Source organism: Triticum aestivum, chromosome 3B (assembly GCF_018294505.1).
Source record: "Triticum aestivum cultivar Chinese Spring chromosome 3B, IWGSC CS RefSeq v2.1, whole genome shotgun sequence".
Lineage (NCBI taxonomy): Eukaryota > Viridiplantae > Streptophyta > Magnoliopsida > Poales > Poaceae > Triticum > Triticum aestivum.
In genome coordinates, this window is record NC_057801.1 from 382,734,641 (window position 1) to 382,806,729 (window position 72,089).

General features: G+C 43.9%; 2 protein-coding genes across 5 annotated transcripts; both read left to right on the forward strand.

The window, feature by feature from the left end:
- The first annotated feature begins 10,932 nt into the window (after nucleotides 1–10,932).
- Nucleotides 10,933–13,310, forward strand: LOC123069961 (uncharacterized). Of its 2 annotated transcripts, XM_044492959.1 has the most exons (4): nucleotides 10,933–11,278; nucleotides 12,713–12,812; nucleotides 13,006–13,073; nucleotides 13,178–13,310. In XM_044492959.1, the coding sequence occupies exons 1-4, from the start codon at nucleotides 11,026–11,028 to the stop codon at nucleotides 13,246–13,248; spliced, it is 492 nt and encodes a 163-aa protein (XP_044348894.1). In that variant the 5' UTR covers nucleotides 10,933–11,025; the 3' UTR covers nucleotides 13,249–13,310. The 2 variants fall into 2 exon arrangements, with proteins under 2 accessions (XP_044348894.1, XP_044348893.1); XM_044492958.1 differs by having other exon boundaries at nucleotides 10,942–11,278; nucleotides 13,006–13,310.
- Nucleotides 13,311–16,972: 3,662 nt separating this feature from the next.
- On the forward strand, nucleotides 16,973–27,034 carry LOC123069962 (zinc finger CCCH domain-containing protein 7). Of its 3 annotated transcripts, XR_006433262.1 has the most exons (11): nucleotides 16,973–18,261; nucleotides 18,583–18,642; nucleotides 18,760–18,888; nucleotides 19,282–19,332; nucleotides 19,705–19,845; nucleotides 19,951–20,526; nucleotides 20,765–20,832; nucleotides 22,289–22,380; nucleotides 22,461–25,490; nucleotides 25,707–25,806; nucleotides 25,893–27,034. XR_006433262.1 is itself a non-coding variant. In XM_044492961.1 (7 exons), the coding sequence occupies exons 1-6, from the start codon at nucleotides 17,176–17,178 to the stop codon at nucleotides 20,518–20,520; spliced, it is 2,037 nt and encodes a 678-aa protein (XP_044348896.1). In that variant the 5' UTR covers nucleotides 16,973–17,175; the 3' UTR covers nucleotides 20,521–20,526; nucleotides 20,765–20,994. The 3 variants fall into 3 exon arrangements, 2 of the variants coding, with proteins under 2 accessions (XP_044348896.1, XP_044348895.1); XM_044492961.1 differs by lacking the exons at nucleotides 22,289–22,380; nucleotides 22,461–25,490; nucleotides 25,707–25,806; nucleotides 25,893–27,034 and having other exon boundaries at nucleotides 20,765–20,994; XM_044492960.1 differs by lacking the exons at nucleotides 22,289–22,380; nucleotides 22,461–25,490; nucleotides 25,707–25,806; nucleotides 25,893–27,034 and having other exon boundaries at nucleotides 16,974–18,261; nucleotides 19,951–20,994.
- Nucleotides 27,035–72,089: the final 45,055 nt, after the last annotated feature.

The following is a 72,089-nucleotide window of genomic DNA, read 5'->3' on the forward strand; positions in this document are numbered from 1 at the left end:
TCGATCTTACAGTGCTTGATCCCAGTGGCAGAAGGGGAACCGACACGTATGTATCATTGCTACTAAGGATAAAATGATGGGGTCTATTTCTACATAAATAGATCTTGTCTACATCATGTCATCGTTCTTATTGCATTACTTCGTTTCTCCATAAACTTAATACACTAGATGCATGTTGGATAGCGTTCGATGTGTGGAGTAATAGTAGTAGATGCAGGCAGGAGTCGGTCTACTAATCTTGGACATGATGCCTATATAATGATCATTGCCTGGATATCGTCATGATTATTTGAAGCCACTAGTGAAACCTACGGCCCCCGGGTCTCTTTCTCATATTATTTGCCTTTGCGATCTATTTTATTTGCCTTTTATTTTCAGATCTATTAAACCAAAAATACAAAAATACATTGCTGCAATTTATTTTTGTTTATTTTATTTGGCGTTTGATCTATCAATCTACTACAATTTATTCGCGTCTGTTTGCCAATTTCTGGCGCCGTTACCCAAAAGGGATTGACAACCCCTTTAATACGTGGGGTTGCGAGTATTTGTTATTTGTGTGCAGGTACCATTTATGTATTGTTGATTGGTTCTCCTAATGGTTCGGTAACCTTGGTTTCATCACTGAGGAAAATACCTACCGTCGTTGTGCTACATCATCCCTTCCTCTTTGGGGAAATACCGACGTAGCTTCAAGCCGCATCACGATTGTCTACTTTAAAATACAGTTCGTGTTGTTTTCTCGAGGCCACCGCCAGTGCCTTCTAGTGATTTGTCCTCTGTAATGTTAATATGTAATCTGATGTTCAGTTAACAGTTTGGTCCTCTGAAATGTAATGTCCAGTTAACAGTTTGGTTCTTTGAAATGTAATATTCAGTTAACAGTTTGGTCGAACAATTGCTACATTTCGTAATACTGTTCTCAAGCATTCTTTGTTTTGTTATCTGTCTTATCTTCTAGTACATGTTTCTATTCTGCAATGTCGTGCTCAGTTAACTGTTTTGGTTCATTTGGTCTACTGTCCATTTAACTATTTGGTTCAATTCTGCATGTGAGAAGTAAATCAAATTTGACTATACTCAATACATATTCTACTGATAGTATGTCAACTCTCAGTTAACCTGATCAAGATCTTCCTTATGTGTGTTGCAGGGAAACAATGGGAGACATTGCGGTTTATCATCGAGGTTTGCTCATGCATGGTCCTTTCGCTAATAGCACATTATTGTGTAGTTGCAGAAATCATTCTAATATTTAGGTTTCTTACAATTTGGTCTTGCACATGTATGTCCTACTGTCAGAGGCTTAGACCCACTGTTCGACCCATTTTGCATATGGAGAAATGAGATGTCCATGAATATCAATCAAGTCAAGAAACTCAGAAAGATAGTTAGGATGAAGAAACTTGCGACGAATAACAGCAAGATCTTTGTTTGCACAATGAAGAAGACATCAGTCGACTATAGGATGGTACTAACTCTTTTACCTTGTTTTTACCCCTTGCGCCATTTCAAAATTTGTAACAGTGATTTATGCATATCTTCGTTTTCAGTACTTTTCAAAGCAGTTCACCGATGATTACCTCTCAAACCACCTGCATGGTCAAGAGGCGAGGAAGGTATTCATTCAACACCCATGGTACAATATTGAAGTCTTCCTGAAGAGGACAAAGGTTGGGCGGGCAATTATCCATAGCCACTGGCCTAAAGTTGCAAGGACGTTCAACATCACTGAAGGCTCAATATTTGCCTTCCGCTTCTGCAGTTTCCCAGATGAGATTCATCTTTCTATTTACCGTGTATGATGCTACTTTCCAAAGGTTTTCGATGTTGCATGTGAAACTTGGTGTTGTTGTGTAATGGTGTAACTAAGTGCTGAAGCTATGTGATGTAATTCAATTATGAAATCCTGGTTGATGTTATATGGATATGAAATATTTGGTGTGTTTTATAACAAATATCAATTTGATTACTACATGGATTATCAATAATAGGCTAATTACCCTGCTTATTGGGGTTTTCTATTGCATACGGTTACTCAGACAACACCGTGGGTGATGAACTCAAACAACCCACACGGTTTCTAGAAAGTAGGCGTGCTTGATCAACTAACAATCACACACGGCTTCCGGTAGAGAACTATTTGCGTTAGGACACCTTGCACAAACGTTTCCACACAAAAAACTATGTGTGGTATATATACAAACGGAAATGTTTTTCTGGGATTCACCATGTGGGATGTACATATGAACGGAAAAAATTGGGTTTCGATGCCTCGCCAGATCGCACACGAGCTCATTTTCCCCCAGCCTGTGTGCCGGGAGGGCCTATCCCCGACGGTTTCTGGGTCGTGTGAAAAGGACCCCCCCCTATCGCCCACACTCACTTGGCGATGGTTCCAAACGCCGTCGCAGAAAGGGGGTTAAAAATAGTTTGTATAGCACGTCACTGCACCAGTGCATGATCAATATATAGGCATTACGTCCTAGACAAGTAGACTGACATCCATCTTCATCTACTGCTATTACTCCACCCCTCGACCGCTATCTAGCATGCATATTAAGGTATTAATTTCATAACAAACAGAGTAACGCTTGGAGCATGATGACATAATATAGACAAAGAATGATCGATCAATATGATTAAAACCCATCGTTTTACCCTTAGTAGCAATAATACAAATATGTGCCTCACTACTCCTGTTGTCAATTGAGGACACCTCAATATTGAACCTACCACCAAGCACCTCTCCTACTGAAGATAAATCAATCTACTTGGCCAAAGAAGACAGATAGATCGAAGAGAAATACAAGGCTATAAAATCACACATAATACATCTCAGAATGGACTCAATTACTTTCAATGAATAATCTGATCATAAACCCACAATTCATTGGATCCCAACAAACACACGTGAATGGATTTACATAGAATCGATCTCTGAAGAGAACATTGTATTGAAAATCAGAGAGAGAGAGAGAGAGAGAGAGAGAGAGAGAGCTTGCTACCGCTATGGACCCTTGTCACGCCCAATATGCGACCCTATCCAAAAGGAACTCGAAGTTCCCACCAAGGATAGACCCGCATATTGAAACGCTTTTGCAAGGTGGATATCATTACATCAACATTACATAATAGATGGGGATACATACAAGAGGCATACAATGCCACACGAATACAACATCATAATACATAAGTGCATCATCCGATTACGGATGAAACACAAACAGAAACTCAACGACATCCACCCTACTGGCCCAGGCTGCCGACCTGGAACCTATCCCTGATCGAAGAAGAAACAGAAGAAGAACTCCAAGACAAGCAAACATCGCTCTCGCGTCATGATCATCGCACAACCTGTACCTGCAACTGTTGTTGTAGTAATCTGTGAGCCACGAGGACTCAGCAATCCCATTACCATGGGTATCAAGACTAGCAAAGCTTAAAAGGAAAGGAAGGGGTAAAGTGGTGAGGTTGCAGCAGCGACTAAGCATATATGGTGGCTAACATACGCAAATAAGAGCGAGAAGAGAGCAAGCAGAACGGTCATCAACTAGCAATGATCAAGAAGTGATCCTGAACCCCTACTTACGTCAATCATAACCCAAAAACCGTGTTCACTTCCCGGAATCCGCCGAAAAGAGACCATCACGGCTACACACACGGTTGATGCGTTTTAATTTGGATCTGGTGTCAAGTTATCTACAACCGGACATTAACAAATTCCCATCTTCTTATAACCGCAGGCACGGCTTTCGAAAGATTATACCCTGCAGGGGTGTCCCAACTTAGCCCATGACAAGCTCTCGTGATCAATGAAGGATATACCTTCTCCCAGGAAGACCGGATCAGACTCGGAATCCCGGTTTACAAGACATTTCGACAATGGTAAAACAAGACCAGCAAGACCGCCCGATGCGCCGACAATCCCGATAGGAGCTGCACATATCTCGTTCTCAGGGCAACACCGGATGAGCAGTCCGTACAACTAAAATCAGACCTCAAGTTTCCCTGAGGGGGCGCTGCAAAGGGCTCTAGTTCGGACCAACACTTAGACAAGCACTGGCCCGGGGGGGCTGAATAAAGATGACCCTCGAGAGAGCGACTCCCAAGGGAAAAGGTAGGTGGTGGTGAGGAAAATGGTAAAACCAAGGTTGGGCCTTGCTGGAGGAGTTTTAATCAAAGCGAACTGTCGAGGGGGTCCCATAAATCACCCAACCGCGTAAGGAACGCAAAATCCGGGAACATAACACCGGTATGACGGAAACTAGGGCGGCAAGAGTGGAACAAAACACCAGGCAAAAGGCCGAGTCTTCCACCCTTTACCAAGTATATAGATGCATTAATAATATAAGAGATATTGTGATATCCCAACCATAAACCTGTCCACCATGGAGCGATCTTCAACTTCACCTGCAACTAGCAACGCTATAAGAGGGCTGAGCAAAGCGGTAACATAGCCAAACAACGGTTTGCATAGGAAAGGTGTCAAAGGTTAGAGGTTCATGGCAATATAGGATGGCTTGATAAACAGGTGATAGGTAGCGCGGCAAAGCGATAGAACGAAGCAACTAGCATAGGTCCCACCAATATGCGACCCTATCCAAAAGGAACTCGAAGGTCCCACCAAGGATAGACCCGCATATTGAAACGCTTTTGCAAGGTGGATATCATTACATCAACATTACATAATAGATGGGGATACATACATAAGGCATACAATGCCACAAGAATACATCAATACATCATACATAAGAGCATCATCCGGCTACAGATGAAACACAAACATAAACTCAAACGACATCCACCCTGCTAGCCCAGGCTGCCGACCTGGAACCTATCCCCTGATCGAAGAAGAAGCAGAAGAAGAACTCAACGCAAGCAAGCATCGCTCTCGCGTCATGTTTGTCGCATAACATGTACCTGCAACTGTTGTTGTAGTAATCTGTGAGCCACGAGGACTCAGCAATCCCATTACCATGGGTATCAAGACTAGCAAATCTTAATAGGAAAGGAAGGGGCAAAGTGGTGAGGCTGTAGCAGCGACTAAGCATGATATGGTGGCTAACATACGCAAATAAGAGCGAGACGAGAGCAAGCGGAACGGTCGTGAAATTAGCAATGATCAAGAAGTGATCCTGAACTCCTACTTACGTCAAACATAACCCAAAACCGTGTTCACTTCCCGGACTCCGCCGAGAAGAGACCATCACGGCTACACACGCGGTTGATGTGTTTTAATTCGGATCTGGTGTCAAGTTATCTACAACCGGACATTAACAAATTCCCATCTACCTATAACCGCAGGCACGGCTTTTGAAAGATTATACCCTGCAGGGGTGTCCCAACTTAGCCCATGACAAGCTCTCGCGATCAACGAAGGATATACCTTCTCCCAGGAAGACCCGATCAGACTCGGAATTCCGGTTTACAAGACATTTCGACAATGGTAAAACAAGACCAGCAAGACCGCCCGATGCGCCGACAATCTCGATAGGAGCTGCACATATCTCGTTCTCAGGGCAACACCGGATGAGCAACCCGGACAACTAAAACCAGACCTCAAGTTTCCCTGAGGGGGCGCTGCAAAGGGCTCTAGTTCGGACCAACACTTAGACAAGCACTGGCCCGGGGGGGCTATAATAAAGATGACCCTCGAGAGAGCGACTCCCAAGGGAAAAGTAGGTGGTGGTGAGGCAAATGGTAAAACCAATGTTGGGCCTTGCTGGAGGAGTTTTATTCAAAGCGAACTGTCAAGGGGGTCCCATAAATCACCCGACCGCGTAAGGAACGCAAAATCCGGGAACATAACACCGGTATGACGGAAACTAGGGCGGCAAGAGTGAAACAAAACACCAGGCAAAAGGCCGAGCCTTCCACCCTTTACCAAATATATAGATGCATTAATAATATAAGAGATATTGTGATATCTCAACCAAAATCCTGTCCACCATGGAGCAATCTTCAACTTCACCTGCAACTAGCAACGCTATAAGAGGGGCTGAGCAAAGCGGTAACATAGACAAACAACGGTTTGCATAGGAAAGGTGTCACAGGTTAGAGGTTCATGGCAATATGGGAGGCTTGATGAGTAGAAGATAGGTAACGCAGCATAGCGATAGAACGAAGCAACTAGCATAGCAATGATAGTAGTGAGATCCAGGGTAGCGGTCATCTTGCCTGAAATCCCGCAAGGAAGAAGAACGAGTCCATGAAGAAGACGAACGGATGAAGCCGAACCCAGCGTAGACGAACGAATCCTCACGATCGCAACGAAACGGGAACTATCGAGAAGAAGCACACAACATAGTAAACACACCACACATGAACATGACATGATGCACAACAAGCTTGATGCATGACAAAGCTACATGAAGTTACTCATGGCAAGGGATGATGCAAACAAGAGCAACACATCAAAGCAAGTTTAAATGAGGCCGGGATCAACATATAACAATTCCGGTAAGTCCTCATATGCATATTTTGAAATTGGTCCAGATCTGAATAAACCTTATGTTCAAGTTATTAAACAGCAAGTTAAAATGCACCAAGATGATCTACACGAGATTCTAGTCAAGTTACATATAAAGTTCATTTAGTTTGGAGCTACGGCCTAGGAGATATGAGCAAAACAAGTTAAACATGGCATTGATGCAAAATGCACCCAAACATCAAGCAAACACCTCAAAACATGGATGCAACATAATAAATATGATACTACATGCAAAATCAAGCAAGTTTCATATAGAGCACACTCAAAACCGAGCAACAGTTCAACACATGCACTCTATACAAGTTTAAAGGACTAGCTGTCCAAAACAGCAACTAGGCATATTGCAAGCATCAAAACAATAAGCTACAGCATATCAACATGAAAACAAAAGACATGGGCATGATGTACAGGTAAAGCATTACAAAACATGAACACTGAGCTATCTCCAGAAATCACTAGAACATGCTCAAACACACATGGCAAGATTGCAAGTAATAACAATTTCAGACTTTGCAAAAAATAACATCAGGTTGCAATGTTTAGAGCTATCAAACAACATGTTACAGGAACTTATCATGGCAAATAAATGCATGGCATGAACCTACTAAATGCATAGATCAAATTTCCTTTACTGACCATAAGCCAAAAAGGATCAGAAAATATGATGGCACACACGTAAACATAGCAAGTTATATTACAGATTCAAACATGGTAGAAACAGAATTATGAAGGCATGTTGGTGAGCTTGTACCACTCACTACAGAGCAATATATAGCATGGCAAGGCACCCAACAGTAAGAAGACATGTTTGTGAAGCTAAGCATGGTAATAGCAAGGTCATAGGGTGCATGGATCACTAGCAAAACACATGACAACAACTGAACTTAATGTTAACAGGCTGACAGCAACATTATCAAGCAACTTTGGAGCAAGATATGAACAAGCTACAGCAAGCTATAAATGCAACCAGGGGCATGGATGGATAGAGCATAACATGTAGAACAAAACACATGTAAACATCAACCTCATAGGATGCACACATCAATCATGGCAAAAATGACAAAAGAGCTCGTTCTGTTAACAAACAGCAGAAAACATCATGAAGCACTCTTACAACAATGATTCAGGCATCAGGATGAGCTCAAATGAATATGATGCAATGGGATGAAATGATGTACTCGTTGAGACGAACAATTTGACATATTACACGCACAAAATGGAGCTACGGATGCAGAGATATGATGCGATGAACATGGCATGAAAATTACACAGATTCGGGGACTTAGCAGATTTCTCACCCCGGGGAAAAAGTCAACCGCGGCGAGGACTTCGCCGGAATCTCGCCGGAGAGGAGGGGGATGGCCGGAGACGGGCGGGGACGACGACAGGACGACGCGGGCGGCGCGGATCGGGGCCGGGGAGGCCGGATTCGGCGGAGGAGCGGCCGGACCGGGCGCTCCAGCAGAGGAGGAGGCCGGCGGCGCCGACGCGAGCTCCGGGCGGCGGGGGCCGCGGCGCCGGGCAGGGCGGCCGGGGCAGCTCCTTCGGGCGCCGGCAGGAGCTCCGCGGAGACGGCAGGGAGGCGCGGGGGCGGCGAGCGCGGGAGCGGGCTCGCGTGGTCGGCGAAGGCCGCGCCGGCAGGAGGCGCGCGGGGCGATGCGGCGGCGGGGTCCGGCGACGGGCTCCGGGCAGTGGCACGGGAGGCGGCCGGGCCTGCGCGGGCGCGGATCCTGCCCGGCGGCGGCGCATCCGGGCCCGGGCGGGCCGGCCTCGGGCCCCGTGGGCCACGGCGGCGCATGGGACGGACGGCGGTGATGTGGCGCGCGCTGAGTGGAGGGGAGCAGCGGCGGGGTGACGTGTCGCGCTCTGATTCGTCGGGGCGACGTGTCCGGCGGACATGTCCGGCGCGGATGGACATGTCCGGCGGCGCGAGGAGGAAGACTGCTAGGGTTAGGGCTGCGCGAAAATTCGGGGAGGGGCACAAATATATAGGTAGAGGGAGTTAGGAGTGTCCAAATGAGGAGCGGTTTTCGCCCACACGATCGTGATCGAACGACCGGGAGCTTGGAGGGGAGTTAGATGTGTTTTGGGCCACTTTGGAGGGGTGTTGGGCTGCAAAGAGAAAGGGGGGTTTCGGGCTACGCGGTTAACCGTTGGAGTATCAGACGACCTCCAAATGGCACGAAACTTGACAGGCGGTCTACCGGTGCTATACCAAGGCCGCTTGGCAAGACTCAGGCCATTCCGAGAAAGTTTAACACCTACTCACAACAGGAGATAAAAAGGGGAACGCCGGAGGGCATAGGAGCGCCAGATTGCAAAACGGACAACGGGGAAAAGGCTCAGATGCATGAGACGAACACGTATGCAAAATAAAATGCACATGATGACATGATAAAATGCAACACGCAAGCAAATGACATGGCAACAACGACGAATAACTGGCGGACACCTGGCGCATCGAAACCGGGGCGTTACAACCCGTAGGTCCTGTGGGAACTACTCACGTAACCTCATGGAGGCATCAAGGTTGATGAAGATGGCTTCCGCAATCGATCCCCCCTCCGGCAGATTACCGACAGAGGCCTCCAGATGGGACCGCGAAAGAACAAAGGCTTGCAGCGGTGATAAAATTGTTTCGGGTCTCGCTCTGGGGGTTTCTGGATTTTAGGGAATTTATAGCACTGGAATTAGGTCTGGCGGTCTCGGGGGGGGGGGGATGTGAGCTTGTGTCTCTCTCGTGGATTTTCTGTCCTCCCCCCCAAAGCTTCTAGGGTCTCTCCCGGTCCAGAAAAAATCACTGTAAAGTTTCATCGTGTTTGGATTTCGTTTGGTATGGTTTTTCCGCGAAACAAAGAAATAGGCAAAAAAAACAAGAACTGATACTAGGCTCCGAGTTAATGGGTTAGTTCCCAAAAATAATATAAAATTGCATATAAAGCATACGAGATTGATATTATAATAGTATGAAACAATCAAAAATTATAAATACGTTTGGAAAGGAGAAAAAAGTGCTCCTGGTTCGGTTTTTTCGTCTGTTTTTTTTCTTAAAAAAAGTTCGTCAAAACCTATCAACATGTGATCTAGTTTTGAAGATCTCAACATGAGGAATCTAATGGTGAAAACAACTCGAGATTTGAACGGACGGTTTAAGAGATAAAACGTTTTGAATAAACGGATCTACGAAAAAAAAACTTTCATGTTACAACAAATAATGCACATGCAATGTGCCACTTGTCGCAACCTGAGAAGGTGGGAGTGACCTTTGAAAAGAATGCTCGTTAATTAGTGATTTCGCTGAAGGCTACGCTGCTCGGCAAGTCACTTCTAACACCGGTTAGCACAGGGAGGGAGGTAGGGAGATTCTCAAAGATTACCCTACTTAGTACTCACAGTGAAAGATATTCCGTTAGATGTAAAACCTGGACCGGGCCTTGCCCAAGTTGGTAGCTTGGGGGTACACATCGCATATTTGGTTCTACCAATTTTCATTTTCATTTTTTTGTTCTTTTTGTTTTTATGTTTCTTTGATCTTCCAATAGTTTCTTCTCTTTTTAGTATTCTTATTTTTGAAAATTCTACTTTTACATTCTAATAAAATAGTATTTTTAATTCGCTGACACTTTTAAAGCCCATGCATTTTAATATCCATGAGCAATAGCTGAATTAAAAAGAACAAAATTAAATCCGTTGATATTTTTAAAATTCATATATATTTTTAAAATATAAAGTTTTTTATATTCACAAAGATATTTTAATTCATGATTATATTTTTAAACTTGTGTACATTTCTTAAATCCTGGATTTTTTTTAATTTTTATGGGAAAAGGGTGAATATTTAAAGAAAATCCATGATTTGTTTGTATTATGCACATTTTTTGGATTGACGGATTTATTCAAACCATGTCCTAGATTTTTCGAACATATATGCAAGCGAGCCTGTGATAATTCATGAATTGATTCAAATTTGAAAGAAAAACGCTATTGGAGCCAGAATCTGCTGGGTTTTTTTGAACGTCACGGTGAGTGAGGCGTCGCTACAGAGACACGGCCCACCTAGCACTATGTGATAATATGTCGCTTAAGGATTACTACCTTGTTCCGATTTATTAGATCCATGTGTATTCCTAGATTGATAATTTGAATACAGTCATATATTATAAAAAATATACCATTAGAATCTTCAAAAATAATATTTTCTAATAATGATATACCTTTTCTAATACCTAATTCACATTAGATTTGTATAAAATTGATGATCTAAAGGTATGCGCATGGCCTAAATCGAAGAGGGAGCTCGATATGCACACAAGAAAGGAGAGCCACAATTTGTTTGTTTTTTAGGCAAAGAGAGCCACAGTTGTGGTTAGCCTTCTTTTCTGGGTTAGCTTGGGCCCATCTACTAGGGGCTCTAATCCTGACCACCAGGCCCATTTGTCGTGAGACCATCTCTCACCATAGGTCAACTGCTTTGGAAAGGCGGAAGTGGAAGCTAGGGTTTAAGAAGGTCCAGGACGAAGTGGATCACGGCGATGGCGTCGGCGAAAATCCTAGCGCGGGCTGGCTCCTCCTTCCTCGGCCGCCTCCTCGCCTCCCCGCCTCCGTCTCTTCTGCGGACCGGACCTCCTCTTCCGTCGCTGCTCCATAGGATCCAGCCGCACGTCCCGCCGCCGCCGGCGTCGGTGGACGCACACGACGCGGAGGTGGTCGCGAGACTAACTTCGCTCCCCGGGGAGATCTCCTTCCCCTGCGGCCTCCCCTCTCTCCGGTTCCTCATTGACGATGGTATGACCTCTCGCCTGCTCTACCCCACTTTCCCCTTAAGCTTTCTAGAATATTTCGCTGCATCAGACATTTGGATCATTGGCCTTTAGCTGTATCGTTGTTGGATAAATGGTGAATGAGAGATGTATAAAGTGGGGAAATGTTGCATACAACTCGCTGTCTACAGATTGCGGAACTCCTCATAAGTCTCTTGCGAGCTAGAAAGTTAATTTTGACACTACTAGCACTTGTCTGGGGCTGTGGGGGTGGTTGAAAGAACTGATAGGATTGCTTCGGAAATCCTACTTCACATTGATTGTCTGATTTACTTGGTTGATTTGGTGCACGAGCAGCTTAGTGTTCTGCAGTCCCATTATGTCATTATTGCCTCTATTCATTTTTTTTAATACCAAGTGCCTCGACTCGTGGTATGAGGTGTTGGTGGTTATTTGATATGTTTATTATACACTTAGCAGACATCTCCGGCGCATGATAATTTGAGTAAATTGCTAATAAGTTGAGGAATTGTGTCCTGTTTGATCTGGCTCACTAAGCTTAGCAGACATCTCCGGTGCATGATAATTGGAGTAAATTGCTGATTAGTTTAGGAATTGTGTCCTCTTTGATCTGGCTCACTGATACAAATAAAGGTTTGGTGCCTAAAATAACCAGTACTTGGCCGTCAACCACCTAGTAGCTATTATACGACCTACCCAGCTTAACAAGCGAGTAGAGTGACTCATAGCTTTATTTATTCCTTTTATATGGTTAAATATACGGTTTACTGGAACCATTTTCAGTACACTGCCAATGTTTTGTAGGTTTGGTTCACATTTTCTCAAGCTACAAATGACAGAGTTTAATCAATTCATTTCTTGCAAAGTTGCTTGCTTTCGATGTAGTGATGTTTCTTATATTTGTTCAGTTATGTACCTCACTCACAAAAAGTTTGCTATCACTGTTTTGTAGAGAATCATGCGAGCATAGGAATGCATTATACATTGTTTTAAATTTCAACTTGTCTTTTTATGCTTGGATATCAACCAGGGTAACAGAACATAAATTTTATGGATCACTGTTTTGTAGAGTACATCTGTTTATGGAGCACGTGGAACCATGAACACTGTTCAGCAAACCATATTATAATAAAGACTTCATGAATTTTGAAAATTCCTCAACACGTGGACATGTGATTTAGGAAGGCTTGGATTCCCTGGAATCTAAAATGCTCAGAGATACTTGAGAAATACTCCTGTTTTTTGCTATTACGAATAGTTTGACTGAATGGAGCACATAGTGTGCTGATCTTTTGTTATTTTTGCCGATCATATCGTTTCATTGTTTTTTGGTAAGTGCTGCAGAATTGATTATTAATTACCTTCTAAATGTATGACTGAAATGGTTATTTTTTGCAAATTGGATTATCTTCCTTAGTTGGTACTTGGCTATCTGTAGGAATTGATCCTGTTGCTAATGAACCCCTTGAGTTACTTCCCAAAAGGACTTACCAACCCAGCACCATCAAGCGGAAACGAACCCATGGATTTCGTGCACGGTCTGTCTCCTTTCCCTCCCTCGCTCCCTCCTTCATGTGACTAACTAAAATATGCCAATTTTTTATGGCGAGCAATTAGTTTAGCTGGTGTTTTTTATGGACCAGACTTTGTTCATAAGTTTCTGTGTTCTCAGCAAATTTGGTTCTCAGTGTGCTGATATCCGGTTTTCCCATTCCTTTTCTCATTTTGCAGTAAATCAACCACGGGTGGGCGTAAGGTGATTGCTCGGAGAATTGCTAAAGGAAGGCACAAAATTTCATGGTAATGAAAACCCATGGCACCGATGGGAGTTTCACCTCAGCTTTGAATGATGCTAATGTGAACATCTAGGAGCTTACAATAGATGTATTCTCCTTCCGAGGCGGGGTTAGAGCAAAGCCAAGAGACACCTGCCTGAATTTCTTCACCAAACAAAACGTTTGTTCCACTGAATAAACATGACAAGGAGATGGTTATCGATGATTTTACTGCTATTTGAGATATGTACTTGTATGCTAGTTCGACTGCATTATGCATTTGCTTGTGTTGTCAAACTGTCAGAGTAGCATCCTTGGGGTCATTTCCGTCCATCAAACTATGATGTTCGCCTTTTCCCCCCTTTAAGAAAAAAGTTTTGCGTGCATACTACAGCTGCTAAACTCGAGGTAATTTTCTGCTTCTGCCCCGTTGGTTTTAGTCTAGTCATAGTGCGGGTAACTTGGTACCTCCGTTGCAAATCCATTTTGGTATTTTGTTTCGTTAAGACACACATTTGACCAATGGTTACTCCATAAATTATATGACATGAAATTTGTGTCACTAGATTTGTATTTAAAAGTACTTCGTTATGATAATCATTTTGTATCACATAATTCAAATATGAAAAGAGTAATTGTTGGTCAAGTCTTGTCTCAATGAAAGGAAATAATCAAATATTAAAAGAGTAATTGTTGTTCAAAGCCTTGTCTTGATGAAACGGTAGTAACTTAGGGTTCGGATAAGCAAATTTACTTATGTGTCAATGAGTTAAGGGGCGTGCTAGGTGTTGGCCGGTGGATCTTTTTGAAAGATCCATCGCCTCGACAACCGTTAGATTTGGTGACATCTAGCGGCCATCGTCTTGTCCTCACATTTGCAACAAAGTAGTGTTGTAGAACCCTTTGCAATAGAGCTCATGTTACAGAAATATTTGCAATAAAGGTTGTGCTAGAGTTCTTTTGTTCATCTTCATCTTTTTGCAACAAAGATGATGTTGCAGAAGGACTTTTGCAACATGGGTGATGCCGCGGGATTTTTTTTTTGCAATGAAATATATCACGGAAGTTGCACTGCCACCATTGTTGCCATAGATAACCTTCTTCACAATCGAAGCTTTGTTACAAAAACCATTATGTGTGGATAAGTATAGACTAGGACTTGCATGGGTCACAACCACGTGTCTTTCCTGGGAAGTGCGGACAAAATCTTTACGATTGGCCGGGTGAAGGGAATCATTTCCCATGAGTTAATGAGGAGAAACGATTAAAAGCTTTGTTACAAAAACCATTATTTGTGGATAAGTATAGACTGTGGCTTGCATGGGTCACAGCCACATGTTTTCTGTGGGAAGCACGGAGAAAATCTTCCAAACCAATCCAAACCAAAAACTTATAGCTAGAATCTACACCAAACCAAACTGTACGTATTTTCCACCCAATCCAGCTCTAACTGTTTCCAAGTTTTGGATTAAACCCACAAACTCAAACCATGGACAAAGCACAACAGCCGTGTAATTGACTAGTGAGTATCTGCTGCTCGGGTGTTGGAACTTGGATACAAACAAACTTGAAGAAGGCAGTTGCCGTTTAGGTCATGATCGTTTACTCAGGGCGTGTTGGTCGCTGCGTCTCCTATGTTAGCTAAAACGCACTCACAGCGTAAAAAGGGACTCATAGCGCACCGGCGATCACCGGAGACAACAAGACACGGCGGGGGAATGGACACAAAGAATTTGGTCACGGACAAACACCTTGCCACACCGATTGTTTTTCTGTTTTTCTCCTCGTGCACGAACTCGATCCACTTGGTACAATACACGGGAGGGAGGGGGACTTATACGTGCGTGCACTCATGCGCCACGCCGCGCTCTCGACGCACCCCACTCGCACACTCGGCACGTCCCACGCTCCACGGCTCGCGTGCCCGAAGCGCATGCACGCACTCGACGCGGCCGGCTCGCGCGCCTGATGCCCACACCACGCTCTCGACGCACGCACACACGCACACACGCGCCCGTGCCCTGCACGGATCGCTCCTGGCGCACGCACGCACGGACAAACGCACACACGCGCCAGTGGCCTGCACGGACCGCTCCTAGCGCACACGCACGCCGGTCGCCACCGTGTCGGTCATGGCGTCACCGTGCCGGTCGCCACCGCTCCCAACACCCTAGGTTCTACGCCGGCGTCGGCGTGATCATGGATGTTACCCTTGTCATCGGCGTGGTCATGGAGGTGCAGCAGGTCCAAGTCAAGATAATTTTCTCCCAAGTCAGAGGCGTCCATGGCACGAGTACGCACGTGGATGAAGCTTGGGCTGGACGATGGATAGATTGACAAGAAGCGACTGAACATGCTGGGAAGGCAGTGGCATTTGGACCTTCGCTTGAGACTAATCCATCAATCCGGTCTGAAATCATAGTTTGCAGCAGTTTTCAACCCATAAGTCTGCACCCAACCCAAACCTATCCAGTCCGTTATTAGCCACAACCCAAACCGAGCCGAATCGTTTGTCTATCTAAATCCAGTATAGACCAAATTAGTGAGACCAAATCAAAAACCAAACCAAAAACTAAGTTTTGATCCAAACCATTCCCAGGTTTATCCGGGTGAATGAATCATTTCCCATGAGTTAATGAGGAGAAACGATTTTTAATGCCAAATTGATCCAGTGTGGCTACATTGTCAAAATATACCTCATCCTATTCGACCTTCCCTTCTTCCCGGCCTCGGTTACCATTCACCATCACTGACCACCTGTTTAGCATCTAACGCTATAACGAAACTTTGTAGACCTGGGTCTTCGGCCAACGCCAATGCTTCACGACAAGCAATTAGGGCTGCAAACGAGTCTAGTTTGAATGAGTTGGAGTTGGCCCAACTGAACTCATATTAAAATTTGAGCGAGCTAAAACTGAGTGAAGCTCAAGATCGAGCTTTAGAACATGACTCATACTCAGCTTGTAACGTTTTCGAGTCGATCTAGAGGAGTTTCGAGCTAAATGAGATGGTAAAAATTATAAATTTATGATGATTATTCCAAATAGATAAGGACACAACATGACACAACTTTGTACGCCATCTCATCATGCTTTTTTTTGTGTGTGTGTGTTTTAACATCAGCACAGACACAAACGCTCATATACACGCGCATACACTTACCCCTATGAACGCACACACGCACACCCTACCCCTATGAGCACCTCCGAAAGACTGAGCCGACATATCATCTTGAGATTTACGACATCACCGTCGTGCTTAGGAGAGCTCATCTTGCTCTCTTGGGAAAACTAGCAATAGATGGTGATTTTCGTGGACGAAAAACAAAAAAAGGAAGGTGCATATGCTAAGAACTTTTGAAAAGAAAAATGATATTTAACACATTGTCGACCACGTATCATAATTAGGCCTAAATCTTCAAGCTTCCATGTTTGTTGGTAAATATAATGAAGAAAATCATGGACAACATATATGGTAACAAATTATCTTATTCTTATTTAATATATGGCATGATCATTTAACATAATGATATTATGTTGAGTTATCGAGGTAAAATCGAACGAGCCAGTATTGGCTCAAAATCAACTCGTTTCTTAGTTGACCTATGCGAAGTGTTTAAACTCAGCTCGTTTCTTTTCGAGTCGATCTCTAATAAAACCAAAAAATGAGTCTGCCTTGAGCGGCTCACAAGCCTCGAACTTTTCTTACAGCCCTACAAGCAATTGACTAAGACGGTGGCGTCGTGCAATCCGAATATGACCAGAGAAGAGCTTCCCAGATTATTCCCGTGATGGTCGCGGCAAAGAGCAGCTGCGGTTTCTCTGGATCTTGATACACCATGTCACCAGCATCAAACTATATTTTAGCCTGTTCACCCTAATTTATGGGCCAATTTGGCATCGTTAAAGGCCGAAGTACCTATAGCTAACGGTATTACACTCTGGCCCAAACTCTCTTATTTGCCGCCTCTGCTTTGGACGACAATGGGGTTTCCTCTCCTCATCGGACAGTTCCGTCGGCGCCGCCGAGCTCGCACGGCGAGGCAGACCACTGCTCGATATCCTAACTCCAACCCAGCCAACTCCCACCCGTAGACCCTAATTCTAAGGCAGCCTAATCCCTCGCCATGGAGGATTCCCTTGTGCCGCCTGTGCCTCCTGCCCCAACCACCCTTTTCCTCACTCGCCGGCGATCACATCTCGACAGCGCCTCCTACCGCACGCTCTCCCGGCTCTTCTCCCACTGCCTCCACCACCGCCCCTCGCAGCTCGCTGCCCCGGCGCCCCTTGAAGTCGAGCCCGCCGCTGCGAACCCTATATGCGACGAGTCGCCACAGGGGTGCTCGGTACCGCCTGGACGGGGAAAGGACTTAGGAGAAGAGGAGACTGCGGTAAGGACTTCTGTCATCGAGAACCCCTCACCCGCGGCAGTCGATGCAGCCACCGGTAACCCTATTGCAGACCCGGCTGTGGCACCACAGAGATACATGGAGAATCAAGTGGCCGGGGTTCAGCGGGTGGAGGGCGTAACAGATATGGTTGTTGGGGGAAACGTCTGCCGTGAGACTGTTGCGTTCGTGGAGGAGTTGGGGGCAGAGGATGTTTTGAGGTCGATGAAGGATTGTTTGGAGGGGGAGGTTGACGAATTGGCAGAGCCAGATGTAGTGGTGGTCAATGATGATGAACATCTGCTGCTTGATACGATGATGACCAACTTCTCAGGGTTGATTGCTGATGCCAGTGGCGGTACAACGTCAATGCTGAACTATGGGGTTTCTGGAGGTGAACCACACAATGATGGCAACATAGCTGAGGGGGTGAAAGAATTGGGAGCTGGAACTGAAGAAGACAGACCTGTGGGTGGTTTAGATCAGCACTCAGTTGATGGTGGCGTGGTTGAGGAAGGAGAGATTGAGGGTGACATGCAGGCTCTGGATGTAGATGAATCTGATGATTCGGAGCTCGAAGATGCAGATGATGAGGAATTGGAAGAGGATTTTACTAACAGAGTGTTGGGGGAGAATGAATCATCTGGCCAGGACATACCGTGTCTGAATTTGCTTTCAACGCCTAAAACTAAAGGAACCAGTGATCTTGTACTGAACAAGGAAGGTTATATCAAGGATGATGCACTAAAGCATGTCACCAGGGCGCAGGCAGTCAGTTATGATGAAATTGTGGAATGGAATGAGACACCGCTGCCTGATGCTGAGGTACTGAATATACCATTTTTTATTAACCGGTATTGGTTATTAGATGTTTTTTCACATGTTGCTTCTTCTTGTTTAATTTTGTGTTTGGATGAAAATATAGCTTGTGAGATGCAAGTTATCATGTGATACCGCATAACTGATTCAGAACCTTTTTTTAACACGTTATTGATTTCTTGCTTAAATTCCATCACATGCACTTTTAGAAGAGTACAAAACTCACCAATATCCAATAAGTTATTCTCTTCTTGACAACAGAAGTACTGACATTGCGGTAAAAAAAGAAGCACTGACATTAAATATGCCCCATGACAAACTTTGCAGGCTCCCAAACTAGGGAAGAGAAAACGGCATTTGACAGAGGAAAGAAAGGCTAAGAAGACGGTGTGTTCTGGTTTCACTACCATTTGAGTTCAACACATACTTTATTCAACTGTGCATTCTAATTGTATTTTTCCTTCTGGAGTATTAATCTTCCTTCGCGATGTTTTTGACATATAGAAAAACAAACGGGTTAAGAGAGCACAGCAGCGGATAGCGGATGGTGTGAAAAGACTGAAACTTGCACCAGTTATAAAGCCGAAACCAGTGAAGTTATGCCACTTCTACATGCATGGGAAGTGCCAGCAGGTAAGCTTTTCTCTGGCCACCAACTTATTGTTCACTTGGAACAGATAGTCATGTATTGCTGATTCTCAATTACATTTCTATCTTTTTAGGCCAATAATTTATGTGTTTTTTCTGTGAACCACATAGAGGTTTTTGCCTCGAAAGGTGATGGAGTAATGATCACAAAAGTCCTGGTTTCTAGGAACATTTCTTGTTTTGTTTGTATAGCATTGCGAGGAGCCGTATCATATTGAATGATGTAATGTACGTTGAATTGCTTCTTGCAAAGCCATCCGTTTTATCAGTAGACATTTTATTTTGATAAATCAACAAAGTTTCTGTACAAACACTGGATAATGAATTTGTTGTCAATAGTTATTTTACAAACCTAATTCTCTTCTTTTCTCTTTGCAGGGCAATGCTTGCAAGTTCTCACATGATACTACACCTTTGACAAAATCTAAGGTATGTGCTTTATAGAAGTTTTTATGTCTGCCTGCAGTATTCATTATGCATTACTGTGATGTTAGTGCATGTCCATGTATGTATGGCTGCATCCATTTGTTCCACCTGCACATTTTGTGCATACCTATATAAACCATCTTTCAAGAACTATCGATGGTGCTTGAAATAGATGGTTTGGACAGGCATGCACGAAATGGTGGGTGTTAACTGTTGAGTTGTTCACATGATTTGAAATACATTATGTGTACACCAATATATCTTAATCCAAGTGGCAGCTAACTTCATTTCTTTACATTTTCTTGCATTCCTTTCTGTTTGTTTTGATGTATGACATGTTTTGGTGTCCGCTTATTTCTTTTCTTAATTTTACAGCCCTGCACACATTTTGCGCGCGGTTCTTGTTTGAAAGGAGATGATTGTCCCTATGATCATGAGTTGTCAAAGTACCCTTGCCACAACTTTGTGGAAAATGGAATGTGTTTCAGAGGTGATAAATGCAAATTTTCTCATGTGGTACGTGATTTGCAAAATCATTCCCTATTGTTTATTTAGAAGTGAAATAGCCTGGTAAAATGTTAGTTCCACCCTGTGAATTGAGAAAACTGCGTTGTTTATCAGGTGCCAACTGCAGATGGTCCTTCCAAACCAGATGCAAAGAAATCTGATGCGTCATTGGTGTCTGAAAAACCTGGCAGAGAGCAAACAAGTAGTCAGAAAGCATCAACGGTCCATGATGGCGAACGTGTAACTTCTGCTCCTACCAAACATTACTCCATCCTTAAAAACCTTGCCGGCATCTCAGTAAATGCTCTAAAAGCATCAACCAGTACACCAAAGGGTGTACAGTTTCGTCCTTCCAGTAAAGACAGATCAAATTCTAGCATGTTGCATCAGGATGCTCTAACCATCGAGAAGCATATGTATACAAATGGCAGTAAACATCAGAATTTTGGTGGACCGCAGGCTGAAGAAGGGGATAAAAATGTCAGTCCAAATAAACAGAGATCAGCTCCACTGCTCGATGAGAAGAACTCATCAAAAGAAGCTAGTTCACATCCAAGTTCAGACCCAAAGGGAACTAGTTTGCCTACTGGCTCTACTACAGTGCTTGGATCACTCAGCACTCAGCACGAAGTTTCAGAGGCTTCAAGAATTTTGCAAGAATTCTTATTTGGTGCTGGCAGTTAGAGGAAAGTATGAATACACTACTATGCCTTTGATACCTGTAGACTACACATAGTACTAGTTCTTTTTACCTCTGCAGTATGAGTTCATGCCATGAGTGTGCGGCTTGTTTTGGTACTTTTGGCTGAGTTTCCATTTTGTAATTGCATATTGCAACTGCTATTTTTGGTAGATCAACATAAATATAATATTGCAGTCATGCGTATAGTTTTTGGTTACCAAGAAAGTTCACAAGCTTATTTTGCAGAATTAGGCTAAGTGCCACCGTGGGTACATGAAGATTTGTTATTATCCAGTCAACTCACTCTGCATATGGTACTTCCATTTGGCCAATCATTTGTAGCATTAGATCTAAGCTTACTGGTATGATAAATGCCTTCCTGAATCGGTGCTTTGATGAGTCATCTCTCACATATGATTCATTTTAACCACACTTTGGAAGTTGCTCCGAGTTTAATGAGTGTGCGGATTTTTAAATGTTACCTTGTCATAGTTGAGGTGTTAGTAATTTTTAGTTCATCTTGTTGAATCTTGATACTTGATTCCACTAATTTAGTGATGAATTTTACATCTCTGGTAATATTATTAGAGCATCTACAACCACGGATAGCTAATCCGAGCCCCTATACGCCCGCGGACAGTGACCGGACAAGCATCTAAACTTGGCATTTGCAACCACGGTCCCTATTTTCAAAACACCAAATCCACGCAAACACATGCACGTCGATCATTTTGGACAAACATAGCTTAGTGCACACAAATACAAATAGTTCATAATTAATAGTACATAATTCAAATATAGTTCAAACATAAATATTGTTCATAGTGCATAACTGATAAAACAAAAGACTAAGTTTACTGATTTCCAGTGTGCGTCCACATTTGCTCGACAAGATCACCCAGAAGTTGCATATGCACTTGTTGATCTCGCAGCTGTGGATGCTCATCATCATCATCATCATTTCGACATCCTCATCCTCCGAATCCGATGATGCGATGAACTCGTTGAATATGAATTCATCTAGATCATCGTTTCCATCGCCATCATTCCACGACGATTCCATTGGTGACCTAGAAGTAATGACCGAAAGAACAAAAAACCGGCTCGGACATTTCATCGAACACGTAGAGCGTGGGGTGAAAGTATGGTGGTGTTTTGACGTACCGGGGCGGCGCTCGGTGGCGGCCTGGTCGGCGGCGGTGTGCGTTGGGGCGTCCGGTGGCGAAGCCCTAAGTTGAGGATGGCGGCGGAGCATCGATAGCGGCGGAAGTCCGGTGCGGCTGTGCGGAGGAGGGCGAACAGAGAAGAGGAGAGGGCTTCTCGGGCAAGGAGAGGGGAGGAGGATATGAGCGAATTGGGTGGGCCCTAGTGGTCAGTCCGACGTGGCAGGCGCGTCCGGGCGTCCCGATATCCGCCCCATATTTGGTCCGGATATGGGGAGTGCCGGTAAGTTCGGGCGTTTGGGTGGCGTTTTTCCGTCCGGGCACTAACCGGACAGCCCGTCCACGCGTTTGGGGCGGGTATGGGGAGTCCGGTTGTAGATGCTCTTATATTATGTTTTTTGACTTGGCATTGCTCACTGCCGCCCAAGTATAATTTTGACCATGAGTTGTATCATAATTATTTGAAACCGTTGGGCAAGTGATTGGTCAAGCGGCTGGTTTGCTGGTGCAACCGATCGTTGAAATAGTCTAAAAGAACAGTTCAATGATGTTATGTTTAAATATTTATCTACTAATTAATTTAGTTTTCATTTGTATGACATAGTAGACCACTGATATAAGTCGTAGTTCTTTCTCTGGAAGCACTGAAGCGTTCTGCCACCTGTTTTCTTGGGTCCTTGGAGAGCATTTGTAGTGGAGGTTTGATTTTTGGCTCAGCACTAAGTTAAATGCAATTTTTATTCCTGTTGCTAAAATGGTATTTTACACTAACTGGGCAGGGGCAGTCTTTGGTACCAGTTTTTGCTAGTTCTACAGGCGGCCTAATTTCATGAAGATTTTTTGCGACAATATATGTTCATGGTGTAAAAATTGTGAGATTGTTAAAGTATTTTCATTTTATGACCAATTTACTTCTTCACTTATGATTTGTGAGATAAATTCAAATGTTAAAAACCAATGTTTGAGTGCATTCTTCCCACGGCAACATGTTCTCTCAGACCAGTTCACGAGTATTAGCTTTCCTTGTCAAACATAGCATTAGCTTTCATCCAAGATTTTTTGTGTGGAAAAATATTTATCTGCAGAGCCTTGTGGAAATCTTGAACCAGATCTCGTTAATTTTTTCCTTGACTATTGATTGAGTGCTAAATTATCTGCTGTGTCGGCATGTGATCTAATGCTGTTTTGGTTTACAAGGCGAAGCAGTGGAGATTTGAGGTGTCATTATTCAGTTCCTAACAAAGGCTGCTTTCTGAGGCACCTCGGGTCGATTCAGTACATACACATTTCTTTCTGTTGGGCTGTCTGTAGAAAGATGCCGCACCGTGCGCTAAATGATTTCTAGCTGCTCTTCTATCAGTATCTCAAGTATCCAATGTGCTTATCAGACGTGGAGAAAGGAAAAAAAAATCCATCTTTTTCTGCTTTCAGGCCCTCCGGACTCTCCAGGCAAAGAGAGCATTACTGGTGTTGGCCTGGTGCATTGGATGTTTGAACTTGCATGCGCATGCATGCAGTACCCGGGATTATCTCTTGGTTGAGAATTGCTTGTGGAACTAGTCTGGAGACTGTGGGACACAGGGGCAGGCAGAATCAAAGGTGTCCCAGGTATGAGCTGGACTGCGTATGATTGTTTTTGCTTCATTTCAAGCTTCCCTCCGACCTGCCCCGTGCCTATTCGCTGTCAAACTCACAGCTGTTGTCGCATCAGTTCAGAATTACATTCACATGATCACTGAGGAGGCTCACATGGCGTTTATCACCTCCAGATTTGTCGCAGACATCTGAGTTTACGCTCCTCGGTGACTCTTAACTGGCTATCTCGAGTTTTTCTTCCAATGATGATGATGCCCTTTAAACCGTGTTATTTCGTCATGCTGCTCATGTCAGCTTTGAGTGGCTTGTGCCCGAGGTGCAATTTGTTATCTTGGTACTGGAATAGCTCTATCGCACTCGTGAAAGCAACTGATTCAAAGGTTTTGAGTGGCTTGTACACCTGAACCTGTATGTGTTGCTTGTCATGGGGACTGGATAACGTGTGAACCTGGTGAAAGCCCCCCCTCCCTGAGGATGTGATGGACTGATAGGTAGCCACTTTGTTGCTTTTCTCCTATGATAAATACTCTCCCTTAGTTGGAAAACAAATGCATATTTACCAGTACTTCAGGGCCCTTCTATATACTCCATTCATGGAGGATTTATTACCATCTACACCTAAGGCCCTATTTGGATTATCTTTTTCCTTTTGAATACCCCTGTAAATAATACAGGTCTCGACCCGTCGTTTTGTTTCTGGCCGGGAATTTCTCAGTGGCCGGTGAGATACACCTGTAAGTTAATCACCTCCGTATAAAATTACATCGACCCCAAGCGCGGCCTAACTGTGGAGTAAGGGGATATGGCGAAATACAGTTGACCAGAAAAATATAGCATGTATGTAACCTTTTGTACCCAGCATTTTTTGTGCATATCAGATGGAAGAGCAAAACACAAGCAACTACTCCATCCTTCTCAAAATGTAGGTGTGTTTTGATTTGTTAAGAAAAACCTTTGATCAACATTCTTATATTGGCTCCTATGTGTTCTTTTGTGATACAAATCACAATCATATTTGAGTATTGTTGAATACAAATCTAATGATATAAAAATATGTTACATAAACCACATATATTAAAAAAGTAAGTATTGGTCGTTAATAAATCAAAACATGTCTTATATTTTGAAACAGAAGGAGTTTGCATAATTTTTGAAAATAAATAGATAATTAAAATAACTGATACTGCTCACTCATCGTGCAATTTTTGTACAACTTGTTCTGAGACTAATCGCTGTCAAGCTATGTTCCCCAGTTCGCAACCATCTCTACACGGGCAATGACAATCCACATCCAACTTCGTTTGTTTTGTTGCCAGCATTTTCCGGCCATATGTAGTCAGCCATGCCATGCTCTATTGCAAAGTCGATATAAATAAGTTTGCCTGAGAAAATCTATTTCGCTATTTAGAGTAATCATGTTGCCAATCAGCATACATTTTTGTTGAATTATACTCCCTCTGTCCCATAATATAAGACGTCTTTTGACATTGTGTAGTGGTGAACTCTTTATCTGGTTATTAAGGCTACAGCCTGTTGCTGACTTTTATCAACGATTGTACAACGCACCGACAAATGATTTATGTCATTTGACAGGATTGATACCTCCTGTTTTCTTTTACCTTGTTACATTTGACATGAACTCTTAACATCTTGTTGTCTTGATCCCTTCTTCATTGGTGATGATGGCAATATCGTTTCATTGAGCTGCTTTTGTTTCATAGGACCAAATTGTTCAGCAGACTGCCATATGCCAGTATATATATATTTTTCCAATGATGCCAAATCTGACATTGAGTCGTCGACTGGAGTCGCTGTTTGACACAGCTTTGCTGCTTGTCTTTCTCACCTTAGCACGGTCACATACATAAATCTTGCACAGGGAGTACTCAGGCTGGCTGACAAAAACGACACCTCTGGAGTGATCAAACTGGCAGCCTCCCTCAGCAAACAGGGAACTCCTGCATCCGTTCAGTTCATGTCCAGAGACCAAGGCCTCCGAATTCAGCCGGCACACCCTCTGTTGAATTGCTAATAGGACCATTCCTGTATGTATTCTGCAATTCACTGTTCTTGAATTATCTCAGTAATGGACCGAGTCAATGCCAACAGGAAGAATGATGAGGTGGAATCCACGGACACGGTTGGAAAATCTTAAGACTTTGTTCGTGTCTGTTCTGCCCGGCCGTCCATCCTTGTCTGATGGTAAATAGGAGGTACTCCCTCCGTTCCAAAATAGATGACCCAACTTTATACTAACTTTAGTACAAAGTTAGTATAAAGTTGGGTCATCTATTTTGAAACGGAGGGAGTATTTATTTTACATGTTTAAATCATGGACTGCTCAACTGTATCTTTTAATTAACATGTCCAAATCAAAGTCTTGACCCATTCTTGTCTGGATTGCGCTCAGGTTATTATGAATTTTTCAGGAAATCAAGTACAGCCGATTACTTCGATTGGTCGCCATTTCAGAGATAATTAGCAGGAGGGTTAGGCAATTATGGGTTTCAATACCTCCGGCCACTCATTGTCAGTGCCATCTCCCTCATATTCTACTCTACATACAATATTTCTTGAACTGCAATTTTCTTATGACAGTTTTGCCCATAATGTAGCTGTTGGCCATCACATTCCTCAGTTAGAAATGGAGCCTATCACCCGAGACCCTTCTTGAACATGACAACGACACTCCATGAATCCTGGCTACTGCCATGTTCTCATGCTCACCGCATATCATCACACAGTTCAGCCAAGAACTACAGTTTGTTCTCTTCTCTTTCGATGACGATAAAAGTACACATGGTTTCATTGGTCACGCGAGCGTGCAATTGCCCCGTGGATCCCGAGATCCGGCTTTCATGGCTCCTGTTACTGAATCATGAGTTTTCTTCTCCAAACTAGTGCAGTAATTCTTCCTGCTACCAGATTCAACTGAGCCTGCAATTTGCATGAGGGGCCTGTCCTTTTCTTGATGCGGACATGCTTATATTCGGGCTCATAATTCGCACCTTGACCGCTTTTTAAAAATCATACATGACCATAATTCTAGCAGATTGATATTGACACATGGGTAGGCAGGCCAGGAGGGTTTTCTCTTTTACTATTGTCTGGAGATCTTTGATTGTGTTCACGACTAATTGCACAATGTTTCGGATTGCTCATCTTGCAAGAAAAATCTAGCCTGGCTGTTTCGGTTGACTTGATTCAGCAAAAGCTAGCCCAACTACACTGTGCTAATTATCTTCTAATCATTGGTTCACTGGTTTTCATGGGTCTTCTCTTTTCGGGCATCTGCTGGGAAAGTTGGATGCTAAAAGGAATTGCAGCTTTGCTACTATCTGAATGATGATGTGCTGTAAAAGGTGGACCAAACAACCAGAGGTCATGTGTGGATGACTGCTTTCTACTCCTAGTACAAAAGATCAAAACAACAAATACATGATACTCCATATGTAACTCTAAGGTTCAAAGCAATTCATAATATTTCTTCTTTATAATTTAATAAGGGCTATACTATACTCTGCGGCGGTCGACCGGCCCGAGCGCTGGACCGGTGACCGCGTGAGCCATCAGATTGCTTTCTCGTCAACCGGGCGAGCCCATAAGTTAGCCAGGTGCGCGTAGCAGTTTAGGCACGTTGCATGCCTCCGCTAGCTGCTGCTGCTGCGATCACAAGAAAGGAAATGTTTAAGCAGGCAGGGGTGAGATGGCACATGGCATGTCTCTGTTGACCCTTGTCTGCATGCCATCAGCGGAATAAAATACATCCGCGGCATCAGACAGCGACCTACCCTACTCTACTGTACCCAAGTATACTCTCCTGACTCTGACTCCTATGATATGATTAATATGCTGTTTCCTTTCGAGAATTGATTACCACAACTCTCTTAATTTCTTGTACTATTCGTCTTGTCCATGACGCGCGGAGAAAGTACAACCATCTTGTCCCCTCCATCTTAGTTTGATGTTATCGAAACAAGTTTCAAATGGTCATCAAACTGTTTGTCAATGTTATATCATGGATATTGAGGGAAGGAATAGTATACCATCTTAGCAAAAATCGCGAACTGAGTACAGCTCAAATAGTCAGGGTGCTTGTGGCGGAACTAGCTCATCAAAGTTTAAGTTCTAAACTTAGACATGATATTCACATTTTTATGAATTTATTTTGTTTTTTGAATGTGCATGTGTGCATTTATAGGTGTAATCATAGCAAATCGTGTGGCAAATGACAATACCAAACGAAGCCAATAGCCATATACTACCCTCGACTAAAAGAACGCCCGTGCGTTGCAACGGGGCCACATTAACTTTAAGAGTTTTTTCGCAAAAAAAACTTTAAGAATTTAATATTAATATTCTCATACATATCAGGTGACATTGGAGACCTTTTACCATCAAATCCTCACATACACTCTCTCCCTCCCTCTTTCTCACTCTCTCTCCCCCTCTCGCTCTCTCTCTCTCTCTAACACACACACATATCCATCTTATTGGGTATGGGACCATAATCCATCTATTTCACACACACGCTAATGCATAACAATATGGATTATGTGTATTATATTTGACACCACAACTGAGGGAATTAATTTCATGTAAATCAGCTAGCCACAGCTCCAAGAATACGCGGAGGAGGTGGCCCGGGTCGGCGTCGGCGCCATCCGGCGCGGGCCACAAGCCCGCTTCCAAGTGCGTCTGCGCGCCGGCCACCCACGCCGGGTCCTTCAAGTGCCGCTTCCACGGCACCAACTCCCAGGGCCACAGCCAGGGAAGCCGCCCTTCTTCACCCCCTTCACCGGCCGCGGCCAACGCGGTGCCGCGGCACCCGGCCTCGCTGTCCTCGTCCTCCGGCACCGTCGCGACCTAGTGACGCAGCCCAAGCATCGGCCTCGAGAACCAAGAATGCTCGACAACGGAGAGGGAAGGGAAGATCATATACATGTCATAAGAAAGGGAATTTATTTACTCCTCCCTCGATGTATTGTTTCCTTTGTTTGGAGATTGATTACCATCTGTGAGTTAAGGTAAGGTTAATGTGATTGAGCGATTTTTCTGAAAATCAAATATTTGTTTTCTAATTAATGTGATTGAGTGATTTAAGGTAAGGTTAATTAATTTAGATTTGATTTTTAGAGATTGTTCGTGATTTATTCTACATTACTAAATAACTTGCGCCAGTATGGAAAGTTCTGATCTGTTCAGATTTCTTTCGTTGTGTGAGAGGATGACGCGAAAATAAACCGATGAAGTGAGGGGAGGGGACGAAAAAAATCTGTAAAAAAACCAGCGAAGGTGGGAGGAGGTACCAAAAAAACCATAAAAGGTGGGACGAAAAAGAACCGGTCGGCGTCGGCGCCATCCGGCGCGGGCCACAAGCCCGCTTCCAAGTGCGTCTGCGCGCCGGCCACCCATGCCGGGTCCTTCAAGTGCCGCTTCCACGGCACCAACTCCCAGGGCCACGGCCAGGGAAGCCGCCCTTCTTCACCCCCTTCACCGGTCGCGGCCAATGCGTTGTCGCGGCACCCGGCCTCGCCGTCCTCGTCCTCCGGCACCATCGCGACCTAGTGACGCAGCCCAAGCATCGGCCTCGAGAATCAAGAATGCTTGACAACGGAGAGGGAAGGGAAGATCATATACATGTCATAAGAAAGGGAATTTATTTACCCCTCCCTCGATGTATTGTTTCCTTTGTTTGGAGATTGATTACCATCCGTGAGTTAAGGTAAGGTTAATGTGATTGAGCGATTTTTCTGAAAATCAAATATTTGTTTTCTAATTAATGTGATTGAGTGATTTAAGGTAAAGTTAATTAATTTAGATTTGATTTTTAGAGATTGTTCGTGATTGATTCTACATTACTAAATAACTTGCGCCAGTATGGAAAGTTCTGATATGTTCAGATTTCTTTCGTTGTGTGAGAGGATGACGCGTAAATAAACCGATAAAGTGAGGGGAGGGGACGAAAAAATCTACAAAAAAAACCAGCGAAAGTGGGAGAAGGTATAAAAAAACCATAAAAGATGAGACAAAAAAACCTGAAAGCAAGACTATCAACTGCTCCATTAAAAATAGAAATTAACTTGCCTCGACGCGGACACGTAGGAGCCCACTGGCCATCCTGCACGACGGGTAGATGCAGCCGGCGACACGATGGATCCAAAAAGCTGCGACCTGTTCTGATCACCTCATAATCTAATCCAGTTTGCCTGAGTGGTTAAACATTATATTTAATAATCGTGTAATTAGTTACTCCGTTTTTAAAATGTAGTGCTTTCTCGATTCCTGTGCTTCAACTTTGACTATAAATTTAACCAACGAGACCGATTCCGACAGGAGCAAAAATTATACCAATGAATTCATATTAAAAAAATATATTTAATTATATAATTTTTTCTTCCGGCGCGGTCGGTCTCGTTGGTTAAATTTATGATTAAAATTGGATAAATCACTATATTTTAAAACGGTGGGAGTAACCTTTTCGCTCTGGCTCCGACCCAATGTTTGTTTTGTTTTATAGGGGGTCGGGAGCAACGTAGGCCTGCTGCTGCTTGTATACCTGGCTTACGTACACGTACTGCTGTCCAGTGGTGATGGTGGTAGTATTTCTATATGCGTTTTTGTCTTGGTTATCAATTTTTTTTCGTTTTTATTTCTTTTCGGTGGTTAGGAGGAATCAAACATCAAAGTATCCGATGTGATGTGACAAGTTCGATTGCCATCTACTTTTACTAGCAGAACGCCCGTGCGTTGCTACGGGCTATCTGTAATATCTGTAACATCCGGGTTCAACACAAAAACCCTATCCAATGATGCACCTTCCCTTTTTCTGTCGGAACCTCTCGATCTTGACCGATTTACCGCCGTAGCAAGACATTTCTCGTTTTTTCTCTCACTGGCGCCACCTCCACTAAAAGCATATGACAGCCAACTCATCTTCACCATGCATTGCAGTAAGGATGAAATTTTCTTGTTTACGATATAATAGAGTGGGTTAAACTAACACATACTATTAACACAAAACAACAAATAACTACAGAGATCTTTCCTAGTCACCAATAAGCTCCACCTCCATCCATATGCTAGAAGGGATAATTGTCGTTCTTCTCTTCTTCATATTTCCCTACGTCTTCTACTCCATGCCTCTTCGCCAATTCGTTTAATTGGCACCAACCAGCACCACGTCAACATTAATGTGTTCATCATCGATGCCTCATCTTCTTCTTTCTCATTCCTCGGCAACTTTAGTTCTCGTTCCTACTTATTTCCTAGAATACTCTTTCTTTCTTTTTGTTTCTCTTATTATTTGGAACACTCTTACTTTCTCCAACACCATGCACCACTTTGGCTTCAGTTCTTTTTCCTTCTTATTTTTGGAACACTCTTCCTTTTTACTATAGCATGAACCACCTAGCTAGTGTTGTGTCATGTTGTCCTCACCCGCGAACATTTCGGCCACCGTCATTGAGTGGACATCCCGCGGAGCATAGACTTCATCCATTTTGGTGAATGCTAGGCCGCCCATGTCGCGAGCGCATGGTGGCCGGTGTCCATGTTGGCAAGCGGTGCTCGGTGGTTTGCAATGTAACTGAGAGCCCGTTGATTGTTTTTGCCCACAAGCGCTTTCAAAATGATTCACCATGACTAATTGCTTGCTTAATTAATTAAGTACACAAAAAATGAATGACCTACCTATTTCTCTACATGCCTAATTAATTGCCAACCAAATGAATTAATTATCTGACTAATTGGAAATATCCCTACTTCTAATTATCTGTAGGCGTTGGCTAACAAATTAATTAATTGCATTAATAACTCAATTTTTAAATTGATTCAGTGCGAAACAATTCATATTCAAATGGACCTAATTAATTGCATATGTAATTAACTATCTAGATGATTAATTGCATCAATGGTTTGATTTTCAAATTGGTTTAGTGCTCGATTTCTAAATTATTACCATATAATTATCATATTCGAAATTTTTTGAGTCATGACCTTACCATACCTGGAATGATGAGATTTCTGAGTTTATAGCCTTTGCATACGTGGATTAATTGTGATTGATTACCATAAATACGTTGGGTATTGCCGGCCAGACAAGAGAAGAGGAAAACCGATGGAAGGGGGTGGTGGGAGGTGGGACAAAAAAACCAGACGAAAAATAACCGGTTGCTACGGGCTATAGTGCATATAAGTGAATCAAACAAATGATTAAGTTTGTCCTCAAGGTCGAAGCTCATTTCTCCCAGTCTGGGCTCCCCAAATCCAGACCATATGTGGGGAAGAAATGTGGTTGTCTTATTTTCAACATGCGGGCTCAATACAGAAACCCTGTCCCATGACACACCCTTTCCTTTTCCTAATAGAGCCCTCTCCTTTAAAATTGAGTGATGCCCCCCGCTCTCCGCCCTAATCCCCTCCCCTTGTGTATGTGCTGATCCACCACCAAGGCGTGCACCGAGTCCGTGCGGATTCCTAGTTCTTTCATCTCTATGTTTGATCAGACATTGGATTACAAAGATCCATCGTGAGTTGTAAGAACCCAATTAGCAAGTTTAAAATGGACCAAAAGTGAATTTATTCACATAGTGCTGGATGCCCATGTGTTGCCACATGCTAAAAAAACTATATGTACAACAAGAAATGTGCTAACAAAATGTTTTTACAAAAAGAAAGGCTGTGTGATATGAGTCATATACTATTTACATGTGATGATATCTCATGCTCATGACGTGGTAGATAAATGCATCTCCTCGTCATCTTCATGCCCCTCCCTCTTCTCAGCCGCCACATGACACGCCACTTCCTCCCACAATCCTTCTTCTTGTTGTTTTCTTCCCCCACCTCCACCTTGCATCAAAATATTAAATGCCTAAGCTGTGGAACAGTACAACCAGAGAAAATAGCAGTCAAAGGGAGGAATTAGCTAGTTAGATTGTAGATGCATGCATGAGTCAGCCGGCGCAAGGGAAGTTGCGCGGAGCGCCATGACGAACTCGGAGTCTAGGCCCGAGCCGTTACGCCTCGTCGGCAGACAGCGGCCAGCACAGCCGCTGCCCGCTGGGTCGCTACTCGCTAGTGCCCACCGCGCTGTTGAATCCGCCGCTGATTGTAGCCACTGCATACAGTGTTCGCGCCGCCATGATGGTGCCCGACGAGGACGGCACAGGGCGGCGGAGTTGTGCATATCCAGCGGTGAGATCGAATAGCGAGGCGAGGTGACTGGCAGCGAACGAGCAGGGCCTGCGGCGTCGGCTGCAGATCTCCTGGAACAGAGAAAAAGAGAGAGAGGTAGAGACTGAGGAAGGAGAGGTAGGGCGCAGGAAGAGGAGAGGGATACTGGTGTCCATGGCGAGGCCTCTGTTGTCCACCGGCAAACCTCCATGGCTAAGGTAAGGTGCACCTACACCCATAACACACCAGCATGACCTGACGGTGAACGGGTTCACGTGACGAGCGCGGGGCTGGCAATCACCATTTCCTGGTCCTCCTCGCTGATGCATAACGGGCACGCATCGCTGCCTGGGTCGCTCACCATGAAGAAGAAGATAGGGTGGAGGAATTGAGCGAGGGATGAGGAATCAAGCGGCTTGTACGGCAGGGGGCCAAACCATGATAAAAATCAGTACAACCCGTGCGAGGTGGAGAATGAAATGACTTACCTATAGCTCATGATTCGATTGAGATGATAGGGAAGGAAGGAAAATTGTGATTTAGTCAGACAAAGTTTTGGGAAGTTCTGATTCAGCTGAGAAATAGATGGAAATAATGCCTCAGGATGAGAAGGTCACGATTAGGGTATGACAAGAAGAACTTTTTTGGAAAGCTTTGATTCTGGTGATAATTACCATATTTGAAATTTCCTTAGTTACAGCCTTACCCTAATCGTGGATTAGTTGTGATTGATTAATTGTGATTTCTGAGTTTATAGCCTTACCATACGTGGATTAATTGTGATTGATTACCATAAATACGTTGGGTATTGTCGGCCAGATTATAGCATTACCATACATGGATTGATTTATTACTATAATTATCATATTTGAGATTTCTAAGTTTATAGCCTTACCATACGTGGATTAATTGTGATTGATTATCATAAATACGTTGGGTATTGTCGGCCAGACGAGAAAGAGAAAAACCGGTGGGAGGGGGGTGGTGGGAGGTGGGACGAAGAAAAACCGGTTGAAATTAAACCGGTTGAAAGTGGGGGGGACTATTCAACCAATTCGTCCATTAGGAGTAGAGATTTTGTTTTGACAAATGTTCCGTCATGTTCACCGTTTATTTACTTGGCACACATACCTGTAATACAGGTATTTACGACTGCTCCCTCTGGTCCGGATTAATACGGTTGGCTATGATTTTTAGTCATCAATTTCACTAACAAAATATGTGTTATATACTATCAAAAGCCTATCATTGGTCCCTAAAAAAAAGCTTATCATTGGATTTATATTTAAGTAGAGTTTCTAAGCATATACGTAATTTTGATGTGGCGTACAACAATTCGTGAGCCAAATTGACCATCTAAGGAATCACGTACACCCTGTACACCCATCCGGAGGGAGCACTTGTACCCGAAATATATACTTGTATGTACCACTCATGAAAATCGAGGCTTGTACTATAAATTGAATTTTGCAGATGAAGGTGTATTTTACATTTCAATCATATATATTTGTCAGATCAGTATTTCAGCATTTTTTCACTAACATTGTCACACACATAAAAAAATACATATTTGGTTAAGAACTTCAATAAAATGAGACACATCATGTGAAATTGCATTTTCTCCAAAAGTCAATAAGTTTTATTTTTCTTGTGAACATCAGTGACCCTCTTATACGGGTAAAGGCGAAAAAAGATGCAATACCATGGTTCATGGAAGTTCTTCTTTATGAGACTTGCGTTATTCTCCACCACGAAAAAAAACTGGTGTTATTATGTTGCAGCCTACATAATATACGTAATCTTTTCTAGATATATGATTTTATATGTTCTAAGAAAGAAGAAGCCCAGAGGATAAGGATGGGTAAGGTACTAGTAACAAAAACAGCTCAATAACTAAGTCTAAGAAAACATTAGTCTGGCCAAGAGAGATAATAAATGAAAGAAAAAGAATATCCCTGTTGTCCGTGCATTGTAGACCCATGTAGCCTATTTGCTCTTTTCAATATTCCCACCTACACATAAATGCATGCACCATGCATCGCTCGAACAGATGGAAGTGTTTTCCGGAAATATAACACTGTTTCTGCGCGCATGTTTCTTCAGACAACTATCACAGCGAACAACATAGCGTGCATTCTATTGTGCTGGTGATTTTCTCGGGTGAAAAAACACTTCACGCCCCACACTCCACTTTTTTCTCACATCTAAACCCCGACACACCGTCACACCAACCTCATAACACCCAGGCCGAATATCACCACCGTAATGGATCTCTCCAACCCCGCGAACGCATTCATGTCCATCATCTTCAAAATGTAGTGGTCGCTAGGAAAAATTCGGAGAGCACCAAACACACGAGCAATGCACCAACGCAAAGGCCCTAGAGGCTGGTGCGGATGCGTGAATGAAAGCTCCTCCTACCCACTACGATGTCGTATCGAACCCGCTCACACACGAGGCCTCCCCATCCACCCGAGCCTCGCAATACAGGTCAATGTCGCACTTCGCCACCTCATCCTAGTCCCATTCAGATCCATTCACCGTCGACCTCAACTCCTACTACAACTTCACTTAGACATCATATCTCATCCGGTTGCGGACACGCCGAATGATGTCATCTCGGCGGACGACTGCAACCTATTCGACAAAATGCCCCATCTCCAAGATCGATGGTGAAAGAGATGCTGATGTTTATGATAAAAAAGGCCAGAGGGGTGGAAGATTAATACTCGCCGAAGCCCGATGCAAAAACAAGGAAAGCGAAGAGAGGAGTCGCATATAGATGAAGGATGGCGAGGTTTTGTGCTTGGCATGGTTGGGCTCAAGTGCTGATTCATTTCAAGGCGACGAGCAAAGGGGGCGACCTTTTGGAGGAAAGTGTACGAGTTCTCACGAAATAAAGAACTACACACCGTTTGATGTGACGAGAATTGTGGCGTGAGAGCTCCCTCACTCATGGGTGGTATGCCATTCATGAATTCACTGGTACATCGAACTGCTATACAAATGGTTTTTAACCCCTTTCCGCGACGACATTTTAAGCTGTCGCCTAGTGAGTGTGGGCGATAGGGAGGGTCCTTCCCACATGACCCAGATGATCGGGGATAGGGAGTAACAATGCATACGTTTTCGATAACGAAGCGTATGCGTTACCGACATGTATCCCAAACGCGAGTCTTCAGACAACTGTTTGTGATATCTCGCATATTCCAAATGCTCCATCCTTGCTACTCGTTTGTGCTTGCATTACCATCGCAGTCGGACTTCTGCGGTTTTACCTTATACCAGGCGTAGTCCAGGCACGTACCAAACTGGCTCTACATTTACGATGCGCGCCACATCACAAACAATTCATGACTGTAAAGCTGTACGATAAGACGACAATCACACACATTTAGTTATCTCGCACCGTTTGTGATATTGTCTGACATCACACACACTTTGCAAACAACAACTAAGTGCATTGTTACACACGTTTCCTTTCCGTGAACTATATCAGATTATGATGTATATCACACATGCTGTGCTTTATAGACCATGTGTGCCATAATGACCTGCAGAGCGCATTTCACCCTAATTTATTCAATGCTATTTAAAACTATACCGAATTTGAATTTGAAAGTAGGGTATAACTTCATTCATATCCATCAGGTTCAACAACCAATGCATTATTTGATTCACAGGTACATATGTTCAAGAATTACATAAAAAAGAATTACAAAAGCACCAAATAAAGAATGATGAACCAGTGTTGTATACTTGTACTATTAAAGATGGTAAAGAAAGAGGCGAGAGACATTCTGGTTGCTGAACAAGGTGAAGCAGAATGCCTCTACTGTGCTCTCCGTGATGCAGAAGGCACGTATCTCGACTCTAGTCCAACCCCTTGTGATGGTCAGCCGCCAATCATGTAGAGGTAATCTTGAGTAAACTGCTTCGGGAACCACTTCAAAAAAAATATATTCAGACATTGTCATCTAACACAACTCATTATGGGCAGTAAAAAGAAGGCTACATAGTTCTTACTTACCATGCTGCAGTTCACTATTGTCTTGCATAAAGTGTAAACAAATAGTTCGATTGACATCTTTTGACCCATTTTAATAACAATCTTGATCAGTTTTCTCACTTGATGCTGGTTCATGAATATCTCATTGCCCCATACGTAGAAAGGGTCGAAGCATGGATCTTTGCCAATGACATATGTACCTAAAAGCACCAAGTTAATATTAGAAACTAAACAACAATTGCACAATGATGTAGTACAACACTGATAGAGGCGGGGTGTCCCGATCTTTCGATAAGATGATAACTATCGATTTGATGGAGTCGACTTTGACGATCCGACTACAAACATGCACGACATTGCGCCTACAAACATGCACGTCATTGCGCCTTAGCAATCGCTAAACCAACTCTGAGAGGTTATTGACCATGCCGGAGCATGATCAACCTGACCATGAAGGTCGATTCCTACAAGAAATCAAAGAACAAGCAAGAATATGATAAAGCAGTCTGAATATTGCGAATATGGATGAAGTATTGATAATGGTGGGGATCCGAAAGCAGTCTTGGTCTGGCCGTTGGACACAAACGAAGTACACGCAGTTGCGTTGGCTAACTTTTAACTAAACAAATCCAAAAGTCTAAACGATGCCCTAAGAGTTGTATATATGGAGGAAGAGGGGGTGAATTTTGTGACCCTTGGAAGAGGGTTCCAAAACCAACCCTATCTCTTGTTTCCCCACACACCACAGACTCTAAAAACAGCCTATACTTATGTATTTCGAAATTACATGGGCCTGGCCCAATAATAAGGTGATGCAACACCTATAATAGCCTCTGGACAAAATTTGTGAAGTGACATCTTGTAAATTTCGTCCAAGCCTTCATGCACTCATTACGGTGGCTTCATAGTCCTGAAATCATCACTTGAAACTCCATTCTTGTTCCTCTTGTGCATGCCATCATCTCCATGCTTGTTCTTGCCAATGTTCATCCTTCTCCAAGCTAGGCCTTCATTTGTAAGCAAAACAAATGTATCCAATTTAGGCAACATCATATTCTCATAAACATTAGAATCATTACCAAGAAACAAAATTACCTGGTAATTTAATTGGCGTGCGCGAGCTCTAGTAATTGTCCAGTGTGTATGGCAGTAGGGGCTGTGGGTGTAACAATGGTATTGATGTCCTCATCATCCTCAACTTCTTGAAATGAAGTCGTCCTCGATGGAAGCTTATTTTCCTTACCCAAATAAGGCTTCAAATCTACAATGTTAAAAGTGGGACTAACCCCAAAATCTGGAGGCAGCTCAAGTTTATATGCACTATCATTTATTTTCTCTAACACCTTAAAAGGACCATGAGCACGTGGCATTAGCTTTGATTTGCGCAAATCGGGAAATCTATCCTTACGCAAATGTAACCAAATAAGATCTCCAGGTGCAAACACAACATGTTTTCTACCCTTATCTCTAGCAAGTTTATATTTAGCATTCATACGCTCAATGTTTTCCTTAGTTAACTCATGCATTTTCAAAATCAATTCAGCATGTTTTTTAGCATCAAAATTAGCCTTCTCCAAAGATGGAAGAGGCAACAAATCAATAGGTGCACGAGGTAGGAAACCATACACAATTTCAAAAGGGCACATCTTAGTAGTAGAATGCAATGAACCATTATAAGCAAATTCAATGTGAGGCAAGCATTCTTCCCACATTTTCTTATTATTCTTCAAAACAGCCCTAAGCATAGTAGACAATGTTCTATTTACTACTTCAGTTTGTCCATTAGTTTGGGGTGACAAGTAGTACTAAAAACAATTTAGTCCCCAACTTAGCCCATAAACATCTCCAAAAGTGGCTAAGAAATTTAGTATCACGATCTAAAACAATAGTATTTTGCACACCATGCATGATGAGGACATCAATACAATTGTTACACCCACAGCCCCTACTGCTATACATACTAGACCAATTACTAGAGCTCGCGCATGCCAACTAAATTACCAGGTACTTTCGTTTCTTGGTAATGATTCTAATGTTCATGAGAATATGATGCTGCCTAAATTGGATACATTTGTTTTGCTTACAAATGAAGGGCCTAGCTTGGAGAAGGATGAACATTGGAGCAAGAACAAGCATGGAGATGATGGCATGCGCGAGGGGAACAAGAACGGAGTTACAAGTGATGATTTCAGGACTTTGAAGCCACCATAATGGGTGCATGAAGCCTTGGACGAAATATACAAGATGCCACTTCATAAATTTCATCCCGAGGCTATTCTAGGTGCTGCGTCACCTTATTATTGGGCCAGGCCCATGTAATTTCGAAATACATAAGTATAGGCTATTTTTAGAGTCCGTATGTGTGGAGAAACAAGAGATAGGGTTGATTTCGGACCCCTCCACCAAGGGCCACGAAATCCCCCCCCCCCTCTTCCTCCATATATACAGCCCTTAGGGCATCGTTTAGACTTTGTGTTTTGTTTAGATTAAAGTTCGCCATAGCTGCAACTTCGCGTACTTCGTTTGTGTTCAACGACCAGGCAAAGGCGTCACAGTACCCCACCTTGATCAATAAAGCTTTCATCTTATATTCGCAATATCCAGATTGCAATCTTAGTTTCTTGCTTGTTCTTTGTTTGCTCGCAGGAAACAGACCCTCGTGGTCAGGTTGATCGTGCTCCGGCGTGGTCAATAACCTCTCGGAGTTGGTTTAGCGATTGCTAAGGCGCGACGTCCTCGCACGTTCGTAGTCGGATCGTCAAAGTCGACTTCCACCAAAGCGATATCCATCATCTCATCGAAAGACGGGACACCTTAGCCTCTATCAAGTGGTATCAGATTTCCAGGTTGCTCGGTGAGATTTTACAGTTTTCGTAGTTTAGATCGAGTCTGTTTCTTCATACCTATAGTCCACGAAAAAGCCACAAAAAAATTATGGTTACTTCATCATATCCGAACCAATCTGAGCCTTTGCATAATCTTTTTAGGGTTTGCTTTGTTGAATTTGCGGTTGCATCGTCGTGTCTAGTTGCTGGTCTTAGCGTCTAGTCTTTTAGAGTTTCGAGTTCTGGTCATAAGTTGTCACGCCGCCACGGCACCATCATCATCGCCCCTGCCACCTACCACCACCGCTCATAATCCGTATCCATATACCACCACCAATCCGTATCCATATACCACCACCGCTGCCATATACCACCACCATATATCCACCACCGCTGCCATATACAACCACCATATATCCACCACCAATCCTAGTTCCTTGCATATTAGGTTTGTTTTCGAGATTCATCTAGTTTCCGATTCGCGTTTCCTTGCCGGAGTAGGTTTCGGAAAAAAAAGATTCCGGAAACTACCCTCCGTTTAGGCCCAAAATTTTCCGAAAACGCACTTGTCGAAAAAATTTCTGGCTATCCTATTTTGAGGTGTTTCTAAGCGTATTGAGATAGTCGCCGTTATAGAAAGTTTTTTTTGACCCGTTTCCAGTTTTTCGGTCCTGGCAGTCGGAAAAAAAATTGGTCGAAAACATTTCGTGCCCATCCTGTCAGTTTGACCTGGGAAGAGTTTTGAGACACTCGCCATTATAGTGATTTTTCGCAAAAAAAGAGCAGCGCAAAAAAAAGCAGCGCAAAAAAGAGCGATTTTTTTTCAGAGTGTGCTTTTCCCTTGTTTACGTGCAGCGCCGTGATTTTGTTAGTGTTCTAGGCTCGTGTCTCTAGCACGGTCTAGCCTAGGACCAACACAGTACCGTCGTTGAGCGTTTATTCAACTTTGCATCTCTAAATTGATTATTGCTGACCCTTTTTGCTACCATATTATAAGCCTTCCCAGCTCCACATACATCTACGTCGTGCGTTTGACTCTCCCTGGTAATCGCTCTATCCAAGCTTTGAGAGTTTTGACTACAACGATTACCGATAACCGCCTGCTGCTGGGTAAGAACTCGTAAGAATTTGAGATTTGCTTGACGAATTTGTGACACCCACCACCACCTCTTGTTAGTAGTCTGTAGGATCATATTCTGTGTGTTTCTATTGCTGCTAACCATGCCAGGATCACAAGCCGACGAGACTGACTGGGAGAACATGACGAATAAGGATTTGCATGACAAATTTCAGCAAATGATGAGTGGACAGGTGCAAGATATGTTAAACAGATTTGAAGAGGCCATGGAGAAGATAGATGGCATGGAGAAGACGTTCGAAACAAAGCTCGATAACAAGTTTAATGAATTGCTCGCGCGTCTTCCACCACCACCACCCGCTGCACCTAACGCACCTCTCCAACAACAACAACAACGACTACCTCCACGTCGCGAAACAGACCTCCGCCGAGCGAGCCGTGTCCCTCTTGCGTTTGGCCAAACTGTTGGTGCTGCTGTTGATACTTCTGTGGCTCCTGCTGCTGATGCGGAGGAGGATGATTATGTGGGAGATTACGAGGATGAGGTTGATCAAAATCAGAACTACGTGCAACCACCTGCACCACAACCACCAGGTCGTCCACATGCAAATATTCGCAATGGTAGGCCTGCACCACCACCTCAGGTACGAGATGATGTCCATATTCCTAAACTGAAATTGAATATTCCACCATTTGAGGGTAGATATATTCCTGATATATATCTTACTTGGGAGTTAAAAACTGAACAACGATTTACATGTTTACAATATCCTGAGGAGAAACGGGTTGCTACTGCTATTTGTGCTTTCACTAGTTTTGCATGTGTATGGTGGTCTGAACATTGTAGATTATACCCTATTCCAACTACTTGGGCTGCTTTGAAAACTGCTATGCGTACGCGTTGGGTTCCACCATATTATCAACGTGAATTGCTTCAAAAATTGCAGCGTTTAAGACAAGGGAAAAATTCTGTAGAAGAATATTATCAGGAATTACAAACTGGCATGATTAGATGTGGTATTGTTGAGGAGAATGAAGCTATGCTTGCACGTTTTCTGGGTGGATTAAATAGAGAGACCCAGACCATTCTAGACTATAAGGAGTATACTAATATCACTCGTTTATTTCATCTTGCTTGTAAAGCTGAACGTGAAGTGCAGGATCGACAAGCATTGGCGCGAACTAACTTTTCTGCAGGCCGGCCTTCATCATGGACACCGCGTGCATCTTCTACTTCAACTGCACCAGCAGCTCAACCACGTGCCTCCTCCAGCCGTGATACAAGAAAACAGGCACAACCACCATTATCTGCCAAGAGCGCACCTGCCGGGCCTGCACAGAGTTTTTCTTCTTCCATGGCATCAACAGGGCACACAAGTGATATTATTTGTTGTCGTTGTAAGGGAGGAGGTCATTATGCGAGAGAATGCAAATCTCAGCGTGTGATGATTGCTACCGAGGATGGTAGATATGAGTCCGCTAGTGACTATGACGAGGAGACTTTGGCTCTTATTACACGTGAAGAACATGGTGGAGATGATTCTGATCATGAGACACAATACATGGCTCCTGAAGACGCTGACAGGTATGAATGTTTAGTTGCTCAATGTGATTTGAGTGTGCAGGTCACACAAGCTGAGCAAAATCAGAGGCACAATTTGTTCCATACCAAGGGAGTTGTGAAGGAACGTTCTGTGCGCGTCATAATAGACGGAGGTAGCTGCAACAACTTGGCTAGCATGGAGATGGTGGAGAAGCTTTCTCTCACCACAAGACCACATCCACATCCTTACTACATCCAATGGTTCAACAACAGCGGCAAGGTTAAGGTAACACGTATTGTTCGTGTGCACTTTAGTATCTCTACATATGCTGATTATGTTGATTGTGATGTGGTACCTATGCAAGCATGTTCCTTATTACTTGGTAGACCATGGAAATTTGATAAAAATTCTGTACACCATGGTAGAAACAATCAGTATACTCTTGTTCATAAGGATAAAAATATTACTTTGCTTCCTATGACTCCTGATTCTATTTTGAAAGATGATATTAATAGAGCTAATAAAGCAAAACAGGAGAAGAATAAGAGTGAAAATCAGATTGTGGCAACAGAATTTGAGCAAGAAATGAAGCCTAATAATAAACCATCTAGTGTTGCTTCTGAAATTAAATTGAAAAGTGCATGTTTATTTGCAACCATATCTGATATTGATGAGCTAGATTTCAGCAAATCTGTTTGCTATGCTTTTGTGTGCAAAGAGGCATTATTTTCATTTGAGGACGTGCCTTCCTCTTTGCCTCCTGCTGTCACTAACATTTTGCAGGAGTTCGCTGACGTCTTTCCACAAGACGTGTCACCGGGATTACCGCCTATTCGAGGGATTGAGCATCAGATTGACTTAATTCCCGGTGCTTCACTGCCAAACCGTGCGCCATACTGTACCAATCCAGAGGAGACGAAGGAGATTATGCGTCAAGTACAAGAGCTTCTCGACAAAGGTTATATACGCGAATCCCTTAGTCCTTGTGGTGTTCCTATTATTCTAGTGCCGAAAAAGGATGGTACATCAAGAATGTGTGTTGATTGTAGAGGCATTAATAATATTACTATTCGTTATCGTCATCCTATTCCTAGGCTAGATGATATGCTTGATGAATTGAGTGGCTCTACAATATTCTCCAAAGTTGATTTGCGTTGTGGATACCATCAAATTCGTAGGAAATTGGGAGATGAATGGAAAACAGCATTTAAAACTAAGTTTGGATTATATGAGTGGTTAGTCATGCCTTTTGGGTTAACTAATGCACCTAGTACTTTCATGAGATTAATGAATGAAGTTTTACGTGCTTTCATTGGACGATTTGTGGTAGTTTACTTTGATGACATATTGATTTATAGCAGATCTTTGGAAGAACATTTGGAACATTTACGTGCTGTTTTTATTGCTCTACATGATGCACGTTTGTTTGGTAACCTTGGGAAGTGCACCTTTTGCACCAACCGAGTATCTTTTCTTGGCTATGTTGTTACTCCACAGGGAATTGAAGTTGATAAAGCCAAGATTGAAGCTATTGAGAGTTGGCCGCAGCCCAAAACGGTCACACAAGTGAGGAGTTTTCTTGGCCTCGCTGGATTCTATAGGTGTTTTTTGAGAGATTTCAGCACCATTGCTGCACCTGTAACACCCCTAGTGTCATGCTACAGTAACCCTCTGTGATTAAGCCTAATCTTTTGGCTAAAGAATGCTTAATCACATCTGTTCAATATCTCTTTTCAACTCCCATCTGAATTCAAATTCAAATCATAAGTGAAACTTGAAGTTGCACAAAAGTTGCTGGAAAAATGTTCATCATTTAGCAAATATTCCAATGCAATTTGATGTAATTAAAAACAACATCACTCCTATGCTAAAATGGACACTAACTTTTATAACAGTCCATTCCAGCAATTTAAAATGCAAATTCTTTTATGAAAATTCCAAATGGATCTAAACCTCTCCCAAAAATAATTGTGGCAGTGCCTAAAAATGCACTAGACTTTTATGATCCAGTTTCACATTTTTCCTGAACCATTAAGGTCCCCAGATAAACCTTTTCCTCCTCTGGTAATTAAAAAAAAAAGAAAAAGAGAAGTAGAGGAGAGAGAGAGAAAGACCTGCACCACTTGGGCTTCGGCCCACCCGAGCCAACTGGCCCAGCAGGCCGACCGACCCTCCCCCCACCGGTCGCTCCCTCCCCTTCCTGTTCCTCTGCTCCGTGTCGCTACAGGGGCAAGGTCGACCCCGACCACCTCGCCGGCCTCACCGGGAGAGGATAAGGGCGACGCCTCAGGCTCCCCTCATCTCCCCTCACCCACTCACTCTCCCTGGGCGCCCCCTCTCCCCTCTCTCCCTCTGGCCTCGCCCCCTTCTCCAGATCCACCTCGCCCCGACGCACTGTCGCCGCCGCGTTGCTGCGCCACCGCGTCCACCGGGCCCTCCTCGCCGCCCCGATGTGTCCACGAGCCCCGCAGCCGTCTGCTGCTTCGTCTGCACCAACAAACTCAAGGCGGGAGCCACCCCAGCGCCGGATCCGTCTTCCTCCCGGACCGCCGTCGCCGCCGCTTTCGACTCCGGCCACGGCCACTGCGCTCCTGTTACTCGCCGGGCCTTCGTGCGCCCACCCAGTGAGCTCCTCCCCCTCTCCCTTCCCTCACGTAGGCTGCCTCCCTCTCTAGCTCGCTCGCCGCAACCGCCGTAGCTCACCGTCGCCCTGCTCCATCACCGTCGTGGCCACCGCTGCCGTGGCCCCCGTCCAAGCCCTCCATCGTGCTCCTGGTGTTCCCAGGAGCCCGGCCAGCCCTTCCTCTCGCCCTCTCGTGCCCCCTAGCCCATTCCCGACGTGACTCCGAACGCCTCCGCCGCCCGTGCTCGCCGCCGATGGTCATTCCGGCCGTCCCCGGGCGAGCCACCACCACCACCCGACACGGCGTCGTGTGCGCGTTCGAACGGTGCTAACCGCACGCGAAACGGCCGCCCCTAGCGCGTTTCCGACGAGGCCCGAGCGGCTCCGCCGCGTTCTAACGTCGCCGGCGGCGAGACGCCGGCCGCCGCCGACGTGGCTGGGCGGGCCCGACCCCTGGCTCACTGCCAGTGGGCCTTAGGGGCCACGTTGACTGGGTTGACCCAGTCAACACGCTGACATGGCGGTACAGTGCCACTGACGAACCGGCCCCACCGCTTAAATAATAACTAAAATGATTTTTATAATTAAAAGTAATTAGTTTAACTAATTAGCCACTAACATGTGGGGCCCATCCGCTAATTAACCTCAGTTTAGTTTAAAATAAGCTCTGTTAAGTAACAGAGGCTGACAGGTGGGTCCCCCGTGTCAGTTTTGACCAGTCAAACGGACTGTTGAATGCTGACGTCACTCCTACGTCACGCTGACATCATATTCCTTTTCTGCTTTTTTTAATAGTTTCTGAAAATGCTTTAATCTTTGAAAATGCATAGAAAATAAACCGTAACTCGGATGAAAATGTTTTCTATATGAAAGTTGCTCAGAAAAATCCAATGAATCCGAATATGCAGTCCGTTCATCTGTCACATGCCCCTAGCATGCTGAACATGGAACTTTCCCCCTCCGGTCATCTGTGTGACACAGGTCCGGAACCGGGAATACATTCCCGGTTGAATTCTCCCTTCACCTATATCGTGTAGCCATACGTTAGGTCACTCCCGGCACAACATATTGCCATGTTACGCTTTGTGATGCTATGTCTGCTTTATATTTACTGTTTCTTCCCCCTCTTCTCTCCGGTAGACCCTCAAGACCGATGCCGCCCCTGTGATCGACTACGTCGACGACGACCCCTCCTTGCCAGAGCAACCAGGCAAGCCCCCCCTTTGATCATCCCTATATCGCCCATTCCTTTCTCTCTTGCTTGCATTAGATTTTGCTACTTTTATTGTATGCTCCTATTCTGATGCATAGCCTGCTTTTGTACCCGTTATTGTACCTTACCTGCTTATCCTAATCTGCTTAGTATAGGTTGGTTAGTGATCCATCAGTGACCCCCACCTTGTCCTTGTTGCCCCTGCTTCATCATTGAAGACCTGATCAACGGGATCGAAGACCAGGCCCCGACACCGCACATCACTTTCCCCTTAGTTGCTCGACACTACTGGGTTACTAACGAGTGCCGAGGGTGAGACCTCTACAACACTTCTGATGTTAACCCTGTAGTGTAGCTATTCGGTCGTGGTCATCGAGGGTGATTTCCTCTTTAACCACTTCCGATACGACTCTGTCGTGCAACCCCTCAAGTGTGAACCTCGAGGGTGATTCCTCTACGTTCACCTTGATGATTACATTGAGTGGAAACCACCGAGGGTGATTCCATGGGTTTTCCTCTTGATGTTTGGACACACGGCTATTTGGACTTTACAACTGTTACTTGGAAAGTGATGTGGAGACGGGTTGACCTGGAAGGTGCCCGTGAGATAATTACGAGGCGTGGCCGGGCATTCTTAGCCCTTGCCGCAAGTCCTCGAGACGGGGCAACGGGGTCACTTCTTTCGTGAGTCTCTGCTTGTTACCGCGCGTTCCTAATCCACTACGATTTGGATATTTGATCCGAGGGGCCTCTGGCCTGATAGCACTAACCATCACGTGGGCATAGTATGGGCGTTCTGCGTCGTATACATCAGCCAAAGCTTAATAGACGTCAGCGACTGAGTGGCGCGCGCCGGGTTGGACTGCGCAAGCGCCTGCCTTGTTGAAGGAGGTAGCTAGGTCTGCTCACCGGCCGCGTACGCAACGTGCAGGAGTTTCCGGGGAGATGGCCCATGACCCCTGGGGGCATAGGTTTAGTCCGGCGTGCTGACCTCTCTGTTAAGTCTAGGTCGGGTTGCGGCGTATTGTTTGGCCGAGGCCGGGCATGACCCTGGAAAGTGTGTCCGGCCGGAGTCAATCGAGCGTGGTGGGTAAGTTGGTGCACCCCTGCAGGGAAGAAAACATCTATCGATAGCCTGTCCTACGGTAACGGACACTTGGAGTCGTATCCCGATCGATACAACTAGAACTGGATTCTTGTGATGAGAACTGGATGGTGATGAGGTTTTGATTGTGATGATAACTGGATAGTATGGCTCTGGGATTGCTTTCTCGCAGGGAGTCGAGAAAGGATCTCTGGCCGAGGTTGATAACACTACTACCACTTTACTTTATGCTACTCTACTCCCTCCTGGTTGCTGCAAGATGGTGGTTTCCATAAGATGCTAGTCTTTGATAGGACTAGACCTTCTCTCTATTCTGGCATTTCTGCAGCCCAGTCCACATACACAGCCTTCCTTTGATAATGTTGCATATGTAGTGTAGATCCTTGCTTGCGAGTACTTTGGATGAGTACTCACGGTTGCTTTGCTCCCCCTTTTCCCCCCTTCTTTCTTCTTTCTGGTTGTTGCAACCAGATGGTGGAGTCCAGGAGCCAGAGGCCACCTTTGATGACTGCTGCTACCCCGAGGGTGCCTACTACCACGTGACGGACGCCGACGACCAAGAGTAGTTAGGAGGCTCCCAGGCAGGAGGCCTTGCCTTTTCGATCATAGATGCTTTTGTGCTAGCCTTCTTAAGGCAAACTTGTTTAACTCATGTCTGTTCTCAGATATTGTTGCTTCCGCTGACCCGTTTGTATTCAAGCTGATGTATTCGAGCCCTCGAGGCCCCTGGCTTGTAATATAAAGCTTGTATTATTTTAATTTGTGTCTAGAGTTGTGTTGTGATATCTTTCCGTGAGTCCTTGATCTTGATCGTACACATTTGCGTGTATGATTAGTGTACGATTGAATCGAGGGCGTCACAGCACCTCTCAATGAGCTTACAAAGAAAGATGTGCCTTTTCTTTGGGGTACCGCACAGGAAGAAGCCTTCACGGTATTGAAAGATAAGTTGACACATGCTCCTTTACTCCAACTTCCTGATTTTAATAAGACTTTTGAGCTTGAATGTGATGCTAGTGGAATTGGATTAGGAGGTGTGTTATTACAAGATGGCAAACCTGTTGCATATTTTTCTGAAAAATTGAGTGGGCCTAGTCTGAATTATTCTACTTATGATAAAGAATTATATGCTCTTGTTCGGACTTTAGAAACATGGCAACATTATTTATGGCCCAAAGAATTTGTTATACATTCTGATCATGAATCTTTGAAACATATTAAAAGTCAAGCTAAACTGAATCGTAGACATGCTAAATGGGTTGAATTCATTGAGACTTTCCCTTATGTCATTAAGCACAAGAAGGGAAAAGAAAATGTTATTGCTGATGCATTGTCTCGTCGCTATACTATGCTTTCACAACTTTACTTCAAAATATTTGGTTTGGAGACCATCAAAGATCAATATGTGCATCATGCTGATTTTAAAGATGTAATGCAGAATTGTAAAGAAGGAAGAATGTGGAACAAGTTCGTCATTAATGATGGATTTGTGTTTTGTGCTAACAAGCTATGCATTCCAGCTAGCTCTGTTTGTCTTTTGTTGTTGCAGGAGGCGCATGGAGAAGGATTAATGGGACACTTTGGCGTGAAGAAGATGGAGGACGTACTTGCTACACATTTCTTTTGGCCAAAGATGAGACGGGATGTTGAGCGTTTTATTGCTCGCTGCACTACATGTCAAAAAGCTAAGTCACGACTCAATCCTCATGGTTTATATATGCCTTTGCCTGTACCTAGTGTTCCTTGGGAGGATATATCTATGGACTTTGTTTTAGGTTTACCTCGAACAAAGAAGGGGAGGGATAGCATATTTGTTGTCGTGGATAGATTCTCGAAAATGGCACACTTTATACCATGTCATAAAAGCGATGATGCTGTTAATGTTGCTGATTTGTTCTTTCGTGAAATTATTCGCTTGAATGGTGTGCCAAATACTATTGTTTCAGATCGTGATACTAAATTTCTTAGCCACTTTTGGAGATGTTTATGGGCTAAGTTGGGGACTAAACTGCTTTTTAGTACTACTTGTCACCCCCAAACCGATGGACAAACTGAAGTAGTCAATAGAACATTGTCTACTATGCTTAGGGATGTTTTGAAGAATAATAAGAAAATGTGGGAGGAATGCTTGCCTCATATTGAATTTGCTTATAATCGTTCATTGCATTCTACTACTAAGATGTGCCCTTTTGAAGTTGTGTATGGTTTCCTACCTCGTGCACCTATTGATTTGTTGCCTCTTCCATCTTCGGAGAAGGTTAATTTTGATGCTAAACAACGTGATGAATTGATTTTAAAAATGCATGAGTTAACTAAGGAAAACATTGAGCGTATGATGCTAAATATAAACTTGCTGGAGATAAGGGTAGAAAACATGTTGTGTTTGCACCTGGAGATCTTGTTTGGTTACATTTGCGTAAGGATAGATTTCCTGATTTGCGCAAATCAAAGCTAATGCAACGTGCTGATGTTCCCTTTAAGGTGTTGGAGAAAATAAATGATAATGCATATAAACTTGAGCTGCCTGCAGATTTTGGGGTTAGTCCCACTTTTAACATTGCAGATTTGAAGCCTTATTTGGGCGAGGAAGATGAACTTCCGTCGAGGACGACTTCATTTCAAGAAGGGGAGGATGATGAGGACATCAATACAATTGTTACACCCACAACCCCTGCTGCTATACATACTGGACCAATTACTAGAGCTCGCGCACGCCAACTAAATTACCAGGTACTTTCGTTTCTTGGTAATGATTCTAATGTTCATGAGAATATGATGCTGCCTAAATTGGATACATTTGTTTTGCTTACAAATGAAGGGCCTAGCTTGGAGAAGGATGAACATTGGAGCAAGAACAAGCATGGAGATGATGGCATGCGCGAGGGGAACAAGAACGGAGTTACAAGTGATGATTTCAGGACTTTGAAGCCACCATAATGGGTGCATGAAGCCTTGGACGAAATATACAAGATGCCACTTCATAAATTTCGTCCCGAGGCTATTCTAGGTGCTGCGTCACCTTATTATTGGGCCAGGCCCATGTAATTTCGAAATACATAAGTATAGGCTATTTTTAGAGTCCGTATGTGTGGGGAAACAAGAGATAGGGTTGATTTCGGACCCCTCCACCAAGGGCCACGAAATCCCCCCCTCTTCCTCCATATATACAGCCCTTAGGGCATCATTTAGACTTTGGGTTTTGTTTAGATTAAAGTTCACCATAGCTGCAACTTCGCGTACTTCGTTTGTGTTCAACGACCAGACAAAGGTGTCACAGAACCCCACCTTGATCAATAAAGCTTTCATCTTATATCACAATATCCAGATTGCAATCTCAGTTTCTTGCTTGTTCTTCGTTTGCTCGCAGGAAACAGACCCTCGTGGTCAGGTTGATCGTGCTCCGGCGTGGTCAATAACCTCTCGGAGTTGGTTTAGCGATTGCTAAGGGCGACGTCCTCGCACGTTCGTAGTCGGATCGTCAAAGTCGACTTCCACCAAAGCGATATCCATTATCTCATCGAAAGACGGGACACCTTAGCCTCTATCAATGCAAGCGAATAATTTCACGAAAGAACAAATCAGCAGCATTAACAACATCATCGCTTTTATGACATGGTATAAAGTGTGCCATTTTCGAGAATCTATCCACAACAACAAATATGCTATCCCCCCCCTTCTTTGTTTGAGGTAAACCTAAAACAAAGTCCATAGATATATCCTCCCAAGGAACACTAGGTACACGCAAAGGCATATATGAACCATGGGGATTGAGTCATGACTTAGCTTTTTGACATGTAGTGCAGCGGGCAACAAAACACTCAACATCCCGTCTCATCTTTGGCCAAAAGAAATGTGTAGCAAGTACGTCCTCCATCTTCGTCACGCCAAAGTGTCCCATTAATCCTCCTCCATGTGCCTCCTGCAACAACAAAAGACGAACGGAGCTAGCTGGAATGCATAGCTTGTTAGCATGAAACACAAATCCATCATTAATGATGAACTTGTTCCATGTTCTTCCTTCTTTACAATTCTGCAATACATCTTTAAAATAAGCATCATGCACATATTGATCTTTGATGGTCTCCAAACCAAATATTTTGAAGTTAAGTTGTGAAAGCATAGTATAGCGACGAGACAATGCATCAGCAATAACATTTTCTTTACCCTTCTTGTGTTTAATGACATAAGGGAAAGTCTCAATGAATTCAACCCATTTAGCATGTCTATGATTCAGTTTAGCTTGACGTTTAATATGTTTCAATGATTCATGATCAGAATGTATAAAAAAGTCTTTGGGCCATAAATAATGTTGCCACGTTTCTAAAGTCCGAACAAGAGCATATAATTCTTTATCATAAGTAGAATAATTTAGACTAGGCCCACACAATTTTTCAGAAAAGTATGCAACATGTTTGCCATCTTGTAATAACACACCTCCTAATCCAATTCCACTAGCATCACATTCAAGCTCAAAAGTCTTATTAAAATCAGGAAGTTGGAGTAAAGGAGCACGTGTCAACTTATCTTTCGATACCGTGAAGGCTTCTTCTTGTGCAATACCCCAAACAAAAGGCACATCCTTCTTTGTAAGCTCATTGAGAGGTGCAGCAATGATGCTAAAATCTCTCACAAAACGCCTATAAAATCCAGTGAGGCCAAGAAAACTCCTCGCGTGTGTGACCGTTTTGGGATGCGGCCAACTCTCAATGGCTTCAATCTTGGCTTTATCAACTTCAATTCCCTGTGGAGTAACAACATAGCCAAGAAAAGATACTCGGTCGGTGCAAAAGGTGCACTTCCCAAGGTTACCAAACAAATGTGCATCACATAGAGAAATAAAAACAACACGTAAATGTTCCCAATGTTCCTCCAAAGATCTGCTATAAATCAGTATTTCATCAAAATAGACTACCACAAATCATCGAATGAAAGCACGTAAAACTTCGTTCATTAATCTCATGAAGGTACTAGGTGCATTAGTTAACCCAAAAGGCGTGACTAACCACTCATATAATCCAAACTTAGTTTTAAATGTTGTTTTCCATTCATCTCCTAATTTCATATGAATTTGATGGTATCCACTACGCAAATCAGTTTTGGAGAATATTGTAGAGCCACTCAATTCATCAAGCATATCATCTAGCCTAGGAATAGGATGACGACAACGAATAGTAATATTATTAATGCCTCTACAATCAACACACATGCGCGATGTACCATCCTTTTTAGCACTAGTATAATAGGAACAATACAAGGCCTAAGAGATTCACGTATATAACCTTTGTCGAGCAACTCCTGTACTTGACGCATAATCTCCTTCTTCTCCTCTGGATTGGTACGGTATGGTGCATGGTTGGGTAGTGATGCACCGGGAATTAAGTCAATCTGATGCTCAATCCATCGAATAGGTGGTAATCCCGGTGGCACGTCTTGTGGAAAGACGTCAGCAAACTCCTGCAAAATGTTAGTGACAACAAGAGGCAAAGAGGAAGGCACGTCCTCGAATGAAAATAATGCCTCTTTGCACACAAAAGCATAGCAAAAAGATTTGCTGGAATCTAGATCATCAATATCATATTTGGTGGCAAGTAAACATCCACTTTTCAGTTTAATTTCAGAAGCAACACTAGATGGTTTATTATTAGGTTTCATTTGTTGCTCAAATTCTTTTGCCACTATCTGTTCACTCTTATTTTGTTCCTGTTTTGCTTTACTAGCTCGATTAATATCATCTTTCAAAATGGAATCATGAGTCATAGGAAGCAAAGTAATATGTTTATCCTTATGAACAAGAGTATAGTGATTGTTTCTACCATGGTCTACAGAATTTTTATCGAATTGCCATGGTCTACCAAGTAAGAAGGAACATGCTTGCATGGGTACCACATCACAATCAATAAAATCAGCATATGTAGCGATACTAAAATGCACAGGAACAATACATGTTACCTTAACCTTGCCGCTGTTGTTGAACCATTGGATGTAGTAAGGATGTGGATGTGGTCTTGTGGTGAGAGATAGCTTCTCCATAATCTCCATGCTAGCCAAGTTGTTGCAGCTCCCTCCATCTATGATGACGCAAACATAACGTTCTTTCACAACTCCCTTTGTATGGAACAAATTATGCCTCTGATTTTGCTCATCTTGTGTGACCTGCACACTCAAAACACGTTGAGCAACTAAACTTTCATGCCTGTCAGCGTCTTCAGCAGCCATGTATTGTGTCTCATGTTTAGAATCATCTCCACAGTGATCTTCACTTGTAATAAGAGCCAAAGTCTCCTCATCGTAGTCACTAGCAGCCTCATACCCACCATCCTAAGTAGCAATCATCACACACTTAGATGGGCATTCTCTCGCATAATGACCTCCACCCTTGCAACGACGACAAATAATATCATGTGTTTGCCCTGTTGATACCATGGATGAAGAAGTGCTCTATGCGGAACTGGAAGGTGTACTCCTGGAAGATGGTGATGGTGGTGGTGCCTGTTTTCTTGTATCTCGATTGGAATTGGTGGCTGAAGTCAGTGGTGCCTCAGTAGGATGTGTGGGAGTAGAGGATGTACGTGGTGTCCATGATGAAGATCGACCTACAGAAAAATTAGTTCTCGCCAATGCCCGTTGATTCTGCACTTCACGTTCAACTTTACAAGCAAGATGGAATAAACTAGTGGTATTATTATACTCCTTATACTCTAGAATGGTCTGAATCTCTTTATTTAATCCACCCATAAAATGTGCAAGCATAACTTCATTATCCTCAACAATACCACATCTAATCATGCCAGTTTGTAATTCCTGATAATACTCCTCTACAAAAAATTTCCCTTGTCTCAAACACTGCAGTTTTTGAAGTAATTCACATTAATAATATGGTGGAACCCAACGAGTATGCATATCAGTTTTCAAAGTAGCCAAAGTAGCTGGAATAGGATATAATCTACAATGTTCGTACCACCAAACAAAAGCAAAGCTAGTGAATTCACATACAACAGCAGCAACACGTCTATCCTCAGGATATTGTAAGCATGTTAAACATTGTTCAGTTTCTAACTCCCAAGTAAGATAGACATCAGGAATGTATCGACCCTCAAATAGTGGAATATTCAACTTTAGTTTAGGAACATGGTCATAATCTCACACCTGAGCTGGTAGTGCACCCCTACCATTGCGATTATATGCATGTGGATGACCTGGTGCTGGTGGTTGCACGTAGTTCTGCTTTTGATCAACCTCATCTTCATAATCACCCGCATAATTGTCATCCTCCTCGGCAGCAACAGTAGCAGGAGCCAAAGAAGCATCAATAGTAGGTACAGCAGCACCAGAAGTTTGGCCATCCTCAATAGGAACACGCTTGCTCGTCCTAACTGATTCGGAAGGGGGCGTTGTTGTTGTTGTTGCAGAGGTGCGACAGGTGCAGATGGTGGTGGTTGGGGAAGATGCGTGAGCAATTCATTAAACTTGTTATCCAGCTTTGTCTCGAACGGCTTCTCCATGCCATCTATCTTCTCCATGGCCTCTTCAAATCTGTTTAGCACATCTCCCACCTGGCCACTCATCATTTGCTGAAATTTATCATGCAACTCCTTGTTCGTCATGTTCTCCCAGTCAATCTCGTCGGTTAGCAGCAATAGAAACACACAAGAATATGATCCTACAGACTATTAGAAAGTGGCGGGGTGTCACAAATCTGTCAAGCAAACCTCAAGTTCTTACCAGTTCTTACCCAGCAGCACATGGTGATCGGCATCCGTTCTAGTCAAAAATCTCAAAGCTTGGACAGAGCGATTGCCAGGTGGTGTCAAAATCACGACGTAGATGTATGTGGAGCTAGGAAGGCTTATGATATGGTAGCAAAAATGTCAGCAATAATCAATTCAGAGATGCAAAGTTGAATACACGCTCAACGACAGTACTGTGCCGGTCCTAGGCTAGACCGTGCTAGAGACGTGAGCCTAGAACACTAACAAAATCACGACGCATCACATAAACAAGGAAAAAATACACTCTGAAAAAAAATCGCTCTTTTTTTGCTCCTCTTTCTTTTTGTGAAAATTCACTATAATGGCGAGTGTCTCAAAACTCTTCCCAAGTCGAAGTAACAGGATAGGCACGAAAATTTTTGACTATTTTTTTCGGAAATCAGGGTAGCAACGACGAAAAAGTGCAACAAAAATCCACTATGATGGCGAGTATCTCAAAAGGCTCCTTGGGACCTAAAAACAGGATAGGGAAAAAATATTTTCGGTCACCGAAATTTTGGCCTAAAAACTGCCCGGGGGTCTCCAGACTCTTTTTTTCTGAAACCTACTCAGGCAAAGAAACACGAATCGGAAAATAGATGGATCTCGGAAACAAACCTAATATGAAAAGAACTCGGATTGGTGGTGGGATATGGCAGCGGTGGTGGTATATGGTAGTGGTGGTGGTATATGGATACAGATCGGTGGTGTTATATGGATACGGATCGGTGATAGTATATGGATACAAATTAGTGGTGGTATATGGATACAGGTCCAAAGTGGTGGCGGATAAGCGGTGGTGGTAGATGACAGGGGCGATGATGATGGTGCGGCGGCGGCGTGACAACTTATGACCAGAACTCAAAACTCTGAAAGACTAGATGCTAAGACCAACAACTTGACACGACGATGCAACCGTAAATTCAACAAAGCAAAATACTGGAAAGACTATGCAAAGGCTCAGATTGGTTCGGATATGATTAGATAACCCTAATTTTTCTTCTGTGGCTTTTTCGTGGATTGTAGGTATGAAGAACAGACTCAATCTAAACTACGAAAGACTGTAAAATCTCACCGAGCAACCTGGAAATCTGATACCACTTGATAGAGGTGGGGTGTCCCGATCTTTCGATAGATGATAACTATTGATTTCATGGAGTCGACTTTGACGATCCGACTACAAACATGCACGACGTTGCGCCTTAGCAATCGCTAAACCAACTCTGAGAGGTTATTGACCACATCGGAGCACGATCAACCTGACCACGAAGGTGTATTCCTGCAAGAAATCGAAGAACAAGCAAGAATATGACAAAGCAGTCTGAATATGGCGAATATGGATTAAGTATTGATAATGGCGGGGATCCGAAGCGGTCTTGGTCTAGTCGTTGGACACAAACGAAGTATGCGAAGTTGCGTTGGCTAACTTTTAAGTAAACAAGTCCCAAAGCCTAAACAATGCCCTAAGGGCTGTATATATGGAGGTAGAGGGGGTGAATTTTGTGACCCTTGGAAGAGGGGTCCGAAACCAACCCTGTCGCTAGTTTCCCCACACATATAGACTCTAAAAACAGCCTATACTTATGTATTCCGAAATTACACGGGCCTGACCCAATAATAAGGTGACGCAACACCTATAATAGCCTCTGGACGAAATTTGTGAAGTGGCATCTTGTATATTTCGTCCAAGCCTTCATGCACTCATTACGGTGGCTCATAGTCCTGAAATCATCACTTGAAACTCCGTTCTTGTTCCCCTTGCACATGCCACTTGTTCCAATGTTCATCCTTCTCCAAGCTAGGCCCTTCATTTGTAAGAAAAATAAATGTATCCAATTTAGGTAGCATCATATTCTCATGAATATTAGAATCATTACCAAGAAACGAAAGTACCCGGTAATTTAATTGGCGTGCGCGTGCTCTAGTAATTGGTCCAATATGTATGGCAGCAGGGGCTGTGGGTGTAACAATTGTATTGATGTCCTCATCAAACACTCCCTCCGTTTCATTATGTAAGATCTTATTACATCCAATATACTCACATGTTGGATGAATTAACATCTTATATTACCCGACGGATGGAGTTTATTACATTGTTACAAATATCGGCCGATTAATTGTAATTAACTGCTGCTATGTTGTTATTGTTGTTGTTGTTGCTGCTGCTCTTCCATGTATATCTAGACATCATCAGAATATTAAGGCAACACTCTTCCTTGTTGCTATCTAGCCTGGGATTGCATATTTAGTCATTCAATATAATGCATGTTGCTATGTAGCCTCAAATATATTAAATATGGCCCTAGTTACCCTACCGGTAAATGGGTTGCAGATATATTCAGTGAAATGTCCGATTCGACGATTAATCCCTTATCAGCCCCCTGGCTATATGGTACCAGCTACCGATATCCTGAACAGTGAATATATATAAGCAATGCAATGAAACTAACCTCAATGAAAGATAGCAACTGTTCCCAATATTGTCCCGTGTGAGTACATTTAAAGGCATGTTAAGCACAACAGGCTAAACATCAACCAAATATATCCATGGTAGACAACATAATCTACAAACGATAGCTTCAGTATGCAGGTTTAAGAACGCTAGTTAAGCAAAACAAGAAGTTGAAAGGTGTGTTAACTGCAACATGCATAACATTAAAAAAAGGCAAATATAGTCATTCAAAGTGGTATTGTGCAGGTCTAAAGTACACTAGTTATTGTTAAAAATGAAAAGGCGTGTTAACTGCAACATCCTTAACAGCAACCAAATATCGTAATTCATAGTGGTATTGCTGAAACTGTTATTGATGAAATTAAAATACACGGCAAATAGTTGCACATATAGAGCATCACATTGTGAATAACTGAAATAAACAGGGCATAAGACCATCTCTAGCCGATCCCCTAAAAACTAACAGACTAAAACCCTTAGTGGAGTATATATATACTCCAACAATTTTTGGCCGTTTCTAGTCGATCCCCTAAACTTAACATTGTAAACTTCAATTTGATCAAGTTCAAAGCAGGTTCAACCAAAAGTAGCATGCATTCAAACATAAACATAGATATTTTTGCATAACCAAAGATAAAACATAAATTTAGACTAAAGTAAACTACTTTCGGTCGAAGTGGAGGTCGAGCCAATCCTTTCTTGTCAGGTACGGTGTGCCGCAAGCCATGTCCGGGCCGGTGCCATCATCAGGGTCGTTGGGGAAGACACTGCGCCACTCATCGACGTTGATCTCCTCGTCCTCGCCGCGCACCTCGAGGCCCTCCGCCCCGCCGCCCTCGCCGCCTTCGACCTTATCATCGGAGAAGAGCACGATAGCCTCACTGCCCTTCACGCCGGCAAAGATCATCCGCTCTGCCTCCACAAGCTCCGGGTGCTGCCGGTGGAGCTCTTGCATGTAGGCCTTGTTAGCGGCCTCGGCCTCGAGGCGCTCCCTCGCCTCACGGTCCTCCTGTGCCATAGCCGAGCTCACCACCCCTCGCTCCGGCAGGACGAGGTCGACCGGACGTGTGCCAAAGGGGAAATTGAGCCTAGACACGACGCAACGGTAGTGGACCTCTCAGTGGTCGTACTCCATGGTCGCGAACTCGACAGTGTTGAAGCTACCGAGCCACCGACGGGTGTGGATCTCCTGTTCCATAATCTCGGCAATCCACGTCCCCCACCACCGCTGCTAGACCCCGAGGTAGGACCTCGTCGGCGGCTGGGGCTGAGGGAGGATGGGAAAGTCCTCGAACCAGCATAGGGGCCCGGCCGCGGGCGGATCGGGCGACTGACGACGACGACTCGGTAAAGAGACCACGGAGGATGATGGGGACACCTCGGCGACCACCTCACTGATGTCAGGCGAAGAGGCTGCAATAAACCTCTTTTGGGCCATTGGCTCCTCGAGCTCCCCGACACACATGCAGGGGTTGACGATGGAGGTGGCGGCGGCGATGGCGGTGACCTACCAATGGTTTCGAACGAAGGAGGGGTGGTGTGTGTGTGTGGAGGTGGGCCAAAAGGTGGTGTTTGAGGAAATACCGCGACAACTGAAACTTTTACTAGGCGGGAGTAAAATGCCGGGGCTACTGAAAATTTGGATCAAGGGCGAGCAGATATTTTTGAGATTGCGAGGGATGCAGAGGTGGCAGTAGGGGCTACTAAAAATTTGAGTCAAGGGATAGAAGCAGAGCGGGAGTTATAGACATCGCACACGGTCAAAACATACTATTCATGTGCTATCAAATAGAAAAACCTCCAGGTGAGCAGATATTTTTGAGGTTGCGAGGGATGCAGGCGGGAGTAAAATGCCAGGGCTACTGAAAATTTGAATCAAGGAAAGCTGAGCGGGAGTAACAACAATCGCCCACGGTCCATACAAACTAATCGTGTGCTATCAAACATAAAAACCTCCCATATGGTAGATACTTTCAAGATTGCAAGGTAGTAGATATTTTCGAGAGCGGGAGGCAAGCCTCGTGGAGCCCAATCTATTGTGCTGATGTGAGTGACAGGGGCACAGGCGTGGCACAAGGGTAGTCTGAGCGAACCATGTCTGTTGCGTCCCCAATTGCAGACGGTGGCTGCATCCAACTCGTCTGCTGTTTACAAATTTGGTAAAAAGAATAACACGGGAAAGGGTTAGAACACGAACACACTTGCATGTGGACCAAATATATGTATGAAAATGGTGGTTTGGTGTTCAAATACCCAATGCACAACTTTGATGTGGCACCTGTAGCAAAAAGTGCACAATATTGCTAGTCAGCCACCCCCTACGAACCCCACTTCGTGTCGGCAGCAAGGGAATCCTAGCTACGAACGCATGCCCCCAAATAGCTAGGTCAGAAATCTCACCCTACCGTAACACAAAACCTATAGGAGTCCATCATGGTCAAACTTCCCCTTTCGCTTCCGAACAAAGGTGGACCGTGTGCCGACCCACAAATGTGTGCTTGTGGCGCGAGATGGACGAGACCACGTATGAACCACCCGCGGGTGGCCCTACTATATGTATGAAAAGGGTGTGGTGTGATATCTAACTACCATTCACAACTTTGATGTGGCACGTGTGCCTCGCAAATTAACCGGACTTCCTCGATCCCACGGAGGTTGCAGGTAGTGCGAAGTAGCTAGCCCCCCCACACATGTCGGGGGAGAGGGCATCTCACCAAGACGTATTGTAACACAGACCAAGCAAAGTCCAACTTGGTTGTATAACCTCTCTCACTTGTTGTTGGTCAAAGTGATGGACGTCCACACGGCCCCGCAAAAATGGGCTAGCTTGTCACCGGTAACCTCATGAGGGAGTGCCTGGAGACAAAACCCACTCTGTGCATATATGTGGCCCAAACATATGTATATGGAAGTGGTGTGCGGTGTTTGAATACCCAATGCGCAAATTTAATGTGGCACCATGCTCTGGAAGCGTAAAACCGCCACACTGAGCGGGGGTTCACGACACATAGCATGCGCTCAAACTTAATTAATTAGGCCTGGAATGATCGACCTACCATACGGTAACACGAACCAAAGAAGAAGAATCCACCCTGGTAACCTTTCTCGTCGTTGGTCGAAATGATGGACGTCCAAGCGGGCCTACAAATATATAGGCTTGTCATCAATAACCAAGCAAGTGAGAGTGTCCAAAGACAACCATTGCATGCATGCAGGGGCGAGCCCACGTTGACCCAGCAGGTAGCACAGGACACCGGGTAAAAAATCTCGTTACCTTGTAACCATGGAGCCCAATAGAAAGTGACACCGGTAAAAAAGAGTGTGGGACACCGGTACTGCTCCATGCGGCCCAGCAAGGAGAACAGCTGCTAGCGCGGCCCACTTTAAGTATCCAACTCGCCGGCCGCCGCGTACGAGCAGTTCGCCGCCACGCCAGGTCCTCCACACCACATCTATCGATCTGATTCATACCTGCGCCTCCGTCTCTTGGTCTGCTTCGTCAGGCTCGCTGCAAGTCGTCAGGAACGCCAAATCTTGCCAAGTCGCCGGAAGCCGGATCAGCGGGGAACTAAATTGGTACATCTGCTGCTGCACCAAAGCCGCAAATCCCCAATGCGATGTGCATCTATAACATCCAGAATCCAATTCTTGATTGCTTTTCTACCATAGGGCACTAGGGCTACTGAATGGGGCTAGAGAATTTAATGGAGATTGGAGAAAAGACCGCGATACTCTTGAGCACCTACCGGCTGGACGCACATGCACAATGTCAAGTAAGTCTAATTATATACCTAGCAGTTCAAGTATAGTAATATTTTTTATAGTTCTTTTTTTTCTTTGTGCAAATTTTAATTATCTTAATAACGGCTGGGGAAAAAAAATCTTAAATTGTAGTAGAAGCTCAGTTTATGGACTTAAAATGGAAAAGTTATCAGCCATAAATTTTAGTTCCCCACTGATCCGGCTTCCGGCGACTTGGCAAGATTATAAATGAAGTGATAATTGATCGCTTTGGGGCCATGAAAGAACTTACAAAAATATTTTTAAAAGGTACTTGTCTTAACATATCTGTTTATTGCAGAATTATACTTAATATGTTACTAAGTGGTTTTGTTTCTTTTGTTCTGTAGGCAATTAAAGCTCTAATGTTGCATTTTGTCAGCATCCTTCGTACTTATTTTCATAATTTGATGCTCTGCTATTGCTCCATATTCTATGATCAACTAATATTTCAAGTGAACCTCTTATATTTGGATTTCTGGTAAGCATATGCACTCTTATATCATATTCTATATGTAGATTTTATTCTTATGTGTGTTACTATTATGTATATTACTACTTGATATCCACACATGTGATGGACATGGGACACCGGGTCATTTTTGTCCTGGGTCCGCCCCTGCACGCATGTGTCCCAAAATATTTATGGAGGTGCGTGAGAGTTGAATACCCAATGCACAACATTGATGTGGTGCATGCGTTGAAAATCGCATAGTCCCCATACAAAGCAAGAGGTTCATGATGTGTCGTGTGCTCGCCACTCCCCCCACACTTCGATCCAGAGGGATGGATTCATGTGTACACATGCACTATATGTAATCTCACATTATGATCTATACCGTGAGATAACAAAAGTTAATCCCCTCCTAAGTCAAATTAATTAACATCTCTCGCTGTCGGTGAAAGTGATGGACCAAGCGGGCCCATAGATGGAAGCATGCGGTAACCGCGTGAGTGAGTGCCAGAGGATAACCACCATAGCTTGCATGTGTGCCAAACGTGTGTGTGTGTGTGTGTGTGGAGAGGTGTGTGGTTGTGATGTTTTGAATACCTAATGCACAACTTTGATGCAGCATCTGCCTCGAAATCCGTAAAGTCCCCACACCGAGTGGGGTTTATGACACCTAGTATATGCTGGTACCAACCCCCCTTCGACACGTACTTTGTATATACTCCTATCATTACATATCCCTAAAAGAATTAATCCTCCTTTTTCGTCAAACTACACCTCTCTCTTGTTGGGTCAAAGTGTGGGACGACGACCTCGGAGGCCCACAAGAGCGAAGCGTACGTTGCACTTGAGTGAGCATCCTATATATGATAACCACCGTCTGCATGTGGCCCAAAGAGGTGCTTGTGTGATGTTTGAATATGCAACACACAACTTTGATGTGGCACCTATACCTCAGAACCCGAAAAGTCCCCACAGAGAGTGAGGTTCATGATGCGTGGTATGTGCTACCCCCCATTCGACGCGTGGTATATATATACTCCTACTGTAGCACAAACCAAAAAGAATCATTCCTTGATGGTCAAATTAACCTCTCTCTCATTGGGTCAAAGTGATGGAGGACAACCTCGCGGGCCCACAGATGGAAGCGTCGCACACGAGTGAGTTCCTATAGTGCAACCACCACCTGCATGGTGTTGCGTGATGTTTGAATACCAATGCACAACTTTGATGTGGCACCTGCCTAGGGAACCAAAATGTCCCCACATGGAGCGAGTTTATGACACACACACACATATAAATGTTGTGCCCTCTTTGACATGTACTACATACCCCTACCGTGCATATATGTAACACAAACCAAAAAAGAACGATCATTGTTGGTCTAATTAACCTGTCTCTCGCTGTAGGTTCAATAGATCGATGACGACTCGCAGGCCCACAGAGAGTCACACGCGAGTGAGTGTCATAGGACAACCACTGCGTGCATGTGCCCAAAATAGGTGTGTTGTGTGATGTTTGAATACCCAATGCACAACTTTGATGTGGCACATGTTTCAAAAACCAGAAACGCACTACACCGAGGTTCATGACGTGTAGCCCCCTCACTTCGAGCCGGCGGGAGGGACTCATGTGTACGCACGGGCCCGAACTTTGATATGGAATCTCACCATGATCCACACCATATAGCACACATGCCAAGAAGAATCCACCTTCGGTCAAATGCCTCTCGTTGTCGGTGGAAACTGGAAACCTTTGCAGGCTAACGAATGGGCACATCGCTGGTTACCACATGAGGGAGTGTCCGGGAGGACCACCAATATATGCATGTGGCCCAAACATGTATGTATGAAAGGGTTGTGTAATGTTTTAAATAATCAATTCACGACTTTGATGTGGCATATATGACTCACAAAAAGATCAATAATATCCCACACGGAGGTTCACAACTCGTAGTGTACTGCCGGACCCCCCCCACACACACACGGACACACACATCCCGCACCACCACCGCCACTCTGAGGCATGTCAGATTTTTTCTGAAGTGAACATGTGAACAAAGGAGTGTTGTGTTAAAATTAAGAAAACAAAGATCATTCGACCGTTTTATACATTGATTGATTTCCTAGGGATTTAATGTGCAAAAATCAATTTTGAGCTACATGTGCACCAAAATGGATTGCAAAATCATATGTGCGTCCGTGGGCGCATGTTTCCCTGCGCAAGAAATTTCAAAATATTGAGAATATTGATTTTTAAAATTCAGTAAATCCAAAACTTAGTTGAAATCCATGAAACTTATCATGGTGTCTTATGGTCATATGGACACTAGTAGACTGTGATATTGTATTTTTTCGTGAAATTTGAGACAAGTTTTGATATAATGTTCTTACAAACAGGAGATTGTTAATAATTGGCAACCAATATCACATACAGATTATTTATTCGGACCGTCCACGTTAGACCAACAATGTAGACGTGCCATGCTTCAGTTAAGCAATAAAGTGGCAGAATTAATCATAAAAACAAAAAAACAATACACGTGCCGCCACACGCCTCGTGTGCCATGCGAGAAGGCGTGAGTTGACGGGACGCATGCGAGCAGTCCGCCACGTCGGCAGACCGGGAGGCGTGCGTGCAGGTGTGTGAATTGACGGGTCTCGTTTTTGCTGCACAGTGTCACTGGGAGGCGTGCGAGTAGCTGTGTGAAACAATGGTAGGCATGCCAGAAGTCCGCCGTGCAGGCTCACCGGGAGGCGAGACTGCCTTTGACCGCTGCCCGCCTCGCTCCCACTGCTCCATGTTAATGGCGTGCCCGAGCCGCTGGCCATAATAGGCGGCTGCACCCCCGGTCCATAGCGGTCACCGCCGTCTGGAGTGTATGAGTATGTCGCCGAAGCACACCATCGGAGGGAGTGGCGATGCCAGGGCTGGTGAACACCCGCGCAACGCGTGAAGCTGGGCACAGAGGTTGCTGTCACTGCCGCCGAGATCTAGCACGGGCAGCAGCACGACCTTGACTTCGTCGGTGCCGGCATGCCCCCCAGCCGGAGCCAAAGGTCCACAACAACTCCGGCAACGGCCGCGACTCCGACGGAAAACCGGTTAGTCATCTATACCCATTTGTGTGACAAACATATCACGTGTTTTCTCTGGTTACTCCCCCACACCCTCTATTTTTTTGGAATACATATCCTTTGGTTATGTTCTCTTAGTCCATGAAATCAGAGTAATTAAGATCCATTAGATGCATGTACTATATTGATTGTTTGACTGGTATCCGTATAGGGTTAGTGATTAATTGTTTGTTCTGTACAAATGATTTTTTGCTAATAATTTGACTAGGGTTAGCGTGCGTGCTAATAATTCATGGACAAATCTTGACGATTGATTTTGAATGTCCTACATATATGTTTGTGCCTTTTTTTCTTCCAGATCTTGAGAGTTGATTTTGAATGTCCTACATGTATGTTTTTTCCCAAAAAAATCAGATTGGTATGTACACAGATGAGGCTCCGGCCAGCAGCGTCACCGGTTGTAGATCTTGCACCCCGGAGCGCGGTCAGAAGCGGCCACACCCCTGGATTTGAGGAACCCATAGAATCTCCGACGGACCGCATTAGTGATCTCCCGGACGGCATCCTTGGGGAGATCATGTCCCTTCCCCCCACCAGGGATGGCTGCCACACACAAGTCCTCGCATCTCGGTGGCGCATTTAGTGGCGCGCCGCGCCTCTTAATCTTGACTGTCGTCAGCTATCTGTCGATGATGATTCTGAACTCCCCGAAGCCATCATCTTCTCCCACCAGGGCTCCGTTCAATGCATCTGCATCCCGGCATGCTACCTGCTGGACCTTGCATGGTGGCCGCCTGGCTGACATCCCGTCAATTCAAAATACTCTAGCAGCTTGAGTTCTACCATGACTATGTATGTAACATACCACGAACAGCTGCATCTGCACCCTCACCACTGATGTCCATCTCGTGGTTTTCTTCCTCTCTCCACACCGCCACCTTCACCCGGTGCCATCTAGAAGACAATCTGGTACAAATGCTTCAACTCCCACTACTAAAAAAACTTGTGCTTGTGGTGGTTGATCTGTCAGAGGCCGCACTTCACAGGATCATCCACTCCAGCTGCTCTGCCCTGGAGCGCTTGCTGCTTGTTTTTGGAATAGAAATTCGTATCCGTTGTCTAAAAATAAAGTCACCTCACCTTGTAAGCATAGGAAATTGTTTTTTGGACAAGAGCTCATCATCAAAGATGCCCCTTCACTTCAAAGGTTGCTCCTTGATTGTTCTATAGCACCTTCGCAAATAACTATAGTCTCTACACTTAAACTGGAGACCTTGTGTGCAATTTGTGATCCGTTTGCATGGTTCAAGATGGTGTTTGGTTCCACACTTATTCAGGTACAATATATTATCCACGTACACTTCTGTAATCTGCATTTTCATTTGTGCATATAAGTTAAGTATCATCTTGGAGTACATTTTTGGTACTAATATTATGTTCTATGCTCAATGAAGAGCTTCTCCATCCTATCAGTGGTGGTGGATTCTGTCAAGACCTTAGATATCAGTATGTGGTGTTTTGATCCAAACAAGATTATTGGCTTGCTGCAATGCTTTCGATGTCTGGAGAATTTGTATATAAAAGTGATGATTTCACGCACATTGAAAGCCCATATACAATGTACTATAATTAATTGTTCAACTATCGCTCCTTCGACATACTCTTTTTTAGACATTAACTGTTTTCAATCTTCATCTCTATTTAGGAACTAACACATGGAGAAAAAGGTATAACCAATCGATGGCTCAAGAAGCACCAGGATTTTCTTAGATCTCATGACATTCCTTTGATGATAGTAACGCTGGAAGGATATGCATCCAACCATGCAAACACTAGCTTTGTCACATTCTTCATGTTGAATGCAAGGGCACAATTGTCTGTCAGGATTAAGTTTTGTAACAAAAAATTTCTCACGGGTGCAAATGTTGAACAACACAAAAAGAAGTTTCAGGTGGACAAAAGGGCTTCTGAACATGCTCGGCTTCTATATATATCAACTTGTCCTCATTTACCAATAGAACTTCTGGCCCGGGATCTTGATTTTATGGATTAGACCGATCCATTTGATTGTGACTGCCCCAAACTTTGGTGTAGTTAGATGTTATTGCCCTGTTTAATCTGGGTTTTGTCTAAACCTGATGAACAATTTATCCTCATGCTTTTGTACCATTTGTAAACTGGAGTTAGATATTGTTGCCCTTTTCAACTCGACTTTGACCCATATTTTCTTTCACACTGGGCCAATGGCTTGCTGTAACATCCCAATTTTCAATTTGGATGTTATACATAGATCATCATATGCATATTATTATAGCATTTGGTTGAGATCCTAGAAATCTTAAGCAACTCAAGGACCCAAGAAGAGAGTTGGAGGTTTCACAAAAATCATATTTGAATTTATTTCAAATTTAAAGAAGGATCAATTTGATTTTATTAATTTCTCTCCAATTATTACCGATATTAAAAATAAATGAGAGAAGATAATATGACTTCTTCAAATTAAGGGAAATATTGGAGAAAGAATTTTAAAATCAAATTATTATTTTATTTGCTATTTTATTTGAATTAGAAAAAAATGCATTTTTGAAAAATGCATTTTTAGGCCAGAAAAATGTTCACTATTTTCTAAATATTCTATTTAGACGAAGAAAATTGGTTTTGGCATTTTTAGAATTTATTTTGTATTTTTAGGAATTTCTTTCTCGGGCAAAAATTATATAAAAAAAGTCTCCGTCGCCCGACAGGGCCAACGGCCCAGTCGAGCGGGCCAAGCCCAGCTCAGCGCCGCACCGCCCCCGACCAGGCGTCGGTCTCTACTGCCCGCACGCCATCGTCGCCGCGTCGACCTCGGCGTCCATGCCGAGGCCGGAATCCTCCGGCCCCTCGCCCAAGGAAGCCCCCGGCCCCTTTTTATAGCCACCCGAGGCCGCCGCCACCTCCTCGTCTCGCTGCAGCCGTCGAACCCCCACCGCCGAGCGCCGCCGCAGTCGGACGTGCCACCGCTGAGCCCCGCTGCCGCCGCCGCCTTGCACCGCTACCGCCGCCGCTTCCCACGCGCGCCGCCGCCGCCACCACCACCTCGCCCCGCAGCCCCGCGTCGCCCCGCGCCGCTGGATGCCGCCGTCGCCGCCGTGACCGCTCGCCGCCGCCATAGATCGGAGCCGCCGCCGACCGGTTCGCCCGGTTAACCGGTAAAAACCGATGCCCCGCCCGTTTTTTAGGTTTTTTGCGGTTTTGTTTTAGATCGGTTTTTCGTTGGTTTATTTTATTAGCGGATGTTCGTCCGTTCGTTCGTTTTAACGAACATTATTCGCCAGATTAGTTTAGACAGCGAATGTTCGTTCGTTAGTCTTTTTATTTTTAGTTTATTTTCGGCCAGGGACTTATCCGTGATTATTTTTATTGCAATTTAGCCCCTGATCTTTAAACTAGTATAACTTTTTATTCGTTTATCCAAATTAGATGAAACCAGCGCCAAAATCTTCGTCTCGAACCCCTCTTTCCAGTTAACCAATTTGAATATGATTTTGCTACTGTAAAATTGACTTTAGTCCATATTAGTAAATGATCTTGTTTCGTTCGTATTTTGAGTTTCATTGCTCCATTTGAGTTGAATCTTTTCACGAAAATGTAGCTAATCACTTGTACCTACTGCTAAGATCTAATTCACATGTTAACATTGTTGCTAGGTTTTGACTCTTGTTAGTTTAAGCCGTTTGCTTGTTGCGTGTCCGATTTGGATCTTTTCTCGGATTTTCTCGTGTTTTGTTTGAGTGATTGCTTATGTATGCTATTATTTGTCTACGCTAGATTACTCGGAGTGCGAAGCTTGTCACTATGAATCTCGAGAGTTTGCAGATCGTTAGCAAGGCAAGTTACACTTTGACCATACTCTCTACTACCCAGTTTTTACTATGCATTAGTTTTGCTCCTCAAATATTTGCATGAGTAGGATTGGGAACATGTGGTTTTGGTTGTAGTGCTTGAGGTAGGAACCTAATACCTTTTGATCACCGCGACAATATACGTTATGTTTACTATTGCTTAGCCATGCTCGTAGACGGAGATTAGATCATGATTCACACATGGAAGTTTGAGAGTTATTTTAATCATGGATAACATTAAGGTGGCAACTTTAATACACATCTGGGTGGATTGGTTGAGGCACCTGGGGAACCCAATGTTGCCTGTTTTTGGAAATCCTGGGCTTACCATGTGATTATCCTATGGAATGCCACCCAGGCTCAAAGGGAACATAAGATTATTCATGCTAGAAACTTCCGTGTGCAGCCACAAGCCATTTTGGGCTTTGGCATAGTTGAGTAAGTTGCATGAGCTCTTGAAGAGGTAGACTAGCAGATGTAGAGGGATGTAGATGGTACTGTCTACCCCGAGTAGAGAGTTAATGCTTCAGAAAGACTATGTCTCGATCATCCGATCATGGATGCGGCCGAGTCTTGTGGGGAAAAGTGCATAAACCTCTATACAGTGTATAAACTAGTCATGATTAGCCGTGTCCCCGGTTATGGACATCTTGAGTATCTAGTACTTAAATCTATTGATGTGATCTCATCACATTACTTTAATTAATTATGATGTTGGGTTAATGATGATACTTTTAATTGGGATTTGAGTTGGGGTTACCTTCTCAAATAATGGGCAACATGGGAGTAGTTAAATAAATTTATTCCTTTGTTGTAGGGAAAAACTAGCTTTATGCAAAAATGATGGAAACTTACACCCTCCACCAGCCAAATATTGCATGTAGATATTGTTCTTGCATTATCATTGCTTTACAGTGTAACTATGCCAGCATATTCCATGTGCTGACCCGTTTCGGGCTGCAACGTCTTATGTTGCATACTACTCTGACGACGAATAAGGTGCGATAGGTCGTTGTTTTGCACTCAGCTATGCCATTGGAGTTGATGGACTCATTTACCTTCGAAGCTTCCGCAATTATCAAGTTTAGATGGCCTTCAGCCATGATTTATTTATGTAATCATACTCTTTATGAGGACTCAATGTAATAAGTGTGTGATTGGAACTTTGTTATAATTCCTCGAGTACTGTGCATGTCAGCATTACTGATCCAGGGATGACAGTTATGCACAGAGACTTGACCGTTTGAGGTCTGGTCGCTACTCTTGCCATTTCTTTAATTAAGACAGTAATATTATAAGCAATCCCAATTAGGTCCAACAAGAATTAGGGTCATTCATGCACCAAAATTGACAGTGCTGGGCTATTTGTAAATGTTTTCAAATAGCACACAATTCATTCACGAAAAACGTGTGCCTAACACATGACTTATTCCATCACAAACAGCTCGGATGGATCAACGTATGCCACGTATCGCACACACAACTCTAATTCGGATCGAGCCACCAGCAGAGCAGTGGTAGCAAGCATCACAAGAAGTAGATGATGATCAGATGATCGTTTATCCTAGTTATCATGCATGTAATTTATAGTTTACTTTGGTGTGTGGAAATGTCATGTGTGTAGTAGCCACCCATGCAATTATGCATGTAATAGTTTAATTTGGTGTGTGCAAATGTCATGTGTGTAGTAGCCACCTATGTAATTATGCATGTAATATGTTACTTTGATGTGTGCAAATGTTATGTGTGTAGTAACCATCTATGTAACTGGATATATATATATATATATATATATATATATATATATATATTGTTGTTCTGTAAGCAATCACATCACACAACACACACGTCTTATTAGCAGCAATCGTCTATGTTATTAACGTTCTTCGCACACATTTTTGATTACAAACTTGTTTGCCGCGTATCACACACACCTTGTTAAGTTGAACCGTTAATTTTCTCTTAGCTCAACGTAAACAGTTCATCTGAGTGAACTGTATGCCCTCTATCGCACACGCCTTGATCTGGCTGGCCGTTTCTTTTGTGTTGCCTAATCACAAACAGTTCATCCGAGTGAACCGTATGCCGTATATCGCACACACCTTCATCTAGCTGCCCTTTTCTGTTGTTCCGCCTCATCACAAACAGTTCATTAGAGTGAACCGTATGACACGCATTGCACATGTAACTATAATGTGAAACATGTTTGATGTCTCTGCCATCGCAAATGTTTCGTATCATTTTTGACGGTTTCTTTACATCACCGTTTGCGATTAATGCATCACACACAGTTTCGTCGAAGGGTCTATGATTGTAGTGTCGCGTTAGTAGAATCCCGCAGTAGTGATTGATTAACAAATATTGTGGTGCATACGCCCAAATTAAGAACTGTGCACCGGGTGGAATGGGACTGGTCGATTACATAACTTTTGCTTCCTACAAAGTCCATCATATGTTTTATTATATCTATGTCGTAAATTGCTCATCATGTGATTCATTTGGTATCCCACGTTCGCGACGACAATATACAAGTGGACCAAAAATAAGCTATTTACCAGACCAAGCAAGTGGAGTTATTTGGCTAGTTGACTCAAGGCTGCTAATGCTAAGTGACTCAAGTACCCTAGTGTATTAAGATGGTGCATCAAGTGGAGGATGTCTGGCACCGATAACCCGTGTGCCAAGGGAGAGGGGGAAGAAGTGGAAGAAGTGCAATGGGGCAGCTAGCCAAATGTCAGAGAAGTAGGAGGTCATCTTGGACAAGAAATAGATGGCAAATGCGACTAGGAGGCATAATCTAGTTGCGGGAATCGTCGCGCTGCACCAATTATCCTTCCTTTACTTCCGTTGTGTGGATTTATTGGTGAGTTGATCATTACACATAATCTCCCAGTGATTTTGGCATGATTGTGTCCGTATTTTTTTGTTGCGTAGCATGTTCCCCTACATGATCAATGCCGCAATCACACACCCATAACTTATCGTGGTCATCGGCAATGAAATCCAAACTGTTGAAGAAAAAAGCCTGCCCCTTAGCGAATGAGGTGGCACGGATCTGGGCCTCCGCTGTTAGGGCATACTTCTCCCTTAGTGGTTTTGGTTATTGATGCCAATGCATTTGCGGACTAATGTGTGCATTGAAAATTTTAGATAATCTATCGTATGGCACAAAACGATTCGAGCCCCTCAGAGATACAGAGCGAAGACGGTTATTTTTCCTGCGTTTCTTTTTTGGCGGACTTGAGTCATAGGAAAATCGTACTATTTAAGAGGGGCCCGCATCGGAATGGTTTGGGTGGAATCATCACATACAGATCTTCATTTGCACCCACTTCCATTCCCGCACCTATGGAGTTCATCCCTTCTTCTTCTAAGAAAAAGTCCTGAGGTAGTGGTAGTACCGCTTGGGCGGTACTTCCGCTGATCCAGTTCCGCGCATACTATCGCTTATTGATAGTGTTCTGTTGTCTATTCACGCTCAGTGGTAGTTGAGCGGAAGTAGAGCAGTAATAGCGCTTGCGGTAGTTCCATCTCTACTACCGCTCCACTTCTGTGGATCACGCTGTATCTCAGAACCATAAGCGGAAGTGGAGCGGTAGTAGAGCGGTAGTACCGCTTGTAAGCAGTACTACCGCCCAATCACTACCGCCGCCACTACCGCTTATTTATATGCCTCTAGACCGGTTTGCCACATCGTGGCAGTAGAGCGTGGTAGTACCACCACTGTGGTACTGCCGCCGTACTATGCCCTACCATCGCTTTTTTTCCTTTACACTGCACCCTAAGCGGTAATACCGCTGGGGTGAGCGATAGTACCGCTTCGGCAGCACTACGGCCTCGGGGTGC

Excerpts from the sequence above, each read along its gene's own strand:
- LOC123069961 (XM_044492959.1), top strand. The coding sequence starts at position 11,026 with ATGGCGTCGGCGAAAATCCTAGCGCGGGCTGGCTCCTCCTTCCTCGGC. Across the intron at positions 11,279-12,712 it reads CCGGTTCCTCATTGACGATG|GAATTGATCCTGTTGCTAAT; the intron begins GTATGACCTCTC and ends GGCTATCTGTAG. Across the intron at positions 13,074-13,177 it reads AGGAAGGCACAAAATTTCAT|GGGTTAGAGCAAAGCCAAGA; the intron begins GGTAATGAAAAC and ends CCTTCCGAGGCG.
- LOC123069962 (XM_044492961.1), top strand. The coding sequence starts at position 17,176 with ATGGAGGATTCCCTTGTGCCGCCTGTGCCTCCTGCCCCAACCACCCTT. Across the intron at positions 18,262-18,582 it reads CACCGCTGCCTGATGCTGAG|GCTCCCAAACTAGGGAAGAG; the intron begins GTACTGAATATA and ends CAAACTTTGCAG. Across the intron at positions 19,333-19,704 it reads CACCTTTGACAAAATCTAAG|CCCTGCACACATTTTGCGCG; the intron begins GTATGTGCTTTA and ends TTAATTTTACAG.